A 70,097-nucleotide genomic window follows, 5' to 3' on the forward strand; every position below is an offset into this window, starting at 1 on the left:
ATGTCATACCGTTTAGGCAGCAGCCACGCTGTGCTGGCATCTTGAGGGTCTAAACAAGTAGGGAAAGATATATGTCGTTTTCTTTTATTTAAAATGAAATGAATTCTAAACACCACTTAAAAATACATTAATAATGGTGTTGGTGTATCATTCATCTTAAACAAGTGACAGATGTTTCCCTCAGCAAAATGCCAAAGTGAGAAAGTGGGTTAGGGAGTTAGGAGATTGATAAATTTCTGTCAAGGGGCTCATTACCTCTCGGCCAGATGATCTCCCCCTTCCTCCAGCTCCTGCACCTCCCACCCTGGCCCCCTCTGCCCCCCTTGCTGATGTCTGGATAATCTTGCCGATAGGATTCAGGGGAGTGGGATGGCGGGATGCTTGGAGTCAGGTGGCCAGGGTTCAGGCCTGGGTTCGGTCCCTGAGTTCCTGGGTGTGGTGGACACCTGCTTCTGTTCCCCCCTTTCTTGGATCAGCACTCTGATTTTTCTTTGGGGTGTCACATGGGGCTGACACTGCTCCCCCCCACATCACCTCCACTCTAATGGGAGGCATATTATACCTAGGCTTGGCCATTGAGGGTTCTGCAGACCTCTGGCCCAATGATTGGTTCATAGGGGAGGTGGCGTGTGTCCCAAGCTGAGCCAGCCATTGTTTGAGGCCTGGATCCAACTGTACCTGAAGTTCACCTTTCAACATCCTGGTTATGTGAGTCAAGTCCCCTCCTCCTTCTTCCTCTTCCTCCTCCTCCTCCTTCTCTGCTTCGTCTTTTTCCTCTTCTTCTTTTTTTTTGCTGTGTGCGGGCCTTTTACTGTTGTGGCCTCTCCCGTTGTGGAGCACAGGCTCCGGACGCTCAGGCTCAGCGGCCACAGCTCACGGACCCAGCCGCTCCGTGGCATGTGGGATCTTCCCGGACCGGGGCACGAACCCGTGTCCCCTGCATCGGCAGGCGGACTCTCAACCACTGCGCCACCAGGGAAGCCCTCCTCTTCTTTTTTTAAGAAGTCCATCTGAATTGGGTGCTTGTTACTTGTAAACAAAAGAGTTGTGACTGACACGCAGTATGACCTTGAATAAATCCTTTCTTTTTGCTAGCCTCAGTTGCCCCACCAGGGAATGAAAGAGCTGGCTTCGCTGGAAGAGGTTCCCTCAGACTGGGAGGTCCAAGTCCCGCCTCTGGGTTGTGGGAACCCACACACTGGAAGGGTCACAGATGGATGGGCTGGCTCATGAGACTGTCGCTGTGCAGCTTCGCCAGGGGAAACCTCAGTGGGCGTCCTCTCCCCAGACCTCCAAAAGGCTGCCCCGGAGCAAAGACATTGGCAGAGCAGGCCCCCTGGGGGAAGACCCAGTGGCTCACTGCGCTCCCTAGCGTGGAGCACTGTGACCAGCAGTGAGATGCGCTGAGCCTTCTGTCTCTCAATGGCTCCCAAGTACCTTCAGGGTTAAGTCCACTCCCCTTAGATGGGCGGAAGGCCAGCCTCCACATAGGGCTTAATAAATATTAAATGAATGGATAAATGAACAAATGCCCTTCATGATCAGGCTCTTGCCCAACTCCCCAGCCCTAGACTCAGACCTTCCACCTTCTACCCTGCACACTCCACTCCCCACCGACTTGAACACGCTGTGTTCTCTTATGCCTCAGTCTCATCTGTGCGGTTCCTCTGCCAGCATCTCTTCCTGCCCCGCCCCGCCATCCCCCCTCTACAGGCAAATTGCACTTTTCCTTCCATACGCAGCTCATTCACTGACCCAGCAAGAGTTTCTGGAGCCCCTACTATGTTCTGGGCACTCTTCTGGGCGCTGGCATTGACCCAAACAGTGAAGTCCCTGTTAACATGGAGCCTAATTATGGTGAGGGGCGCAGCAAACACAGAGGAGGCCAGTGGGTGATAAATGCTATGGAGCAAGGGTGGAGATGCAGTGCTGATGGGGGGCACAGTTGTTTTGTTGTTAATAGGGGCTGGCCAGGGAAGATTTCTTGGATCCAGTGACATTCAAGCTGAGACCCATAGGAGGGAGGGACTGACCTGCGAGAAGGGTGGTCCAGGAGGAGGGAACAGCAGATGCAAAGACCCCGAGTGGGGAGGAGACCCCAGTGCTGGAGTGCAGACAGAGTAGGGGCGGGCAGGGGCGGGGGTCAGAGGGTTACAGCGGAAGATGGGGACGGCAGCTGTGCAGGGCCACGTAGGCCCTCACTGGCCTTTTATCCTGAGCGAGAAGGGAGCCACGGCAGGGTTTTGAAGGGGACGAGGCAGAGCAGACAGACCGGTTTGGAGGCTCTGGCAAAAATCCAGGGTGATGGCCTTGGGAGCGGCAGAAGTGGTCTGATTCTGCATCTGTTTTGAGGGTGGGGGGGGCCGGATCATCCCATGTGACGGGGTGAGAGTGAGCAAGGGAGTGCTCGTGCAGGAGCTGGCAGGCTGGGGGCAGCGCGGCCTGGGGCGGGCGTCCGGCCTGCTGACTGTGAAATGCCCATTGCTCAGCCTCGAGGGCTCCTGGAAGCGAGGGTGGATGTGGGAACCTGGAGGTCTGGGGACAGGTTGGGGCCGGAGGTATGAGTTTGGGTGTCATCCGCAGAAAGATGCTTAAAAGCAGGGGCTGCGTGAGGGAGTGAGGGTGAAGGAGACCACCTCCCATCTTTGGACGAGCCCCCCGAAGCAGCAGGAAGACTGACCGAGGTGCCCAGGAGTAAGAGCAGGCAGCGTGGTGTCCAGACTGTGTCCAGGCTGCTGGCCGGTCACTTACAACGGGGCTGGGGCTTGGCCGTTGGGCCCAGTAACTGGCAGTCGTTGGTGACCTTGACAAGAGAGGTGGGGACCAGCAGCTCCAGAGGGAAAGGACGGAGGACTGGACACAGTGCCAGAGAAGGGCTGGGGGCCAGGGGTCAGGGGTCAGGGAATGTATCTTTGAGCAAAGCCTGAGTGAAAAGCGGTTGGGGACGTGGTGGAGGAAAGGTCCACAGGCAGAGGGAACTGCCGGGGCCAAGTCCCCGGGGAGTGGGTTTGGAGAAGAGGAGGATGCAGAGGGGGAAGCAGCAGCAGCGCGACTTCATGGGGCTGGGGAGCAGCGGGCATTTAGTCTGGGGGGTGAGGAGAAGCTGCAACAGGACTTTGAACGTTTTATTTGTTTATTTAAAAAAACTGCCCTCTGGCTCCCAAATGGGGAACTTTAGGAGGCTTTGATTAGGAGAAGCCCCGCTGAGGGGTCGCTTGCTCCTGTCTCCTTATCTAGGGCCCTCCCCTGCCCGCCCGCGGGGCTTGGCCTCTGTCCCCGCTGCCTCTGATCTGAGGCAGGCTGCTTGCGTGGGCCCCCCTGGGCCACCCGGGTTGCGGAAGTTGGGGGACAGCAGGCGTGTCCTGAGCAGAGCCGGGTCTCTCTGGCCATGTGAGGGCCCTTTGTCCCGGGTCGGCAGTACAGTTTGATCGGACCTTAGTGGGGCCAGAACTGGCCTCTGATACCCACCAGACAAAGGGCCTCTTTGAGAGGCCAGGAAGTGAGGAGCTGGGATTTATCCGCCCAGGGATTCGAGGGACCAGCTGGGGGCCAAAGAGCTGGGAGCCTGAGGCTCAGGCAGACCTCTTACTGTTACTATTGTTTTGAAGGTGACTTCTCCCTCCCCTCTGAGCTACCCCCAACCCTGCTGCCTACCTCACCCCCTCCAAGGGACCTGTCTGGGGTCTCACCACCCAAGAGAGTGGCTGAGGTGCGAGTCAAAGCAGGACGGCTCTCACTCCATGTGGGACACAACCCCTCCAAGCACTTTCCAGGTATCAGCTCAGTTAATTCTCACCATGACTCTATGAAGGGGAGACCGGTATTACCCCCATTTTACAGATGAACAAACGGAGGCACGGCGGGGTTAAGAAACTGGCCCAAGGTCACCTGTAAGGGGCGGGGCTGGGGTTTGGTCCCAGGCAGCGTCTGACTTGCTGGGGTCGTGCAAGATCACGACTCTCAACAGCTGAATTTTATAGAAGGCCTGAGAGGGGGAGGGTGTGTCCAGGGCACAGAGCCAGTTATGGGAAGGCTGGGACCAGAGCCCACGGAGGGCCGAGGCCTGGATTTGCATCCCATCTCCTCAATATTACTTGTGTGACCTTGGACAAGTCACTTACTTTTTCTGAGGCTTTTCCCCTCAACCCTTGGAGACAATAACCCCCTTTCACGGGATTGCTGTGCTGACTAAATGAGGTGAGGACCGCGTGTGCTCAGCAGTGTCTGGTGTGGGGCGTGGCCTCCCGGTGGTGAGTTCTTTTCCTTCCCCTTCCCCACTCCCAGGTGCCAGCGCTGACCACAGCTTAGGGGGTGACATGTTCCATGGCATTCACACCTCTAAAGCCATGGCTTTTCAGCAAGGTGCTGGCCCGAATCACCAGGGAACTGTACAAAGATCCATGCCCTGAGTCCCACCCTGGAGATTCTGACCCAAGCTCCTTCAAGCCTTTAGATCCAAAGGAGTGAACCCCTAATAGTGGAATGTCCGACTCTGAAGAGTGATATAGGAGAGACTTGGAAGGCTGGAGTTGGGAGGGTGTGTGTGTGGGGGGGGCGTTTCCTTCCCATATCCCCAGTGTATTCAGCCAGCCCTGACTGAGAAGCAACCTCCTTGCCTAGTGGGCCAGCTAATTGAGTCTGCTAAGCTTTGCCTTTAATTAAAGCGGAGGGAAGTCAATAGTCTGGGGGTTCATGGAGCTACTGATCTGTCAGGAGCTGATGTTCAATTTCCCCTGATCAAACCTCATTTCCAAATGTCCTTCCTTGAGGGGAGAGGATCTGTTTCTCCTCACTGCCCTTTGCTCCTTCCCTAATAACAGCTGGCCTTTGTGTGTGTGTGCTCTGTCCTGGGCTGAGGGCACTCAGTGTCCTATTTAACCCTTCCAACAACCCTATGCAGTAGGTACACTTATGCCCACTTAATAGATGAGCAAATGGAGGCTCTTAGACCACAAAACCACTTGCTCAAGGATATACAACTGCTAATCTATAGGCTAATTTTTTTTTAATCTTCTCAAAGAACCAGCTTTTAGTTTTATTGATCTTTGCTATTGTTTTCTATTTCATTTATTTCTGCTCTGATCTTTATGATTTCTTTCTTTCTGCTAACTTTGGGTTTTGTTTATTCTTTTTTCTCTTGTTCCTTTAGGTGTAAGGTTAGATTGTTTATTTGAGATTTTTCTTGTTTCTTGAGGTAGGCTTGTGTAGCTATAAACTTCCCTCTTAGAACTGCTTTTGCTGCATCCCATAGGTTTTGGATCGTCGTGTTTTCATTGTCATTGGTCTCTAGGTATTTTTTGATTTCCTCTTTGATTTCTTCAGTGATCTCTTGGTTATTTAGTCACGTATTGTTTAGCCTCCATGTGTTTGTGTTTTCTACATTTTTTCCCCTGTAATTCATTTCTAATCTCATAGAGCTGTGGTCAGAAAAGATGCTTGATATGATTTCAATTTTCTTAAATTTACTGAGGCTTGATTTGTGACCCAAGGTGTGATCTATCCTGGAGAATGTTCCGTGAGCACTTGAGAAGAAAGTGTAATCTGCTGTTTTGGGATGGAATGTCCTATAAATATCAATTAAATCTATCTGGACTATTTTGTCATTTAAAGCTTCTGTTTCCTTATTTATTTTCATTTTGGATGATCTGTCCATTGGTGTAAGTGAGGTGTTAAAGTCCCCCACTATTATTGTGTTACTGTCGATTTCCTCTTTTATAGCTGTTAGCAGTTGCCTTTTGTATTGAGGTGCTCCTATGTTGGGTGCATATAGATTTATAATTGTTTTATCTTCTTCTTGGATTGATCCCCTGATCATTATGTAGTGTCCTTCCTTGTCTCTTGTAATAGTCTTTATTTTAAAGTCTATTTTATCTGATATGAGTATTGCTACTCCAGCTTTCTTTTGATTGCCATTTGCATGGAATGTTTTTTTCCATCCCCTCACTTTCAGTCTGTATGTGTCCCTAGGTCTGAAGTGGGTCTCTTGTAGACAGCATATAGATGGGTCTTGTTTTTGTATCCATTCAGCAAGCCTGTGTCTTTCGGTTGGAGCATTTAATCCATTCATGTTTAGGGTAATTATCGATATGTATGTTCCTATGACCATTTTCTTAATTGTTTTGGGTTTGTTTTTGTAGGTCTTTTTCTTCTCTTGTGTTGCCCACTTAGAGAAGTTCCTTTAGCATTTGTTGTAGAGCTGGCTTGGTGGTGCTGAATTCTCTTAGCTTTTGCTTGTCTGTAAAACTTTTGATTTCTCCATTGAATCTGAATGAGATCCTTGCCGGATAGAGTAATCTTGGTTGTAGGTTCTTCCCTTTCATCACTTTAAGTATATCATGCCACACCCTTCTGGCTTGAAGAGTTTCTGCTAAGAAATCAGCTGTTAACCTTATGGGAGTTCCCTTGTGTATTATTTATCGTTTTTCACTTGCTGCTTTTCTTTTTTTTTTTTTAAATTAATTTATTTTATTTATTTATGTTCGGCTGCGCTGGGTCTTCGTTGCTGCGCGCGGGCTTCCTCCAGCTGCTGTGAGCAGAGGTCACTCTTCGTTGCGGAGTGTGGGCCTCTCACTGCGGTGGCCTCTCTTGCTGCAGAGCACGGGCTCTAGGTGCGCGGGCCTCAGTAGCTGTGGTTCGCGGGCCCAGTTGCTCCGCGGCATGCGGGATCCCACCAGACCAGGGCTCGAACCCGTGTCCCCCTCATTGGCAAGTGGATTCCAAACCACTGCGCCACCAAGGAAGCCCCTCACTTGCTGCTTTTAATAATTTTTCTTTGTCTTTAAGTTTTGCCAATTTGATTACTATGTGTCTCGGCGTGTTTCTGCTTGGGTTCATCCTGTATGGGACTTTCTGCGTTTCCTGGACTTGGGTGGCTATTTCCTTTCCTATGTTAGGGAAGTTTACGACTATAATCTCTTCAAATATTTTCTCTGGTCCTTTCTCTCTCTCTTCTCCTTCTGGGACCCGTATAATGTGAATTTTGTTGCGTTTAATGTTGTCCCAGAGGTCTCTTATGCTGTCTTCATTTCTTTTCATTCTTTTTTCTTTATTCTGTTCCGCAGCAGTGAATTCCACCATTCTATCTTCCAGATCACTTATCCGTTCTTCTGCCGCAGTTATTCTGCTATTGATTCCTTCTAGTGTTGTTCTCATTTCAGTTATTGTATTGTTCATCTATGTTTGTTTGTTCTTTAATTCTTCTAGGTCTTTGTTAAACATTTCTTGCATCTTCTCAATCTTTGCCTCCATTCTTTTTCCGAGGTCCTGGATCATCTTCACTATCATTATTCTGAATTCTTTTTCTGAAAGGTTGCCTATCTCCACTTCATTGAGTTGTTTTTCTGGGGTTTTATCTTGTTCCTTCATCTGGTACATAGCCCTCTGCCTTTTCGTCTTGTCTATCTTTCTGTGAATGTGTCTATAGGCTAATATTTTAAGACTTTGGTCTTAACCCTTACTCATTGCTGCTCTGTATCTGATGGAAATGAAAACCCAGGTAGGCTGCAGCTAACAGAAAACTTAGTTACCAGTGCTGAAAGAACTAGGGGTTTAGCATTCTCACATGATGAGAAATCTAGGGCTGGTACAGCAGCAGCTCAGTGACAGTGTCAGAGAACAGGCTCTACTCTGTTGTCCCTAACTTGTGGGTTTTTTGCCCTCATAGTTCCAAAGTGGCTGCCGGAAATGAAAACCCAGGTAGGCTGCAGCCAACAGAAAACTTAGTTACCAGTGCTGAAAGAACTAGGGGTTTAGCATTCTCACATGATGAGAAATCTAGGGCTGGTACAGCAGCAGCTCAGTGACAGTGTCAGAGAACAGGCTCTACTCTGTTGTCCCTAACTTGTGGGTTTTTTGCCCTCATAGCTCCAAAGTGGCTGCCACACTTCCAGCACTCACATTTGCATTCCAGGCAGAAAGGCAGCGGAAAGGCCAAAGGTCTCTAATTTGGAAGGCTTTGTCTTTTTATTTCGGAAGTGAAGCCCTTCCTAGCATACTCCCACCTAGATCTCCTTGGCCAGAATGTGTCCGTGGCTACGCTTGGCTGGAAGGTAGTTTGAAAAAATGAGACATTAGCCTTCCAGCCTCTAGAGTTGCAGAAAGCAATGAAGGAGGTGGCTGGGAAGGGTGATGTGGGGCCAACTCGTGTTCTTGCCTGGCCTTCTATTGTGGTCTCTCCAAGTAGGTCTCTTCACCTGTTCAATGTCCCCCCATAGATGCTGGATTCCAGCCTGGGGAGTTGAGGGACCTTTTAGGTGCTTCTGCTGTCTAAGGTCTGGGCAGTGATGGGAAGCCTGGAGAGCTTGACTATCAGGACAGTTTGTTTTCTGGGCCTCATTTCCTCATCTGTAAAATGTGACCTGCCTGGCGGGGTGGCCGCAGGACTACAGGAGACGGCGGGCACCAGGAGTCCGGCCGTAGTGGCAGAGCCACGGAAGGCAGGGTATGGCATTCGTAGAGCCCGGCTGAGCCACTCACCATCCTCATACAGGCTGCAGCTCCCCCAGCTGGAGAATGGGAATGAACTCATTTTATCTATGCTGTAGGGTTGTTCTGAGGGTTACATGAACTTAAGCACCAAAGTGCTTCAGTGACTGTTTCTGACCGTTTCTTTGGGACAGGTTCCTAGAGGGGTGAGACCTTTTTGGAAGTTCTCGTTCCACAGGGAGGAGGTGCTGTTTCCAGCAGGAATTTGAGGAGGGAAATGAGGTCAAGAGCTGGTGGAGGAGTTGGAGGCCCTGCAGAGACTGGGGGGACTCCCCGACACCTCCCCAGTCCTGCCGCCTCCAAAGAGGGCCCAGGGGACACATCAGATGGTCTGTCCTCTGCGGGCCTGTAATGGGCTGACCCCAGTGTCCTCCCCACCACAGCCCCAATCAACGGCTCTCTGCTGGGCTTTGAGCGATCTACTGCAGTGGCCTGGTCTGCCTGGCCAGTCACAGCCCTGTCCAAAAATAAGCCCCTTGGAGGAGCAGAGGCGGCTCACTGGGACCCCCCTCCCCGCATAGGTTCCTGACCTGCTTAGGAGGGATGCAGACAAGCTTTACCTCTCTGTGCCTCTGCACCCTGGGAAAACAGGGGATGGTGGAGATGTGGTAGCCCCTTCCCCACAGTTCCATTTTGTCTTGGTTCCTGGCCTCTGTCTGGGCCAGACTCTCAAGGGGCTTGGAGAGAAGGAGTAGGTGCATGTGCTGGGGGCTGACGGTCATGGGGTTCCAGTCCTGTTCTGCCCTGCCCTGTCCTGTGACCATGGCGGGTGCCTTCTACTCTCTGGGTTCCTCACCTCTGTAAAAAGATTCTCTTTCTAAGCCTCTTCCAACTTGGACATCTCCGTGACTGTGAATCCATGACTCAGGGTGTCCCCTGCCCAGGGGCAGCTTGCAGCAGACCTTGGAGCCTCCTGCCTAAGAAGGGGCCCCAGGACAGTCTTCCCTCCCTCAGTCCAGAGCGGGACACAAGCTGGGTTTGTGGGTGCAGTGCGCCCCCTGGTGGCTTCTCTGGAACACTGCTCGTCCAGGCCCCAGTCCCCAAGGCCTCTGTGCTGGGTGAGGGTTGGGCAGGGCCCAGGTGTAGGAGAAGCAGTTTTCTCTCCTTTTAAGGGAGATGGGTAGAGATGGGGTTGCTATAGTTCCTGGGAAGCTTTTTGACCCCAAAATGTAATCCCACCACCAGCATCCCCGTCTCAGAGAAACCAGCCTCCTGGCTGGGAGTTTTCCCTCTTGTTTCTGGGGAGCTGTTGTGGGTCCTTTGTGAAATGAGTGGATCATCCCCATGTTGCCGACAAGGACACTGAGTCTCACGGACCTCAGAGATTAGGTTCATAGTCTCAGCCTCACCCTGCTCAATGTTTGTGTCTCCAAATGCTGAATGTTTGTGTCTCCAAATTCATATGTTGAAACCCTTCCCCCTGCTCCAGGACACCCTGGGGACTCTGTGCTCCCAGGTCGGACTCACGTGGTTCCCTCTGCTTGGACACTGTCCCCTTCCTCGGAGGAATGCTCCTCCTTCAGATGTCATATCAAATGCTATTTTATTTATGTTTATTATTTTGGGGGGTAAAACATGCCTATCATACAATTCACCGTTTTAACCGTGTTTAAGTGTATGGTTCAGTGGCATTAAATACATTCACACTGTTATGCAACCATCACCACCATCCAGCTCTGGAACTTTCCATCTTCCCAAACTCAAACTCTGTACCTATAAAACAATAACTCCCCATTCCCTCCTCTCCCCAGCCCTCGGCCACCACTATTTTACTTTCTGTCTCTGTGAATTTGACTATTTGAGGTAACTTATATAAGCAGAATCATACAATATTTGTCTTATTTCACTTAGCATAATGTCTTCAAGGTTAATCCGTGTTGTAGCGTATGTCAGAATTTCCTTCCTTTTTAGAGCTGAATAATATCCACTGTGTGTATACACTATGCTTTGTTCATCCTTTCATCCGTTGGGACAATCGGGCTGCTTCTACCTTTTGGCTATTGTGAATAAGGCAGCTATGAACATAGGTATACAAGTATTTATTTGAGTCCCTACTTTCAATTCTTTTGGGTATATACTCAGAAGTGGAATTGCTGGGTCACATGGTAATTCCAAGTTTGATTTTTTGAGGAATTTCCATATCATTTTCTACAGTGGCTGCACCATTTTACGTTTCTATCAGCAATGCACAAAAGTTCGAATTTCTCCATATCCTTGCCAACACTTGTTCTTTAAAATTTTTTTTTTTTAATACTAGTTATCCTAATGGGTGTGAAGTGGTATCTCATTGTGGTTTTGATTTGCATTTTCCTAATGATTAGTGATGTTAAGCCTCTTTTCATGTACTTATCACTCTTTTACTTTTTAAAACTATTTTCCGCAGATCAGAAAGCTTGACCATCATCTGAGAACTAGCTAGAAATGCAAATTCTCAGACCCCATGAAGGATAGACTGAATTGGAAACTGCACCTGGGCCCCAGGAATCTGGGTTTTATTCAATACTAGGTAATTCTGATGCACACTCAAGTGTGAAAACCACTGGTCTGGGCACTGTGCCAGGCACTTTGCAGTGTTACTTCATTTATTACACTGTTATTATTCCCATTTGGCATATGAGAAAACCAAAGCTCAGAGAGGTGAAGTCCCTTGCCTAAAGTCACACAGAGTACACGCTCTAAACTCCAAAGCTGTCTGTGAGGTGCGTTCCACGGGATTTACCAGGAGCCTGGGCTGGGGCTCCCTAGCTGGCCAGCAGGGGGAGTCCTTTACCCAGGGCCCAGAGTCTAGGCTTGGAGAGAGTGGGGAGGGCTGAGCCCTTGGAAGCTGGGCAGGACCCTCAGGGCTCACCCCTACCTGCTTCAGTCCTCACCACTTACCCTACCCTCATCTCTCCCACTTGGACTCTCAGCCTCTGACTGCAAAGAACGCTGGGGCAGGGACTCAGGGCAACTTGGTTGAAGTTTGAGAGGTCCCATTAACAAGCTCTGTGACCTTGGGTATGCGGCTGAACCATCCTGAGCCTCAGTTTCCCCATCTCTAAAGTGGAGGTTACCATCCTGCCTTGGTGATCCATTGAGAACATGAAGGGCCCTTCAGGTCTGAGGCGTTTTGGCTTCCTGGAGGGTTGAGATGACTGATGTTCTCTGGGGGGAATGGAAAAAAGAACATTTACTGGGTGCTGAGTATGTGCTGGGCACTCTCAATGTGACATGAGTTTATGCCAACATAATGAAATAAGGAATATTATACCCATTTTACAGATGAGGAAACTGGGCTCAGAGAAGAGACGTGAGTTGCCTAAGGTTCCCATGGCCAGAAAACGGCAGAGCTGGAGTTCCAACTCAGGTTCTCTCTTCTTCCAGGCAGCCGTCCAAACAGAGGGCTAATGTCTACTCCAAGGAGGGATGGGGAGACAAGGAGGCCAAGTTGTCTCCATCCCTCCCCCTTTCTTGGACTCTGGGACTAGGCCACCTGCCTTTGTCTCCATCACCTATAGCTGCGCTCCCCATAGGCAGATCACTCCTGTTCTGGGCTAAATGTTTGTGTCTCCCGCAAACTCATATGTTGAAACCTAACCCCTAAGGTGATGGTGTTAAAAGGTGGGGACTTTGGGAGGTGACTAGGCCATGAGGATGGAGCCCTCCTAAATGAGATTAGTGACCTTGTTAAAGGGACCCCCAAGAGTCCCCTCACCCCTTACACGTGTGAGGACATGTGGAAGACTGCTGTCTGTGAACCAAGAAATGGTCCCTCACCAGACACTGAATCTACTGCTGTCTTAATCTTGGACTTCCCAGCCTCCAGAACTGTAAGAAATAATTTTCCACTGTTTGTAAACCACCATTGTTTGTAAACCACCATTGTTTGTAGTCTATGGTCTTTTGTTGGAGCAGTCTGAACAGACTAAGACACTCTTCGTCCTGAGCCTCAGTTTGCTTGTTTGTACAGTAGAAATAATAAACCTTGAATTATTCAAGATTTTAACTGGCTCACAGGATGGGAAGTGTAGGGATGGAAATATTGGCGTGGCCTTCTCTGTCAGCCAGTCACTCTGTCAATCTCCATGTGTCTCTTGGTTTCTCAGTCTGCCTCTACATCTCTCTTGGCTCTGCTTGTCTCTTGTCCGATGGCCTCACTTTCTCCTACTGCACACGGGCTTCCTTGATGTGGTGAGTGAGGACAGGAGGACAGGGCCATGGGCAGCATGGGGCTATGTCTTTCCAGCTCAGCCACACCAGGGAAACAGAGAGTGTCTCTACCAACATCCAAATATAAAATACCAGGGCAAGAGTCTGATTGGCTGAGCTTGTCTATTCCTGGGCCAATCGCTGTGGCCAGTTGGAGATGAGATGCTCCTATTGGCCAGATCTAGGTCACATGTCCACCCTTCTGGCTGGAGAGAGAGGTGCTGTGATTAGCAGTCTCACTAGAATCACTTGGATTGGGACTAAGGTGATTAGCCACAACTAACTCATCACGCTTACCACGTGCCAGCACTGTTCTAAGAAGCACCTTAAATGCACTCATTCATTTCACTCTCGGAACAATGATCCCATTTTTCAGGAAAGGAACTGAGGCAGAGAGGCACACAGTTGGTGAGTAGTGCGGCTGGGATCTGAACTTCATCTGGTTCCAGAGTTCCTGCTCGTGCTTCCCCTAAAGATCAACTCTAACGGTTGCAGAGTTACCAGAAGCAGAGGGGAGGGCTGGTTGGCAGACAAAAGCTGCCCATTTCCCTTCTACCACCCATGGGATCTTTTGATGACATGGAAGGCACTCAAACCTGGGCTTGGCACACAGTGGGCTTTTGGGGATGGAAGTTTCCTCCCCTTTCCTTGGGAAGTCAGGGCACCAGCTTCTTCCCCAGGGAACTGGGTTGGTGTGCACAGTTGAAAGGGCTCTATGGTTGTAATCCAGCCTGAGCAGCTCAGGAGGACCACTGCTCCCTCCCCTGATGGGAGCACTGGAGGAAACCATTCCGGCCCTCCTCCTGCAGCCCCCACTGCCCCCCACAGAGGTCCTTCTCTCAGTGCAGACAGAGCCCGGGCGAGGGTCTGGGGTTGGGGTCAGGTCTGGAGTCTGAGGGCGTCTTGCTGCTGGGGCATCGTGTCTCCTCCTGGGTGTCACGATCCTTCCCTCTGTGTTATCCTTGGAGCCGTGGGTCATGGGCTCACCGGGGGCTGGGGTGGGCCTCCGCTGGGTACACAAACAACGGTCGGCCATCCAGTGACCAATGAACAAGGGGAGCCCTCAGCAGAACTCGATAAGGTTTCCAAAAACAAGACTGGGCCTCCTGGAATGTGTTCCTCCCTCCTGCTGGCGGCTGCTAATTTATGCTAATCAGATGCATGAAAACCCCAAGTCCCCAGTGGGTCCAGGGTGACAGGGAGGATCCAACTGGCTGAGCAGGGGATGAAGTGGACCTGTGTTTCCCTGGCTGCCTGGTCCCTTACCTGGGCCCCCAGAGCGGCCCCGGTTCTCCTTAACCCCTGCCCTGCTGAGCCAGAGGGTCCCCGTCTTGTCCTGGGAGGGGAGGCAGGGTCCCTGGGGAAGGTCAGGGGGATGGGGCTTCCAGACACATAGGCTGTGTGCCTGGGGAAAGGCCAGGTCCCTGACAGGCATTATCTCATTGACTCCTCTCCCGATGCCCCCATAGGAGTCACAGTGGCCTTGAGGATACAGAGGCCGAGAGGGGTTTAGAGACTTGCCTGGAAATGGGAGCAGTTGGTGACAACTCTGGTGTCAGGCAACCGGGGGCTGAGCTCCTGGATTGGCCACTTAACACTGTACGACCTTGAGCAAGCTGCGTAACTTTTGCACCTCAGTCCCCTCATCTGCAAAATGGGGATGATACCAGTTCATCCTTCAGGGGTGTGGAGGGATCAGATAAGAGGCTGCACAGGTGGGTAGGCACTCAGCTGCTTCGTCCACGACCATCAGCAAACCCTGCAGTGGAGCTGGGGGCGGCTCCAGTGTCCGACTCTGGAACCTGGCCTCTCCCAGAGACCTCAGGCTCCTTCCTCGATGAGGATTCTGAGGACAAGGACATTCCCAAGGCCCAGACCCTTTCCATCCAAGGCTCCTACCTCGTGCTGTATGCCCAAGGGCAGGGGGTCCCTGGAGCTCGCCCTTGGCTCCTCCAGGCCCTTGGTGGGCAGCCCTGGGTCATGGGAAGGGCACGGAATTCAGGATCAGGGGTGTGGCCTCGAGCCCAGGTCTGCCTCTTTCCCTCTGGGTGGTCGCATCGTGGCCTCTGGCCGTGGATGAGCTCTGAGTGTGCGGGGCATGGTCATCCCGCCTCTTTACCTTTGCCTGTGCTGCTTCTACCACCAGAAGTGCCTTTCTCCCTCCCCTCCTCTCTCCTGGGCACAGACTGCATCTGCAAGGCCCCCTCGAGGCCCATCTCCTTTATCAAGATCCCTGACTGAGATTCCACGCCCTTGATCTGCTGCTGCTGCCCCCATTCTCCTCACCTATCCTCCTGCCCCTCCACTGCTCGCTCAGTTGCTCCCTTCAGTGTTAATTTGCTCTCAGCACTGTGCCCAACACCTACAAGGAATGGACAAAGCATACTCCCGCTCTTACAGTTTTAGTTTTCTTTCTCTGGCCTCAGTTTCCCCATCTGTCCAATGCTGGAAGGAGTGACACCCTGAGCGTCCGAGGGCTTGGCAGTTGGGTCATCCTTCTCTGGCTATACCGCAACCCCTGGCAATGTGAGGGAGCCCAGAGACAAGGAGATGGCTTCCTTGGGCTTCCAGAACCATCAGGGCCACAGTGATCAGGTGATTCTGGGTGGTCTATCTGGGGGCCTGGACCTTGCAGCCATGAAAAATTACCTTAAGTTTTCCATGGGGAGAAAATCCCAGCCCCGGCCACGTGAGTTATTTTGGGACACCCCGGCTGGTGCTCTCTGCTCTTGTCCAAATAAACTGGCCGCAACCAGAGAGGCCTGGAAGGCCCCGCCCTCTCTTGTTTACGGCCCTGCCAGCCTTCGTGGCTGGTCAGTGGCCAGAATCGGCGTATACCCTGGATTCTCTCGGCCCAGGCTGGGTGGAGTGGGCCCAGGATCCTAAAATATCCTGACCTCTTAATGGCAATGTGGTCTCTGGGCCGAACAAGGGCATCCAGAAATGAAAAAGAAAAATAAAACGAACATAAACAATCCCAGCGTCACGCCTCTGCGAGGCTTCCCGAGTGTGACGGGACATGCAATACGGCCTGACACCAGGAAGAAAACCATTTTCCTGTCAGCTGATCACGAAAACATATGCAGCCCACAGGATGGGGCAAAACAACTGTGTAATTTTTCCACTGGTGCTTTCAACCCTTACAGAGTTGGCTACGGTTGACTGTGCAGGTGTCCAGGGGTCTGTCTTCCTCTTTCCCATCCACCTTGTCCCCCCACCTAGGGGCTTGTACCCTGCTGCTAGCTTTCTATGCGGTCCTGCCCAGAGACTGGTGTTCCCATCTCACCTGGGAGGGCCAGGGAAGGCCTTGCTGTCCTCCACTGAGCAGGCCTGGGTCTTTGCAAACCTTCCAGCACAGCATCCTCAAGACAAGGCTTTCTCAGGGGTGGGCCATCGTATCAGACAGCTTTGGTGACTAGCAGGGCTAAAAAAATCCCTTGACTCCACCACCAGCAGTGAGACAGGGAGGGGACGAGCTCCAAGGCAGAGCCTGACCTCCTTGTCTTTCCGTGAGGGCAACAGCAGCTTCAGCAGCGACCACTTACTGAGCATCTACTGCGTGGCAGTCACGGTGCCAAGCACTCTGAACAATCTCACTTAATGCCCACGGCAACCCTGTGCAGGAGAGTCTATTCAGAGACACGCTGGCAAACAGGCCCTCTGAAAAATAAAACAAATTACAGTTCGTGCCGCCTGGTAGTACCTGCCAATTTCCATGGTGTAAATGCTTCCACTGTCGCTGATAAGGTCGCTGACCGCAGAGTTAGGAACACGTGTGCGCAGTTAGCCACACAAGCCGGTGGGAGCCTGCCCCAAGCGTGCCCCTGGTCTATTCTCGTTTAACACACTGTAATTAGCAAGCGCAATTTGCAAACTCGGGTGTGAGGAGAGCAGCTTTCTTTCTATTGATAAATTCTGAACTGACCTTAATTTCTATGTGATGCCTTCACTGCATCAAGTTATGGAAACATCGCTCATTCCTGGTCCCCCTGGCCCCTGCCCCAGGGTTGTTGAAGGTCTGAGGGTCTAAGTAGCACTGGGACGCTGTTGGGAGGAGCACATTAGACCCTAGTGTTGTTATCTGCTGGCTTGTCCCTGTTCTTGTCTAGTCCTCGAGGGCACTGCTGAGTCCTCCCTCATTCCTCATCACCACGTCCCTTTGAAGCCACCAGCTCCCTGGGGCCACGTGGATGCCATGCCTGTGCCTCCGTGGGTGCAGGGGAGGATGTTCATTGCACCTGCCCCTCTGAGGGGAGAGCTCTCTGCTCACCGGCCATGGGGTGGGGCTCTGGCTGCCCTGTCCGCCCCCAGGAAAGGCCATGTCCCCAGCTCCTGTGCCAGGTGGGAACTCCGATCTCACCACATCCCAGCTCTCTCCCACTGTCTTGGGTCTCCAGGGCATCCGGAGAACTCCCACTCTAGTGGGGGCTCAGGGACCCCTAGCCCCTCAGCTCCCCCCACTGCTTCTTGCATCTGTTCCCCTGCAGCCCCCAAATCTACCTGGTCTCAAGAGCGGACGTCTCCGGTTCATCACCAGGGCTTCCACAGTTTCTACACTATGGCAGAGTCTGGACTTTTGAAACTCAAAAGCCAGTGAATTTGACTCTTTGTTACCTGCACTCTTCTGGGTTATCCCTGAGGACAGCAGTGTGCCAGGCTGCCCCAAGGTGGGCACCGGGGAGCAGGGGGGCAGGAGTGGGACAGGACACAGAAAATTCTAGGGAAGGAGGCACTGGTGGATATTTCCACATGTTATCCTACCACGTGCTGATAAGGAAACAAATGCAGAAAGGTTCAGTGACCTGCCCCAGGTCATCCAGCGGGTCAGAGACCGAACCCGCTGAACCCAAGTCCCTGCAACTCCCAGACCCACAGAAAGCCATGGGTGAGTGAGGCAGAGTGAGGACGGAACTCAGGGCTCTGGTCTCTGTCTGGTGCTGGCCCCATGGGACCAGGTGCTGCCCAGAATCCTGGGAGGCCTCAGAAGGCCTGAGGGAGGGAGAGAGAAACACAAGAAGAAAGGAGCTGCTAGTGCCTGCTGCCCCACTCGCTGTGTGACCTCAGGCAGGGCTGTGCCCTCTCTGGATGTCCATTTCTCATTTCATTTGCTGGAAGTGCTATGAAGGAGGTAGAGGCGCTGGCCTCCTTCGAGGCAACACTTTTCTCCTCCTGGCCTCTCCCGGGCATCTTAGCTCGGGACTCAAAGCTGTAGATTCATGAAGTCCTCCTCCCCTCTCTAATTTTCTAATGATCTTGAACATTATAGAAAAGTTGCAGGTCAAGTATGAAAAATCATTTCCCCCCGACCCTTTGAGAGTAAGTTGCTGCCGTGGTGACCCATCCCCCTGAATATTTTAGTGTCTGTTTCCCACCAACAGGGACCTTATCCCCACAAACACGATTCGACCTGGAAATCAGGACACTGATGCTGACACATCTCAAAGGACATTCTTGAGCCCCATACAAGGTTGCCTGTGGTCCCAGGAATGACCTCGCGTGGAGTTGTCCTCACACTGAGTTGTCTCATCTCTCCAGTCGCCTTGGGCCTGGAACAGCTAGTCCTTCATTTCCTCATCTATTCTTCACTTTCTTGGCCTTGATGCTGCTGAAGATGGGGGGCCAGCTGCTTTGCAGAGTGCGCCTCACTTGGGGTTTGTTTCCTCGTGGTTAGGTTCAAGCTGGGCCTCTTCAGCTGAGCTGTCACAGAAGTGATGCTGGGATTCCCGCTACTTCCTGCAGGTGGCCCGCACTTGGGATTTGCCCCGTTACTGATGAAGCCGCTCCGGACCCTCGGCTGGGCTCGACCTTCAGGCCTCTCCAGAGTCCAGCTACACTTTCCTCTTTGTATCGGAAAAGCATTTTCAGGCTGGTACTTTGAGACAGTGCAAATCGCCGTTACTCATCACACTTCTAATTCATTTGTTCATTTATTCAAGGCGATAAGTGATAATTCCTGTTTTATTCAGTGGGTGATAATGTGTGACTATCCTTTTTCTTCTGATGCTCAAGGGAAGCTGGAGGGGGCCCTTCTTGCTGGCTCTGTGGCTCCAATGACGGCCTCATTGCTCTTTGAGTTCTTCCTTACTTCCTGGCACAGAAAGCTGTCCCGGGCTTGTCTCGTTCTGTCCCTGGCCTGACCCTGGAATCAGCCATTTCTCCAAGGAAGGGCCTCATTTTAAGCTCTCCACGTGATTCCCAAGTGAGGGAGAACCAACAGTCATTGTATCATGTGTGTGTGGGTATTAGATGTGTGCTGAGAGTATATTTATAAGACACATTAAAAAAAAAGAAAAACCCAGACATTTGACTGTGTTTGGGCAAGTTCTTTTTTTTTTTTTTTTTTTTTTTTTTGCGGTACGCGGGCCTCTCACTGTTGTGGCCTCTCCCGTCGCGGAGCACAGGCTCCAGACGCGCAGGCTCAGCGGCCATGGCTCACGGGCCCAGCCCCTCCGCGGCATGTGGGATCTTCCCAGACCAGGGCACGAACCCGTGTCCCCTGCATCGGCAGGCGGACTCTCAATCACTGCGCCACTAGGGAAGCCCCAAGTTCTTATTTTTAAAAAATACACTAGAAGCTTTAAAAGCTGGGCGGCGGGGTGGAGGTCATGGGAAGGTGCTCTGGGCTTCTTGTGGATTCTGCTTGGCCCCCTGGCCTATGAGGTGCACGTCTGGGCCCCTCCTGTCTTGGCCGGCATAGCTGGAGCTCAGAGGGGCACAGGCGAGGCTGGGGGTCCCGCCAGAGCAAACACAGCCCCTGCACAGGCCAAAGGAAAGAGCCCTAGGTCAATATTAGCTCGTGCGGAACGGGGCCGAGGAACGCGCGGTATGTTCCATGTGGCCTCTGGGGGGGGGGGGGCGGAGGCTCAGGAGCTCATGGGAGCCCTAGATGTCATAGGTCCAGCCTCCTTCTGCGTGGATGGGAACACTGAGGCCTGGAGGTGGCAGGGACTTGCCTTGCGTCACAGTGTGAGTGGTGGGACTGGCCATCAGTGGAACATTCATTTGTGTTTTCCATTCTTTTCCTTTAGGTGCTTCCAATTTCTCCTCTGTGGCTTCTGAGAGGCAGCGGAAGGCAGGTCGGCGAGCACTGGACTGGGGGTCAGGGATCCTGGATTCTATTCCCGGTGCTGCCCGGTCCACGGTGGGACTCCAGGATGTTACTCTCTCCCTCCCTTTATCTCAAAGACCCCCTTTCCCTGCAAACCGTCATCTCTGCCCTTCTGTGCTTCTGCTCCACGAATTCAGGTCCTCAAACTGAAAAGTCACTGGGGGCCAGGTAGAGAAGGTAGCTGTGTGATGCGAGCAGTTGTGAGGTGGCAGGGCGAGCTGGAAAACACGGGCCCTGCATGACGGCGCTCACGGTGCAACGAGATGAACACACCAGCCAGTCACAGGAGGCACTGAGAGTTTGCAGGTCCTGTTGACTGTTTTCATGTGTAGCTGCCGGGAGGCAGACAGACAGACTACATGCTTCCTCTCCTTGTCCTGTTGTCTCCCAGGACCCAGTGGAGAGGGAGGCCTGGCTGGGGCTGCAGCATGCAAAGCGCAGGGGAACATCCCAGGAGGTGCTGCAAAGCTCAGCCGTGAGACGCGGCCGCGAGAAGCAGGGAGTGGGCTTACCGGGGCCTGGGAGCAATGTGATCCCTATTCTAGCCTTCGCGTTGGGCTAGTCGGGATTTCATCTAAACTCCAGCTGCCGGGATGTGCACATTGACCGCCCACCTCCTGCCTTATCTGTGGGCTCTTGGCCTCCTATCGCCCAACTCCAGCTGCTTCCCCATCCAGCCTCCTACCACGAAGGAGCATCACTGACCGCCAACCACCGTCCACACCCTGAGACAACCTCCCCCCACCACCGCCAACTCCGGCTCTCAGAGAAGCTGAGAACCAGCTTCTGCTCATCCTAGGCCGGCATCTGAGTTCCAGCTCTACCATGGACTGGCTGTAGGATCCTGGGCAAGTTACTCAACTTCTCAAAGCCTTGGTTTTCTCATTTGTGAAATGGAAAGAGTGAGGTCTCACTGGCTCACTGGGTTGTTTTGAGGACTGAAGCAGATAAGGTAAGAGTTTGGTACAAAGCAGACGCTTCTGTCATCCTCGGCTCCAAGACTGGATCTGAGACTCAGGTCTCAGCACATCAGGCCTGGCTGGAGGCCTGCCTTCTCCTGGAAGCCTTCCCTGATTTCCACAGCCCAGGCTGAATTCCAAACTCCAGCCTCAAAGAATAAATAGATCAACAGTTGGAGAGAGATGGGAAGCAGGAAGGGACCTTCTTCATGAGCACTGAGGACAACCTCCTTGTTCTGAATCTCAGGGAAGAGACGGGACTTGAGCTAAGGTTGCACAGTGACCGAGGGACAGAGCTGGATCTAGAAGTCCCCACTGTTCCTCCTTCTGTAATCTCCCTGCTCTTCCCGTTTAATGTCCTTCCAAGTGATATAACCACCGAATATCCACGAGAGATGTCTCTCTTATTTGGTGAATGGGTAAACCGAGGCACAGAAGACTCTGTCTGGACACAAAGCAAGTAAGACCGGCTTCCAGTATGGTGCTCTTCCCAGCACAATGCTGGCCTCCTGTGCTCTGCATCCCTTCCCTTCCAGTCACCCACGGCGGGGGGGAAGCGGTGGACAAACGTTTATGACACCCATTCTGTGTCCATCCTCACCCCTGCCTGGTTGAGCCTCCACTCTAGACTAACACAAAAACAGGATGAACAGACTGTATAATTAGGGCCTGAAAAATGGTACAAATCAGGATAGACAAGTAATTCAGAAGAGGGAATGATGTAGAAACAACAGCATAAAAATACTAGAAAAAAATTGAATATTTTTATAATCAGACACTTAAACAAATAACTAACTTAAAATAGCAATGAATTCAAGTAGCCTTTAAAAATGGTAAAAAAAAATCCACAAGCAAATCAAAAGATAAACTGTGTGAAAATACTTACAACTTATATTACTAACAAAAGATTAACTTATGTAATATATAAAGAGCACCTCCAAATCAATAAGAAATAAATCACCAACCAATAGAAAAAATGGGTAAAGGATCTGGACAGTTTTATTAGAGGGGGAAATACAAATGGCTCCTAAACATATGAAAATATTGTTAACCTTACTTATAAAATGAATTGAACTGCAATGCAAGCCATTTTTCATCTATCATGTTGATAAAGATCAAAAAGTTTGATAACTCACTGTGTTGGTGAGAATGTGGGAAACAGGCACTCTTTTACATTGCTGGTGGGAGTATATACTGGTACAAACTTTATGAAGAATGATTTGTCAGTATTGATCAAAACTGGCATGTTTGTACCCGTGAACCTAATAATTCCACCTTTCAGAATTTATCTTACATGTGTACTTACTCAAACATGTGAAAGTGATGCATATAGAATGATACCTACTGCTGTAGTGTTTGTAATTGCAAAAGTTTGGAAACAATCTAATATCCACTGGTTAAAGGTTATTTAGTTATGAGACAGTCACTCAAAGGAATACTATGCAGCTGTAATAAAGAATGGGAACTCTCTTTATGCACTTAAATGCCACAGGCTCCAAAGTTATCCTTCAGGGAACACCTGGTGCAGAACGTAAGGTAAGCTACTATTTTTGATAATGAGATGTATATGAATTTGCTTGTACATGCGTAGAAATCTCTGGAAGGAAACACTAGAAACCAGGTCATAGTGTTGCCCCAGGGGAGGTTAATGGGGCAGCTTTTGGACAGGGGTGGGATGGATACTTATTTTTCACTGTATATCTTTTTGGACTTCCCTGGTGGTCCAGTGGCTAAGACTCCACCCTCCCAATGCAGGGGGCCTGGGTTCGATCCCTGGTCAAGGAACTAGATCCCACATACCACAACTAAGAGTTTGCATGCGGCAACTAAAAAAGATTCTGCATGTCGCAACTAAAGATTCCTCATGCCACAACTAAAGATCCTGTATGCCTCAACGAAGATCCCGCACACAGCAACTAAGACCCGGTGCAGCTAAATAAATAAATAAAAAATAAAATTTTATACCAAGTACATGTTATCTATTCAAAAATAAATTTTAAAAAGTGAATGGTAAGGGTATGACTTTACCCATAGGGAGAATGTACTCCCAACAAACCCGTTCTCCCCTGGAATCCTCAGTTTCTTAGTCTGTAAAATGGGGACAAGAACAGCACCTTCCCAGAGTGAAAATGAGACTATGCGTGTGAAAGGCCAGCCCTCCAGAGATGCCCTGTGATGCTGCCCCTTCAGTTTCCCCGGACCTTATCACTACCCTCTGTCGTCCTGGGAACCCCCCAGGAGGCAGGGCTCAGCCCCCTGCCCTCCTCAGGCCGGAGCACAGGGCTGTGTTGCTTAGCAAAGCACCTGGGGGGTGGGGTGGAAAATGTCAACATCAGATTAGCCCTGATGGGAAATAGCACGCTTCTCCAACCACAAACACCCCCACATTTCCCTCCAGTGTAAGGGGGTTTTGGGGGAATGGGGTGGGGCTGAGGTGGGTGATACCAGTGACACCTGCAGGCCTTGTACACCCAAGGCCTCTTGCCAAGGTATCCTTGTGCGGGGGTGGAGCATGCATCTGCAGGGGCTCCAGCCTCATGGCTGCCCTGCTCTCTGGGATCCGGAAGAGCTCTGCCCCAGAGAAAGTCTTGGCTTCCCTGGGGAGCTGCAAACAGAGCCCCTGATTAGTGGCTGCCAAAGAATAGACCCTGTAGGCCCTAGGGAGCCACTGAAAATTCTTGAGCCAGACAGGGCTTGCCCAGAATCAGCCTTTAAGAAGTGTGATTGGCAAGGGGAAAGGTGATAGGCTGGGGCAGGGATAGATGCCTCAGATGCCACCTGTCTAGTCCAACGTCCTTATCGTTATCTTAATTTTCATAGTGATTCTGCCAGAAAAGTCGGCCTATTGTTATACCAATTTTACAGATGAGAAAACTGAGAGAGGCAGTGAGACTAGCCCTAGGCCACACAGCTTACCAGGGGCGAAGGTGGGGTATGAACCCAAGTTTGTCCCCCTCCAAGGTCTGCGGATTTCCCCTAAACCTGATGCCTCTCGAACTGAGGGTCCAGCTATTTTTAGACCACCAAAGTCATCTTGATTATGCCTTTTACTAAGAGGTGGTATTGTCACCTGTCCCTGTGATGCTGTTAATAATGTTGTGACTATTACTGCCCTCTGCCTTCCCCAGTTGAGTTTTGGCTGGAATCCCTGGGGCTGCCACCTGTGGCCCCAGGCTTGAGGCAGCCCCGACTGGCAGGAGGCCCTCACTTCGACTTCTAAGAGTGGTGGCTGGGATCTAGCTGGAGCTCTTTCAAATGGCAGACCCTTGCAGGCGGGGCCTCTGTCTTGCCCACTGCTCCATCCCCGAGGCCTAGCACTGTACCTGGCACACAGTAGGCAGGCAGTAAAAGCTTGTCAAATGAATACAGGGATGAGGCTGTCACCTGTCAGATTAGCGTCTCTGCACTGTCCCCGCAGAGGAGGCGCCGGAACAGACCCAGGTTCCCTGGACCGTAAGGCCAGCGTGGATGGGGCTGCAGGGTCTGAACAGGGCATCCTCACAAGCACAGAGCTGGACTTCAGGCGCCTGGGCAGATTCTGTACGAGGAGATGCGGCCTTCGAGTCAGGCATGTGTCCTAGGTGGGCTTCTTGTAGTTTGTCCAGTGCTTTTAATGGTTAAAGTATATATATATATATATATATTCATGTCAATTATGCCTTTTGCTAGGAGGTGGTATTGTTACCCATCCCTGTGATGCCGTCTCTCTCTCTCACTCTCTCTCACTCTATATATATCATCTATCCATCTATTCATTGATTCTGAATTGGTGGCCCAGACCACATCCTCTTCAGACACTTGAAGGAGGGCAGAGGGCCCTGAGGTCCAGGTCTGACAGCAGATCCAGCCCTCCAAAAGCCCTCGGGCCAAAGAAACACCTTCCCTCCTGGGAGAGTGTGTGGTCTGGGCCTGGGCAACAGCCCCCGGAGCCTGCTCAGCCCGGGGGCCGCTTCTCCTTCTGCCCCAGCCTCTCTCCACAGCTAAGTCCAGTGGGAGGTGGTGGTACTGGGGCCCTGGAGGTGGGGATGGAGAAACTCAGAGGATTTGGGAGGTGAGAGGGAGGCTGAATCCACAGGGCTTGGTGACTGGGAGGAAGTGAAGGTGAGGGTAAGGTGAGAGGGGTGCTGGGCGATGGGGAGGCTGGAGGGTCCACACGCAGAGGGCTTGGTTTGGGACGTACTGAGTCCAAGGTGGATGCAGGGGTACGGGTGGGTGGGGCTGAGGCTCAGAGGCTCACCTGGGCAGGGGTTCCCCAGAGCAGGGATGGTGGCCTGGGACAGCAGCAGTGGTGGCTGCAGAGTACAGCCTGGCCCCCTCTGGCCTGGCTTTCCGACATGACCAGGGTCTTGCCCACTGCTGGCAGGGAGAGGCCTTGACCACAATGGGGCTCTTCAGTTGCAGCCGGCCGGGAGCCGACCTTTCAGCAGTTGCTTGAGATTTACTGGAGACTCTGAAAGTGCTGCAGTCAGGAGGCCTGGGCTGACTGACCGGGGGCCTCACAGCTGTTTACCCAATGCCGAGAAGTTCAAGGGCAGCAACAGCCCAGACAGCCTGGAGGGTGTCCAGGCTCTGCGTGCAGCTTCTCAGGGTAAGTAACCTGCCTGGCACTGGGGCCTGGCCGAGGAGGGCCAGGCCTCAGGAGGGTGGCTTTGGACCACTCCCTGATGTTACAGACAGGGACACAGAGGTTAGAGTGGGCAAGTGATTATCCCAAAGTCCCACAGCAAGTCTGTTCTCTAGCAGAGACCAGAAGCCAGGGTAGCAGAGGCAGCAGAACAAAGTGATTGAGTTATTGAACTTGTTTATGTGGGTTCTTGTTTACTTACTATCTCCCCTACTACACTGTTCACCCCATGAGAGCAGGGACCTTGTCTGTCTTGTCCACTGTTGTGTCCCAGGCACCTAACACAAGCCTGCTGTTGAAAGGATGAATGAAGTCAGAATTCCTGGGTAGGGTTTCTTTTTCTCACAGTACAGGATGACCAGAGAAAGGGGGTTCAGGCCTGTTACGGAGGCTTCATGATGCCATCAGAGCCCCAGGCTCTTTCCATCTTTCTCCTCAAGTATTCTTAGTCTTTTGTCCTCATGCTTCCAAAATGCCTGCTGCTCTTCCAGCCATTGTGCCTACATTCCTGGCAGGAATAGGAGAGTTAGGACAACGGGTAGACAGCATGTACTTATAGAGTCTGTCCCTTTTTAATCAGAATAACCATAGTTTTCCTAGAAGTCCCTTAGTAGTGCTTTGGTCAGAACCATAAATATTAGTTCTCAGTCTTTCTTTTTAAAGAAATCTCTTCCAGGGACTTGGCTTTTTGCAGGGCCTATCACTTTTGTTGTTTGGTTGTTGTTGTTTTTATTTGATTAAGTAAAAATCCCCTATCTGGGGGAAATGCCCTAATGAGGTCATTCTTAATGTGGGGTTAATGGCAGGTGTGCGGCTTTGCAGGGACCTGGAGCTTTGAGGCTCTTTCCGAGGGTGGGGTTGACAGCTGGGAGAAGGGAAGTGCTGCCGGATACAGATGCTTCACAGGGATTACCCTCCAGTCCTCATAGCAGCCCTGGACACAGTACGACAGTTCCCGCTCTAAAGCCTCAGAGCAAGAAAGAGGCTGGGTGGGGACTAGAGCCAGGAGGGGAGTTGGGTTCCCAGCTCCGGGATCAGCGTTCTTTTCCCCATAGACAGCACCGGTGGCACCCATGGTCCAAGATGCTGGTGAATCTTTGGTGAATGCCCAGAGCTGATGTTCCGCCAGAGGGCGCTGGCACGGCTTTTCATGCTTTTTCTAGCTAGCACCCTTTCCAACTGCAGTGCCATCACCCTAGAGCCTCCTACTCCGGAGCCTTGGCTGTCCTGCCCAGGCTGACCCTCTGAGGTCAAGGCCTAGCTCCCTTCCACACGAGTAGGGAGGGGCCCTCAGGTTGCACATGCAGGCCCCAGCCCCTGGCGAGCCTGCTGAGTTGGGGGGCAGGAGAAGGGGAAGGAGGCCTATGCGGTTTCTCATATTTTCCAGGCCTCTGGCCTTGGCCCTGCAGGTCCCAGCTCCAAATCTCAAGGGCAGAAGTGAGGTGGTAAGGGCTACCAGGAGGAAATTACAGGCCAGTGGTCTGGCAGGAAGCTTGAGCCTCGGCCCGGGCGAGCCGCAGAGGGTACCCAAGACCCCCCCGGGGAAGAGAGCCCTGGAGTTACCCTTGGCTACACCACTCACATGCTTCCCAAGCAGCTGTCCCTGAGCAGGACCCGATTTCCGGTTCTGCTGTGGCCCAGCTGTGTGTCCTGTGGCAGGCCACTGTCCCCTTGGGCCTGCCAGGTCCACATCAACACCTTTACGCAGCCTTCCTCTCCAGGCTGGGTCTGGGGGAAGCTCAGCTGAGCTACGAGCTGGGAAAGCGCTTAGCTAATAACAGAAATAATCATAACAGCAATCATAATCAAAATAGCTCCCTGTGCTGGGTCTTTGCCGGGAGCCAGATCCTCCAAAGTGCTTTGCCTGGTTCATTGAAAGGACACAAGATTCCCCAACTCTTTTTTTTTTTTTTAATTTATTTTAATATTTATTTATATTTATTTTTGGCTGCGTTGGGTCTTCGTTGTGGTGCACGGGCTTCTCATTGCGGTGGCTTGACTTGTGTAGCACGGGCTCTAGGCCTGTGGGCTTCAGTAATTGTGGCACACGGCCTCAGCAGTTGTGGCTCGCGGGCTCTAGAGTGCAGGCTCAGTAGTTGTGGCTCATGGGCTTAGTTGCTCTGTGGCACGTGAGATCCTCCTGGACCAGGGCTCGAACCCGTGTCCCCTGCATTGGCAGGTGGATTCATAACCATTGCACCACCAGGGAAGTCCCTCCCCAACTCTGTTTAAATATGAAACCTGATAGAGTCATGAGTTTTATTTTTATGTCCAGGCACGTGGGTGAAGAGGGAAGTTCCAAAGATGTTCTTCTGGCTTCACAAAGAAAACTCACAAGTAATTCTGCCTTTGAGGAAACAGAGGTGTCTGTTAAACATGAATATACCATGGCAGCAAATTATTAAGCAAGACAACCAGCCAGAATTATAGACTTTTTCTGGATTAAGACTTTCTAGGATATGGGAATCATCCCTGAAGTCAGGGAGTCTTAGAAGACTCTTTTGAAAGAAGTCGAATTTAGGAGGACAGTTTCCTAAGCAGTTTCATCTCTGCGGAGATGTGGAACATTTCATCCTCCTTATTTTGAGTAGTTTGGAAGGTCTGAAGTTTTCAAAGCTTCCACCAGTGAACAAAGATAGTTTAAAGACTAGTCTGGAGGAGCTCAAAACTTGTCATTTGTAACGGAAAAGGGCAGAATAGGAGTCAGGGGCATATACAGCAGTGCCACCTGCATGTGCATTTTCTTATTTAGTCCTCACAGATGACGAGATGGGTGTTATCATTATCCCCACACTGTGCAGGAGGAAACTGAGGCTCAGAGAAGTCCGTGACTTGTCCAAGATCACACAGCAGGAGGTCAAGGGCTGCACTTGTGAAGATGGGGACTGGGGCTTCCATGGAGTGTGCTGAGACTCCAAGGTCAGAGTCTCCCAGGTTCTACTGTGGACTCTGCTGAGTAGCTGTATGAGCTACCTGTTGCTGCTATAACAAATTAGCATAAATGCAGTGGCTTAAAACAACACACATTTATTATCTTACAGTTCTGGAGGTCAGAAGTCTGAAACGGATGTCACTGGGCTAAGATCAAGGGTTGCATTCCTTCTGGATAGGGGCAATCTGTTCCCTTGCCTCTTCCAGCTCCTAGAAACTGCCTGCATTCCTTGGCTTGTGGCCCCTTCTTCCATCTTCAGAGCCAGCAGTGTAGCATCTTGCAGTCTCTGTCTGACTCTGACATTTCTACCTCCCTCTTTCACTAATGGGGTCTCTTTTGATTACATTGGGCCCATGTGGATAATCCAAGATAATCTCAAGATCCCTAACTTAATCATATCTGCCAGTTCCCTTTGCCCTGTAGGGTAACATATATTTGCCGATTCTGGGGATTAGGATGTGACACTTGGAGGGCCTTTTTTTTTTTTTTGCAGCGTCATGTGGCATGCGGGATCTTAGTTCCCTGACCAGGGATCGAACCCGTGCCCCCTGCAGTGGAAGCTCAGAGTCCTAACTACTGGACCGCCAGGGAGTTCCCGGGACGGCCTTTATTCTGCCTACCACGGCGATCTCGGCCAAGGGACCTCGCATCTGGGATAACAGCTATCCTTTCCCTAGGAAGTTAGAGGGGGTGAAAATAAAGAGGGTCAGGCTCCAGCCCGCAGGGACCAGCGTGCGCTGGAGGCTGGCCACCCAGTGAGGAACAGAAGATCCCTCAGAACCCTGGTGCTTCTGGGAGGGAGACAGTGCTTGGGGGATGTCACCTGCCCACAAAGCGGCTGCCCCTTGCAGTCATGGGCCCCTCCCCTCCTAGAGGCGTGCCCCAGGACTCAGCATCAGACAGATCAGAGTTCAAATCCCAGCTCTGCCTCCTCCCAGAAGCCTGGATGTGGTTGAGATGGGGGAGCAGGGTGGGCCGGAAAGGGAGGAAACAAACAAGATGCGTGTGCACATGACCTCATTTCATCTTCACTGAGGTGGAGCTTCTGCCTCCATTTTGCGGATGTGGAAAGAACAGCTCAGAGAGATCAAGTGCCGAGCCTGAGGCCACACACCACGGTGGGATTTCCCATGCGCCAGCATTCCCAAACCGGTGACGCCCACACCGCCTCCATGGCTGTCTGCCACATCTGCCTGCCTCCTGGGCTGTGGCTGCCTTGATAGTTTTCTTTAAATCGACTTACTGCTTTTTTAGTTAAATGCACCTGTTTTACATTTTTTTTTTTTTTTTTTGCGGTACGCGGGCCTCTCACCGCTGCGGCCTCTCCCGTCGCGGAGCACAGGCTCCGGACGCGCAGGCCCAGAGGCCATGGCCCACGGGCCCAGCCGCTCCGCGGCATGTGGGATCCTCCCGGACCGGGGCACGAACCCGCGTTCCCTACATCAGCAGGCGGACTCTCAACCACTGTGCCACCAGGGAAGCCCAAATGCACCTGTTTTAAAATGAGACTTTATATTACTCCCCAAATGGAAAATCACAGACTTCATGGGCTAGTTATATATATTTTTATAATGCACATTAAAATGAATTTATCATCATAAAAATGAAAAGTATTCATCCTTTTACCATGTAAAATGATCTCTTCTCCATTAGTACATTTGGCCCTCTGGGAACTGGCTCTGGTTTCACACACCTGCTCTGGTTTCACCAAATCATAATACTATTCATGGCTATCGTTTATTACAGTATTAAATTTTCAAATGTCTTCCCAGCACCATTAAATCCAGACTCCTTAGGCTGGCCTCAGGGCTCTACTGGCCTCTGCTGTCCTCATCTCTAGCCAGTCTGGCCTTGCTGCTCTTGGGCAAAACGGGGCTTTTCTTGCTTCATTGGCTACCCAGCTAGGAGGTGCCAGGGTTTGAACCCAGGCACGAGCCTTGGAGCCAAGCTGATAATCACTACACTGTACCACCTTTCTATGATGCCTGGTCTCAGCAACGCCTATAACAGAGGAAAGACAGGCCTGAAAATGAAGTAGTGAAGGGATTGGCTGGGTCACCCAGGAGCCCCAAGCTTGTAGAGCCCCCCTTGGTCTCATTGGCAAAGAGAAAGGCTTGATCAAGTCCTCCAGCCAAGTTTTGTAGGTCCAATAGAGCAACTCCTGCCAAGGGGGAGGAGCTAAGAGACCTTTTATAACCTCTCCTGGTGTAAAAATGATGGGCAGCTGTAGTGACCAATCCTAAATCTGAGATCTCATAAGAGGGTGGGACTTCACGGCAGGTCCTGCTGTGTTCTCCATTGGAAGATTCACATAGTGAGCTCAGTGTCTGGGCAGAGCAGACTTCTTACAGGAATTCTGCAAATGCCTCATATTCCCTTCCTTTATTGCCCTATGGATGGATAATTTATCATCTGAGAAGGGAGTATAGATCCCAGTGTAGCTTGCTTAATAGTCACGGTAGATTAATTCCAACTTTTCCCAGGAATGAGGTGGGGGGGATCCCTGATTGCCTGGGAGCATCAGGGGGCCTTGAGGCTCACAAAGGGGGGCTTGACGGCAGGTCTCCCAGATTGCTGTGACGCATTAATGACCCAGCTGTGGGAAGAGCCTAGCCCAGGGCCTGACGCACGTTGATGGACTTGTTTAGTAATTATTCTTGTCCTGGTTTGGACAGAGTTCAGGAAGACATGCTTCTCTCTGAGGCTTGGGGTAGAGTGAAGAGAACACCAGCTCCGAGGGGACAGCTTCTAGAACCAGTCAAGCCTTAGTTCAAATTCCCACTCCTCCACGGGCTAACTGTGTAACCTCGGACAAATCACTTCCCCTCTCTGTGCCCCAGTTTCTTCATTTGCAAAGTAGGGATAATAATAGTATCTCTCTCAAAGGGTTGAGGAGAGGATTAAAGGGGTGGTTAGAGGATTCAAGGTGAGGATCCAGGACCATGCTTAGAACATGTAGGAAATACTAGACAATAGCTATTTTTGTAGCCGGACAGACCTGGGTTTGAATCCTGCCACCAGCACTGACTACTGTGTGATTTGGCTGAATGCCTTGACTTCTCCGGACCTCTGTGTCTGTATCTGGAAATGGGATTGCTAACAGTCCTTGCTTCCAAGGGTGGTGGTGAGCATCCTCTAAGCAAGGCATGGGTGAAACTGCTTAAACCCCAGGACTGGCAAGTGGTAGGTACCGACGGTGTAAGGGAAGCCCCTCCTGGGAGTGGCAGGGGCCTGCTGCCGTGCTCTGAGGAAAGCTGGGGCCCTTCCCAGCTGCCCCGCCCCAGTTGTGACGCCCTTACCCCTGCCTGTCTGAGGGGCAGGAAGGAAGTGAGGAGGGCGCCCGCAGCTTTCCCTTTTCTGCCCTGTTTCAGGCTCCTGGCTCCTTCTCTGCTCCAGGCTCCTGGCTCCTTCCCTGTCAGTGCCTCGGAGGAGGGGAGGCAACACCATGGCCCCCCGTGCGGCCGCCATCCGCCAAACCTGCTGCTGCTTTAACGTTCGCATCGCCACCACTGCCCTGGCCGTCTACCATGTGGTGAGTGTGCAGGCGGCCCGGGACACTGTGTGCGTGTGTGTGTGTGAGGGCGGCCCCGATCTATGGAGACCCCTCGAACGGGAGGACCGTTGCTCACCACCTCCTCTTGGAACCCTGGACAAGTCCCTGCCCTGCTCCGGGCCTTGGGCTCCTTCTCTGTCCAAAGCGGGGGAGGGGACCCTGCAGCAGTGGCAGGAGTGGGAGGCGGGGTCCTTGTTCTAAGCAAACGTACCTCACATTCTCTCTGAGGCTCAGTTTCTGCCTCTGTGAAATGGGACCTTTAGCAGCCACAAGTTCATCCGGGTACAAACGGAGCAGCAGATGTGAAAGTGCTTTGGAAGCCAGGAATCTTGAGAGACATGTGAGCTGGGATCATTGTCAGGAAATGGGGTCAGGTCACAGGCATGGGGCCTGGGCCACTGGAGGGGATGAGAAGTGCGAACCTCCCCTTTGTGCTTCCAGAGGCGAGGGAGGGGGCTGTATCCTCTTAGCTTACATACGAGCAGGGTGCCTGGCCTGGCCTGAGCGCCTGTGGGCCCAGCCGAGGAGGAACGGGCCCAGAGGTTCCCCTTTGGAGGCTGGTGTGCACAGCCGGGTACGGAGTCTTGTCTCTTATTAACTCAGAGTGACTCTGCGTGAGTCACAGCCCCTGGGGCCAGAGGCTCCCCCTCTGTCTTGGTGGCTGGAGGTTGGGGTCTCTGTTCTGCCCCGTCCAGAACTATCCCCCCAGCCCACAGCTCCAAGCCACACTCAGCTCCCCCAGACCCGGGGGCCTTCCTCCCAGGGTGACTCAGGGCCTGTGGTTAACAGTTCTTTTATGAGCCTGGAAGGTCTTCCTCAAAATTAGCCTAAATCTGGCACACTGTGGTGGGCCGCTGGAAACTGCTCAGACCTGGCTGCATCTGCTTCCTGCCGCACGCAGAGCAGGCAGGGCTGCTGGCAAGAGCCCAGCCTTCGGAGGGCTGGTGCTCTTCAGTGTTTGGTGCACAGCCTCTGGATCCAGACTCCTGTGTGCAAATCCTGGCCTCATCACTTCCTAGCTGTGCAGCCTCAGGCCACTTCCTTAACCTCTCTGAATGTCCGTTTCCTCGTCTAAAAAATGGACATGAGAATAATAATACTTCTCTGTTAGGGTTGTTCTCAGGATCAAGGGAGTAAATATCTACAAGGCACAGAGCAGTGCTTGACAGGTGTTTGACTGCTTTATTATTAGCAGTGCCTCAGACACGGAGCCTGCTGCCAGCACACCTGTAAGTCAAGCAGTCAGACCCCAGAACACTGATTTTGGGCGGGGCCCAGAGGTTGCTCTGCCTAGCTTCTCCAACGCAAGAGTGCTCCTGAGAGGAGTGAATGGCTCTTGACTGTCCCCAGACCAAGTCCTTAGGGCCTCTTCAAGCTCTCAGATTGTGCAACATTCTTGGAAACACAGTGTAGTAAGCAGGGGTGTCGCCGTGGGAAGCAGGCCCCTGGGTCCCTACCCCTGCTCTGCCACTAACTGGCTATGTGACCTTGGACAAGCTGCTCCCTTGGGCCTCAGTTTTTCCTTTATAAGATGATGGACAAGAGGGTATGGACCAGCTCAGAGGTCTCAAACTCCAATGCCTCCAGGGGCCAGGCAGCTCCTGTAAGTGAGCGTAGTGGGGCAGATGGACCTTGCAGTGACCTGGGGAGCCTGTTCTGGGTCTATTCTGGCGGCCACTTTCTGTTTCCGCTGATTGTTGCCATGGAGGAATGTGGGCCCCAGCAGCCGCTCTTTTGACATTTGGAGAAACAGGAAACAGAGGCTTTTATGTCACAATTTCTGCTGTTTCCATGTTGATGACTGGTTTGAGGTAAAAAAGAAATCCCTGTGCAGACCAAGTCAAATCCATTTGCAGGCTGCTGGGTCTGACTTGCAAACCCTGGGTTTTGTAACCCTTGCGGTTTCTTTTTGATCATGCCGTCCGAGGTCCTCACCTGTACACAGTTAAGTGACATCAGTTCCTGCCCAAAGAGCTGGAGAATGTGTGGGCAAGTGATCAAGGAAGGCTTCTTGGAGGAGGTGTCACTGGCAGAGGTGTAGAGTTTGGTTGTGGGGAGTATGGATGGGGAAGGGATAGGTGTGCAGAGGTGTGGAGGCTGAGGACAGTGGCTTGTGCAGGGGACCCTACATAGACTAACCCGGGGGCTTTAGGTTGGGCAGCGAGAGGTGGGAGGGATTTGGAGGGACAGGCTGGAGGCTGGGCCTTCACTATAGGGCACTATTGATATTTGGGACTGGAGAATTCTTTGTTGTGGGGACTGAACAGTACATTGTAAGATGTTTAGCGGCATCCCTGGCCTTTATCTACAAGATGCCAGTAGCACACCGCCAGCTGTGATAACCCCAAATATCTACAGATATTGCAAATGTCTCCTGGGGCTGAAATCACTCCCAGTTGAGAACCACTGTCTTTAATGTGGGTCATGGGGAGCCATGGGATGTTCTAGACCCGAAGGCAGGAGAACAGAAGAAAAGTCTGGAAGCTGTACAACTGGCCCCGGGAGGTCTTCTCTGGGCTGGGGTCCTTGAGTGATTCCAGTGGAGGGTCATCCTCCTGCTTCCTCTGTAAGAGGCCTCTGCTCCTTCCCAGAAAGGGCAGGGCCTGGGGGCTTTCTCTGTGGCCTGGCAGTTGGGCGGCAGGTGTGCTGTCAGGGCCTCGAACATCTGGATGGAAAAAGAGAAGCTGCCATCCAGATGTGTTGATCACCCAGATTGGTCGTCGTCTGGAGCCAGTCGTGGGCGACGGCCCTGCACACGGAGAGCTATTCGTGGACCGGACCCCTCTGGGGAGGGTTAAATCGGGCTCTTGGCATCCTGAGACAATGCCCCACTTTACTGAGTCATCGGGCCGTTATTACTGGAGGACCTCCGTGTCCAATGGCTGGAGGACCTTCCTCAGCATTTCACTGGGTTTGTGTAGAGGATTCCCTGGTTCATGAACATTTTCTGACTCCAACTTGCACACACAGAGGAGTCAGAGAACTTTTGTAAATTGGCCTCTTTGGTTCTGGTTTGCCTGGCGAGCCAAAGCATGTCTGTCCCAAGTTAATGGCGGGAGATAGGGACCCAGAAGACCTTTTTGCCTAGAAATATCTCCCTCCCTAACCTCTCCTGTCCAAGGCACCTGGAATTCCATTAGAAATGTGTTGTCTGATCAAAAGCTTAAAGCTGTGGCGATTTCAACCCTGTAGCAACAGGATACACCAAAACAGGGCCGGGAGGAAATGAGACTGATGCTGGCCATGGCTTGTCTCTGGGTTATAGATTGTGAAAGCTCTCATTTTTTGCTACTTTTCTGTATTCTCTGTATTTGGTACAATGAACATGTATTACGTTTTAAAATAAACGTTTTATTTTAGAACAGTTTTGGATTTACAGAAAAATTGTATAGCACAGAGTTCCTGTATACCCCACGTCTGGGCTCCATGACTGTTAGCATCTTATATTAATATGGTACATTTGTCACAACTGATGAGTCAATATTGATATACTATTATTAACTACCGTCCATACTTCATTCCGATTTCTTCAGCTTTTCTCTAACGTCCTTTTTCTCTTCCAGGACCCCATGTTATATATAGTCATGACATCTCCTTAGATTTCTCTTGGCTGTGAGAGTTTTCAGATTTTCCTTGTTTTTGAAGACCTTGACAGTTTTGAAGAGTACTAGTCACGTATTCTGTCAAATATTCATCAAATGGGACTTGCCTGCTTTTCTCATGGTTAGACTTGGGCAATGTGTTTGGGGAGGATGACCACAGAGGTAAAGTGCCCTTCTCCGCACTTCATATCAAGGGGGTGTACTTCCGCGTGTCTTATCACTTGATGTTGACCTTGATCACCTGGCTGAGGTCGCGTTTGTCAGGTTTCTCTACTGTGAAGTGACTTGCTCTACCGGTGCTCTGGGGTCTGACCACTTGACTTACAGTTGTGCTGACAACAGGCTCCGTGTCTGAGGCACCGCTAATAATAGAGCACTTAACCTCCATTATTTTAAGGAGCCTCCAGTGAAGGCAGATTTGTTCTCAAACGTGTCTTTCTTTTTGGTGCCCAGCCCCAGGCCAGCACATGGGCCTGACTCACTCCTGGCCTCTGCCCTCTAGGGATTCCAACCCGCCACGGAAAAACTGTGATAATGGCGTTGATGGATGACAGTGCTGGCTCTTATGGGGGCACAGACGAGAGGCCTTAGCCCAGCCCTGGGGTGGACGCTGGGGATTCAGCGAGGGCTTTTGGGAGGAGGCCGGAGTGATAAGGATGAGTGGGACTTTGCTTGGGAATGTTGGGGGGAAAAGGGCATATGCTTGTGGAGGGAGCAGAGAGCAAAGGCGGGGAGGTAGGAAAGGTCAGGTGATGCTCTGGAAGCACGGAGAAGCTCATAGAGCTGGGGTCAAGGGCAGGATGGTCGTGAGGTGTGGTGGGGGAGGCTACAGAGGCCAGCAGGGTTAAGACTGGACCAAATGCCTGACTTCTTTCAGGCTTCATGGTAGAAGGATGGATCTCTGTTTGACCCAGTTCTCTCATTTAACAGATGAGTGAACAGAGGCCCAGGAGGGTCCCTGACTTGCTGCAGGTCACACAGGGAGGTGGGGGAAGGTCTTGCTCCAGGCCCCAGCTACCAGCACCCTGGTGTGTGGGATGAGCCAGCAAGTGAACAAATGAATTCTTTACCTGGCCCACGGCCCAGGGGTGGTCTGTCTCTCTGAGAGACCCTTCCGTCACCCAGTCTTCATTTCTTCTTTATGGTCCAGCTCATGGGAAGTCTCCTCCTCCAGGAAGCCCTCCTGCTTGTCCTCCTCAGAATTCCAGTGGCTCTTCTCTCTCTGCTCCACTTTGGGATGGAAAAGATCACAGACCTGTCTCTATTACTCACTCATGATGTGACTTTGAGCAGGCAGGTGCCTTTGCTGTCTGAGCCTCAATTTTCTCTTCTGTTAAATGGGGCCAGTGGTCCCTGTCTCAGGGTGACTGTTTTGAGGTATTGAGCTGATGTGACCCCACTGGAGAGGAGGGCTGGCAGGCGAGTGCCCAGTGTGGGCTGTGGGACGTGACCAGAGGCCACTCCCCTTTCGAGAGCTCATCTGTTTGGGGCCTAAAAATAGGTCCCAACTGTTAGGTCGTCTGTTAGAACCTCTGCCTTCACGCCTGATGCTCCCATGTGGGGTAGAGTGGGAGCCGTGGCCCCTCCCCAGTGCCCTGACCAAGGGGCCCTGGTGGGAACTCAGTTGTGCTCCCCATCTCTGGGGTGTGCACTCTGCCTTCTAGCTTATAAAATGTTGGAGCCATCGAGAGGACCACTGGACCCCCTGGGCCAAAGCAGGGTGACACGCAGGGCCTTCTGGGGGCAAAGTTGGTCTCTTCCTGCACCAGGCCTGGTGGGCTGAGTGATGGTGACCAGTCATCTGTGTGAGGTGGGCCAGGACAGGCCAGACCCCAGGCTGGGCCTTATCCCCTCCCCACTTCCTGGTTCTCAGGCCCAAGGGAAGGGAAGGGAAGGGAAATAAGGGGCTTCTGGGAATGGGGGGTAGGGAATGGTGGTTCCAGACATCGGGCATCACCTTGGTCAGAGGGACCCACTGCTGTCAGAGGGCCATAGCTGGGAGAGGCACCAACCTGGGGGAGGGTCCAGGGGCTGGTGCAGGGGCTGGGGCCCCACTCAGACCCGGCCCCGTGGCTGGAAGGCAGAGCCTGGGTGGGCCGAGGTTCTTGGTCACCACCCTAGTCCAGAGCCTCCCAGGAAGTGAGGCTTTTATTTTGAGCCCAGGGCAGTGGCCTGGAACCAGGGCTTCGCTCTGAGCTCACTATGAGGCCTGCATTGGTCTCCCAGGGGACCCACACCCCACCAGGGGAAGGGGAGGGTGCACAGAACCTCTAATGAGGCAGGAAGCTGAGCAGGGAGCTGTACAGAGTGAGGCGCCGGCTCCCGCCTTCCACCCCGCAGCCCTGCTGTAGGCCCGGCGTGTCCCTCCCCCTCCCCGAGCCTCAGTTTCCTCCCCTGTCAACTGGGGGCCAATAACTGTGACCTGCAAGGTCAGAGACTCAAAGGAAACCAGGTGGGAGACACACCTAGTGCCCAGCGAGTGCCTCACACATTGTAGCTACCCCTGGAGTCCCCATGTGACAGAAGAGGAAACCGAGGCTTGGACAGGCCAAGCGACTCTGCAGCCTGGGGTAGATAAAGAACAAGAGCCCGGGTGTCCTGCTCGGGGCCCAGGCTCCCCTGCTGCTGCTCCAGACCGCGGTGGGGGAGGGGCAGGCTTCTTGGCAGCAATGGGGTGAGGTTCAACCGTAATATCCGGGGGGCCTCGTTCTTAGAAACACGGAGCCCACATGCAAAGATGCAGTCTCAATGGCACCTGCAAAACAGGGGGAAAATGGGAATAATAATTGAAGTTGCCTCATAAGGCTGAGGTGAGGACGAATGAATGAGTGTGTGTCAGTGTTCAGGGGACCTGGCCTCTCCTAAATGCTCCAGTAATAGTAACATTTACTGTCACGTGGGGACCTTTGCCCTGAAGGTAAATAAGGAATTGATGTTTTATGGGGATTGTTTGGTGGGTGCAGGGTACTTCTCTAGATACTCAAGAAGTGGAGGAGGATGGGGGTGTGGACCAAGGCTGGAGGCTGACTCTGAGCTCCCAAATGGGTGCCTATAAAGGATGACCACTGCTCCCCCTACCAAGAATGACAGAAGCCACTGGGATTCACTGGGCCAGAAATTTTGCCCTTAGTGCCTGCTCCTTCAGGGGAAGGCTTGCCATCCTGTCTTCTTTCATGGGGGCAGGTCTGAAAGGTCAAAGGGCAGAGAGCAGAGGACAGGCCTTGCTGGGCTGTCACACGCAGGGCACAGGCAAGGGACAGGGCTCAGAGGATGACACGCTGGCTTTCCTGGACGTGGTGCCAGAGCGAGCTGCTCCCGTCCTGGCCCTTCCCACCCTGCAGGGTGATGAACCTTGGCACACGCCATCCGAACTGTGTTCTCTGGCAGCTCCCGGCCTTTGTACAAGCTGTCCCCTCTGCCCGGGGTGCTCCTTTTCCCACCCCTGCTGACCCCAAAGTCACATCCCTGTAAAACCACGTGTCCCCCTAGCATCTCCTGCATCCCTCCACTGGCCCAGCCACCCAGAAGCTGCCATTTCCTGGGGGCCTCCTCTGTACCTGGCACATGGTAAGCCCAAGTCACAGTTCCCCAAGAGAAGCTTCTTGCAGTTTCCTAAATGCGTCTCACTCTCTTTTGCTTTCGCCCCTGCTGTTCCCTCTGCCTGGAACACCCTTCCCACTGCCCTTTGGGAGAAATCTTCTTTTAAGACTCACTGCCTCTCAGAAGCCTTCCTGGAGCCCCAACTCCTGGACCCTGAGCTCCCAGCGTTTCCCTCCATCCCAGGGCAGCTCCCACCCCCACCTGCTGGGGTCCTGGGGGTCATGTGGTCCGCCCTGGAGGCCCGGAGGCTCACCCAGCCTGATCCATCTGTGTAATCCCCAGGGTCTGACCCGGTGGCAACCAATCTCGATTTTATTTTACTTTTGCAAACCTTTTATTGATGCATAATTTATATAAGTGCATATCTTGGTGACCTTTTTCAAAGTGAACAGCCAGGTAACCTCTACCCAGATTGAGAAATAGGATGGGACCAGCCCCCAAGGGCCCCTGGTGTCCCCACCTCATCACTACGTGGGCCCCACTGACTTCTTCCAACACACGTAGTTCTAGAAGTACCCAGGGATGAGATTACACAACATGGGCTCTTTCTTTCTCTCAACATTGCATTTGCGACCTTCCTCCGTGTGGCCGTGTGTATCCAGCTCATTTCCCCCTTGCTGTCTAGTATTTCACTGCATGAATATATCACAATGTATTTGGCCTGTTGTACTGGGGGAGGACATTGGGGTTGTTTCCAGGGTGGGCTATTACAACGGCCACGGGGACCTGTGGCTTGGAGTCCACACCAAATGCTTCTGCTGGTCACTCGATCTTTCTGAATCATCATCTTTGGTAGCAGACATATGTCACGTCATGTCCTCCTTCCTCACTACAGCTTTGCTAGTGGGTGGAGCCTTCTCTCTGTTCTACAGATGAGGAAACTGAGGCACAGAGGAGTAAAGGGGCCAGGCGGGGTTGTGGGGGGACAATTAACAGTAGGAGGGGGCGGGGATGGGAGGGTGGACAGCAGAGCCGCAGCCTCCAGAGGAGCCAGGCTCCCAGGGAGGTGAAGGCTGCCCGGCTGGGGCAACAGCTGAGCCTTGGCTTTGGCGGGGGGGGGGGGGGGGGGGGAGGAGGGGGGGCACATCGTGATGTTTATCTGGGCCAGCTGGGGAGGCGGCTGGGGAGATAGTGCTGCAGCGGCGGGGGAATGATCCCCACGCAGTCGCCCCCGATAAGCTGTGACAGGAAGTATGGGGTGGGGTTGGGGGAGGGGAGCTTCCTCTTGACGCTGACACATCTGGTTCTTTGCTCCCATCCTCTCGCCAGACAGCCCCAGGGGACCCCCAGGGAAAACAGGGTGGGTGGGTGAGGTAGAGGGGACTGAGCTTCAGGGTGGGGGCGATGCTGCTGCTGCTGAAGACGAAGAGGACGACAGTGATAATAATAACAGTCTGAGTGTCAGAGCCCCTGAGTTCTTAGGCCGCCAGAGCCGGAGGATGTAGGGTCAGGGTGGAGCAGCCCTGGAAGGGGAGAGGGGCAGGAAGGGCTGTGCACTTGGGACCGGTTTCCCATTGTGCAAACGGCGTTATCTCTGTTGGGAAGGGTTGAGGACAAGCCCAGGCCGGACTCCTTGTGCCGCTTCGGCCGCGGCACCCACAGTCCCTGTTCTCCTTGGACGTAAGTGGGTAAACAGTCCTGACCTCACAGACTTGTGAGGAGAAGTGGAGTTAACAGACAGGAAAGTGTCCACGCACTGGCTGGCACATAGTAAATGCTCACTGAGCATTGGGTGTCCCTGTAAATTTTATCGCCCGGAAGCTCAGAGGATGGGTTCCTGCCTGCCTGCTTATGAGAGGGTGAGTCTTAAGCCCCCCAGGAGGTCCGAGAGGGTGGGCCCATGTTCTCGGACCGGGAACTGGTGTTTGATCCCCAGAGCCAGGGGATCTGGTGTCACCACCATCAGAACATGCCCTCACCTCTGCCATCAACAGCAGCAGCACAGCATGGCCTGACTGTCATTGCAGTTAATTACCACTTCCCAGCAGCCCTGTGGTTACCTCTATCACCAGCACCCCTGCAGCATCCACCGCCACCTCTATTATCACTGCCCAGAGGGTCATAACTGTCACCGGCCTGCCAAATGCAGCCACGGGACGGCCAGTTCCGCCTCCCAGCATGTCACCATTGTCAGTCCCGCCTGACCCTCATCTCTCTTCCATTCAGCTGCGGCATCGCCATCGTTATGGCCACGGCCATGTTCAGTAGTGCTCTCATCCCTCCACCCTACCTGATTCTTCCTCTCCTCCTACAACTGCTGCCCCCTTCATTTCAGCTCAGGCTGCTGGTTGCTTCTCAGAGCCACCAGGAAAACAAGTAGAAATTCTCCTGGCCTCCCAGCCACTTCCTCCATTGCTCAGCTTAGGGAAGTTGTGTTTGTTACTGAGAAAGAAGAGTCGGGGAGGGGATGAAAATGAGAACTGAAACCAGGGAGAAGCCGAGGGAAGAGGTGAGAAAGGGGAATGGAGAGTGGAGGTGGCAGTGGGCGTGCTGAGCGTGGCCAGGACTGATTCGGTCATGCAGCCCGAGCCCTGGTGTGGTGTCAGGAGGACTGAGGCTGATTCTGACTCTGCAACACGCTTGCTGTGTGGCCTTGGGCTGGCTACTGCCTCTCTCTGGGCTTCACTTTCCCACAAGTGACATCCCCTCTTTCAGGCAAGAGGCCTTCCCTGCCTCTTCCCTGCCCCCGAGTTTCGCTGGGTCTGTACTGCTGGCTCTGGGCCTTTACACACGATGATCACTCTGGCTGGAATGCTTTTCTCTCCTCTCTGCCATGGTCAAGCTTTTCCTGTTTGTGAAACCCTCCCTGTGCCTTCCAAACAGCTGTCATCACTCCCTCATCAGGGGACTCTGAGTCCCCTGCATGTCCCATGTCGTGATTCTAAACACACTGGTCACCTGTTGGGTTCCCCTGGGGACTGTGACACTTGCAGGCCAGGGTCCGTGGTTTTCCCAGACAGGGCCTGGAGGCAGCATGTGCTCAGAGAGTGTTTACTGGATGAAGAAACGAGGGAGCAAGTGTGTGCCTGCCCAGCAGTGTGCACTGATGGAGCACTTGCTGTATGCCAGGGTTGGCGCGGGCGCGTCATTTGACCTGAGAGCAACCCTACGAGGCAGGTCCAGTTATTAGCCCCATTTCCCAGATGAGGAGACTGAGGATCATAGAGGTTAGTGGCTTGCTCAAGGCCACAGAGCTGGGGCTGGGGCCCTGGCCACTTGATTCCAGCACCTGGCTCTTAACCACGTGATCTCACCATGTGGAATTAAGGTACAGTGAGTGAGGAGATGCTATTATGGAGGAAAAGTTGGGCGAGTGAATGCCATCTGCCTGGGCACTGTGGGAGGAGAGAAGCCCCGTTCTTGTAGCAGGAGGGCATGAGTCATGGCCCAGGCAGGTCCTCAGAGATCAGGGAGAGGGCAGCTCTGTGTCCAGGTGGAAACCAGGGGCGTGAGGGGAAGGGGAGGGCCAGGTGGCCTGGGAAATCTTGACTCTTGGAGTTTCCTGGCCTCTCCCAGCTTATGCTACAGGTAAGCCAGGCACTTTCTGGAATTACAAACAGCTCTTGGTTGGGGACTTGGGTGGAGCAGTGAGGGCCTTCTGATGAGTGGGGTGCAGCTCTGGGGTGGGAGACCCTGGGCAGCCTAGGTGTGATGTGCTGCAGTTGGCAGGAGTTCAATCATTCCAGTGCGAATAGGGGTGACTCTCCACGTTGACTGGAGGAGGTAAACTGAGACCACGGAGGAGCCAGGACCTGGCCAGGGTTACACAGCCGTGAGGCAGTGGGAGCGGTCTCAAGTTCCAGCTGCTGTCCTCTGAGCTGCGGGTGTCCAAGGATGGGGGTCAGCTGCCAGATGGTTGGTGAGACCAGGGCTGGGCCCCAGAGCAACCACTCAGCCTTGAGTGGAGCCTGGACCCTGGGAACCCAGGCAACAGGGATCACATCCCAGCCTGGCCACGTGACACAGGGCGTGTGAATTTTCCTTGCTGAGCCTTTATTCCTCATCTATACCATGGGGAAAATGTTGCCTCTCTTGCAGGGTTTTGGGAGATGGTGGGGCAAGCCTGTGTGTACAGGTCCAAGCACACGGTAGGTGCACAAGAAATGTCAATTCCTCTCCACCCCATCTCCTAGGGAGCTGAGACGCCTATCTTTCTCCTGGATCAGGGACTGGTGTCTTCCATTGAAGGTTAGGGGCCAGCAGAAGGTCTGAGTCAGACTCTGAGGTTGCCCTGCTCTGTGACCTGGGGCTAGTTCTTGCCTTTGGTGAGACTCAGGGTTCTCGTCTGGCAAATGGGGACAGAATTATCTCCCTCTCTCTACAGGATGGTTGAGAAGGTGAAATGGAGTAAAGGATGAGGTTGGTTTTAAACACAGGTGGTTTTTACAAAAGTAGAAATGCTTCTGGTGTCTGCTGCTGCTTCTTGCACAAGCTGTGGGAGGTGGAGGAGACGGCAGAGGGAAGAGGAGGTGGGTGCCCTGCTGACTCTGCTGGGCACCCACATGGGAGTGGGCGAGGAGGGCAGGCCTCAGGCAGAGCTAGGAGGCTGGGAGATGCTGGGAGGACAGTGGAGGGGGGAACAGAATCAGATCCAGGGCCCACTGGCCTGGGTTTGAATCGCGGCCCTACAGATGATCAGCTGGGGGGCTTTGGACAAATTACTGGACTTTTCTGAGCCTCGTTTTCCTCATCTGTGATATGGGGGTGGGAGCATTAAGAACAGTCTCTTGGCTGGGTTTGGGAGGATCGCTGGGATGGTGTGGGTGGCAAAGCTGGCACGGAGTCGGGCTGTACAAATGTCCCTCCTCTTCCCTCCCCTTCCTGGGGTCCCAGGATATTCAGGAGGTGTGGTTGGAGAGGGGCAGCTGGGACGCTAATGGCAGGATTGCAGACATGGTGGCAGGGCTGTGGGAGATGTTGGGGCCAGAACTGAGGATCTGGGGAGTGGTTTGTGGGTTAGCACTGGTCTCCAAAGTGGGGTGATACCCAAGGTGACCACTGGGGCCTCAGAATGGCAATATTAGAATTTCTAAATTTGTCAATCATGTTCTTTGTTCATTTCTGGATTTTTTTGGTATGTGTGTTTTATGATGTTCATTATAAATCAAGACAGGAGCACATGCATATAATTTGGAAATCAAGAAATAGAGAGTAGTGTGTGCAAAAGGTTTTGTTGACATAGGCACATGATCAAAATATCTGAGCCCTCTGGGGTCGGGGCTAGCAGGGCTCTGAGGTGACTCGGGGAGTGGGGTGTGTGGGAAGGCATCAGGACAGCACTGGGACACTGGGACTCCGGTCTCCACTTTGTCCCCAACTTGCTGTGTGTCCTTGGGCGAGCCACCTAACCTCTCTGAGCTTAGAAAACAAGCAGAAGGAACTTATAAAATAAGTGGGCAGAGGCTCTTTCCAGTGATTGGACGTTGGGGTTGTCTGATTCTGAGCTTCTATCTAGATCTCAGACAATCCTGGACTCTTGGGACTTCAAAAGCCTTCTTGTGCCACGGCTGATGAATGCTAGCGCCCTTCTAAGCCCAGCTGTGGTGACTCATTTGTGCTCTGCTGGCACACCGCAGGAGCCCCAGAGCTCCCAGTCTTTCAGGGTGCCCTGTTCTGTCCTGGACTGAACCGTCATCTGCCTCCTTTTCTCTCTTCCTCATTACAGGGGAAACTGGGAGAAGAGGGGCTGGAGCTCCAGGCTTTAGGGGATGAGGAAGCCACATTTCTCTCTCCGAGCTGTTTCCTGTGGGTACCAGCCACAGCCCCCGCCATGTCTGCTTTCCGCTCTGAGCTGTTTTCCACTCTCCTGGTGAAACAAAGCCTTTCTGGTTCACCCCACACCACGTAGAGGGGGCAGCTAGAACAAGCTCACTGTCAGCCCCCTGGCACTCTCCTCACGGTACTGCTAGACTGCCCCACGTAAGCTCACACCAGCCAAAAGCAGATTATACTTGCTGAGCACCCGCTGCCAGCCTCCAAGCTCAGTGCTTCGCAAATACAATGCAATTTGTTCCTTATTAAATCCAGTGATTGCCAGTTTCCAGATGAGGGAATTCAGAGAGGTAAAGTGACTTGCCCAAGGTCACATAATGACCTGGATACAAATCCACCTCTGACTGGCTCTGGAGCCCAGTTCCTCATCAGTCTTCTCTGTTGTCCCTTTCTGTCCCCTGAACAAGATGTGATATGGTACGAAGACAAATCGAAACCTATGTCTGAGCTAAAAAAACCCACACAATCAGCTAGGGGGAAACAGATGGTGGGTGTCTATTTGCTTGTCAGCCGAGCGTCAGTTACTAGTGGAGGGCCGCCTAGAAAGCCAGTGTAAACTTAGGCCATATTAATAGAGGTAGGACATCCGCTACAAGGGAGGAGACATCTTGTTGGCAGAGTGGGCAGATGGCATCTGGAGAAGTGTGTGTGTATGGTGGGGGGAAAGCCTTGCTGTGAGAACATGGACACACAGAAGGTTGTGGGTTCCCCGTGGTTGGAAGCATTTAAGTAGAGGCTGCATGGCACAGTATTCTTGCATTAGAAGATGGAGGGCAGGGGTAAGGTGACCTCCAAGGTTCTTTCAATCTGCAGTTTTGTGGCTGGACTTCAGTTATTGACAGGGCCATGGCAACACTCATGCCCATTAGATTTGCCCCTTCTCTGTCATTCTTAGCAAGGTTCCCCTGAGGGGATAGGGTTTACTCGTTCATGCCTCCATCCCTCCATCCCTCCATCCCTCCATCCCTCCATCCCTCCATCCCTCCATGCCTCCATCCCTCCATCCCTCCATGCCTCCATCCCTCCATCCCTCCATCCCTCCATCCCTCCATCCCTCCATCCCTCCATCCCTCCATCCCTCCATGCCTCCATGCCTCCATCCCTCCATCCCTCCATCCCTCCATCCCTCCATCCCTCCATCCCTCCATCCCTCCATCCCCCCATGCCTCCATCCCTCCATCCCTCCATCCCTCCATCCCTCCATCCCTCCATCCCTCCATGCCTCCATGCCTCCATCCCTCCATCCCTCCATCCCTCCATCCCTCCATGCCTCCATCCCTCCATCCCTCCATGCCTCCATCCCTCCATCCCTCCATCCCTCCATCCCTCCATCCCTCCATGCCTCCATGCCTCCATCCCTCCATCCCTCCATCCCTCCATCCCTCCATCCCTCCATGCCTCCATGCCTCCATCCCTCCATCCCTCCATCCCTCCATCCCTCCATCCCTCCATCCCTCCATCCCTCCATGCCTCCATCCCTCCATCCCTCCATGCCTCCATCCCTCCATCCCTCCATCCCTCCATCCCTCCATCCCTCCATCCCTCCATGCCTCCATCCCTCCATCCCTCCATCCCTCCATCCCTCCATGCCTCCATGCCTCCATGCCTCCATCCCTCCATCCCTCCATCCCTCCATCCCTCCATCCCTCCATCCCTCCATCCCTCCATGCCTCCATCCCTCCATGCCTCCATCCCTCCATCCCTCCATCCCTCCATCCCTCCATCCCTCCATCCCTCCATCCCTCCATCCCTCCATGCCTCCATCCCTCCATCCCTCCATGCCTCCATGCCTCCATCCCTCCATCCCTCCATCCCTCCATCCCTCCATCCCTCCATGCCTCCATCCCTCCATGCCTCCATGCCTCCATCCCTCCATGCCTCCATGCCTCCATCCCTCCATCCCTCCATCCCTCCATCCCTCCATCCCTCCATCCCTCCATCCCTCCATCCCTCCATCCCTCCATGCCTCCATGCCTCCATCCCTCCATCCCTCCATCCCTCCACCCCTCCATCCCTCCATCCCTCCATCCCTCCATCCCTCCATCCCTCCATGCCTCCATCCCTCCATCCCTCCATCCCTCCATCCCTCCATCCCTCCATCCCTCCATGCCTCCATCCCTCCATCCCTCCATCCCTCCATCCCTCCATGCCTCCATGCCTCCATGCCTCCATCCCTCCATCCCTCCATCCCTCCATCCCTCCATCCCTCCATCCCTCCATCCCTCCATGCCTCCATCCCTCCATGCCTCCATCCCTCCATCCCTCCATCCCTCCATCCCTCCATCCCTCCATCCCTCCATCCCTCCATCCCTCCATGCCTCCATCCCTCCATCCCTCCATGCCTCCATGCCTCCATCCCTCCATCCCTCCATCCCTCCATCCCTCCATGCCTCCATCCCTCCATGCCTCCATGCCTCCATCCCTCCATGCCTCCATGCCTCCATCCCTCCATCCCTCCATCCCTCCATCCCTCCATCCCTCCATCCCTCCATCCCTCCATCCCTCCATCCCTCCATGCCTCCATGCCTCCATCCCTCCATCCCTCCATCCCTCCACCCCTCCATCCCTCCATCCCTCCATCCCTCCATCCCTCCATCCCTCCATGCCTCCATCCCTCCATCCCTCCATCCCTCCATCCCTCCATGCCTCCATGCCTCCATCCCTCCATGCCTCCATGCCTCCATCCCTCCATCCCTCCATCCCTCCATCCCTCCATGCCTCCATGCCTCCATCCCTCCATCCCTCCATCCCTCCACCCCTCCATCCCTCCATCCCTCCATCCCTCCATCCCTCCATCCCTCCATGCCTCCATCCCTCCATCCCTCCATCCCTCCACCCCTCCATCCCTCCATCCCTCCATCCCTCCACCCCTCCATCCCTCCATCCCTCCATGCCTCCATCCCTCCATGCCTCCATCCCTCCATCCCTCCATGCCTCCATGCCTCCATCCCTCCATCCCTCCATCCCTCCATCCCTCCATCCCTCCTTCTGTTCGTTCATCTACAGCAGCTAGAGCAGCGAACAAGAGAGACACAGTCCTTCCCTACCTAGAACCTGTAGTCTAGAGGGAATAATAACAATAATAATAGCACAGACTGAGCGCTTACTATTTGGCAGGTACTCTAAGTGAATTATCCCATCTGGCCCCACTACAACCTTATGAGACAGGTGTTATTATTATCTCCATTTTGCCTATGGGAATTGAGGGGCCATGGGGGCTGGGATTCACAGGTCAGATGCTCCCAGGCCTGTGTTGATGATCCCAAGAACTTGAAGTTCTGTGATGCTCAGATGCTGTGACTAAGATCCCATGATGCTCAGAGTTTGTCATTATAAAACAAGGTGCAGAGCAGGGGCCCAGTCACTGGTGAGAGCCCTCAGTCTCCCCCACTTCCTCAAGCCTGACCTTCAGAGGTCACCGTTATCACTTTATGGATAACTGGGTGTGGTTCTAAGTGCCCTCTTGGGATGTTCTCATTTACTCCTCCCATCTGCCTCCTTAGGAAGCTATCAGTATTATTCTCATTGTACAGATGGGGAAACTGAGGCACAGAGAGGTCAAGTAACTTGCCCAAGCTCACACAGCTAGGAAGAGGAAGAAGGAGGAACTACGAGCTTGAGCTGTCTACCTGTACAGGCCACACTTTACCTGGGGTGCCCCACTGACCCGCATTCCATCTCCTCCAGGACCCCTCCTCACAGGCCCTGACTGCACGCCTTCGGGGTGGGAGGGGTTGGTGGCGGAGCTGTGCAGGCCCCGGCTCACTGATGCTCTGTTCTGTCCCCAGATCATGAGCGTATTGCTGTTCATTGAGCACTCAGTGGAGGTGGCCCACGGCAAGGCCTCCTGCAAGTTCTCGAAGACAGGCTACCTCAGGATCGGTAGGTCCAGGGGAAGCCAAAGTGGGGTGGGGTAGCAGGGGGATGGGCACCGGCTAGGGGTGGAGTTGAGGCTCTGCCACTTGTCCTTTTTGACGTCTGCAAATGGAGAAATTCCACTTGTTCACACTGAAGTCTCCAGGTGTGAGAGCAGATAGGATGGCGCTTTGCAAACCAAATCAGCTTAGAACGGTGACAGCGGGACTCTCCTGCTCGATAGCAGCCCGTCACCCAGAATAAAATCGCAGCTCCTCGTGGGGGCTCCAGCCCCTGCTGCCCTCCCTGGCCACATTCCCACACCTCGTGGCTCCGTCCACGCTCCCCCTCACTCCCCGCGCTCCAGCTGCGCTGACCCCACCAAGCTGGGCCCTGTCTTGGGGTCCCTATCTGGACTCCTGGCCACTCGGCCCACAGGCCACCTCCTCAGAGGCCTTCCCCCACCTCATCCTGGTAAAGGCAGACCTCAGGCCCCCTTCCCACCCTGCACCCTGTGTTATACTGTCCTGTGTCACCTGAAATGTTCTGTGTGCCCCTCAAGACTGAGAACGGCAGGAGGGCAGGGCCTGGGCTTTCTGGTTCACGGGCATAGTGCCCACACCAGTGGTTCCCAAAGTGTGGTCCTTGGAACCCCAGGTGTGGGTTCCTGGGGGCACTTCCGGGCCCCTCACCGCTCTCTTCGCCTTTCAGCGGAACTGATCTCCAGCTTCCTGCTCATCACCATGCTTTTCATCATCAGCCTGAGCCTGCTGGTGGGCGTGGTCAAGGTGAGTGCCGGTCGGGGAGGGGAAGGGGAGCCAGGATCTGCGGGCTGGCAAGGAGGCCCAGCTGCCCTCCCGGGTCCCTCCTATTCATACCCACTATGTGGACAGCACTGGATGCTGGGAGGTGGGAGGTGGGTATTTGGAGGAGATCCGATCTGCACCCTAGAAATCTTCACACTTACTTTTTGGAAACCCCCTTTTTCACACCAGATCCGTCAGGTTGGAGGCCTCGGTTCCCTGTGAAAATACACCCTCCATGCACGGGGGTGTGCACAGCCGGCTGCGGCCACTGCCGATCATTGACACTTCGGCTGAACTAGCTGGCAACCCACATCCTTTTGAACTGCAAATGGTGGCAGGGAATTTGGTAGAGAAGAAAAGAAGGGTCATTTTGAGGCCTAGGTAGAGGGGAGAAAGCAGTGGGTTTTGAGATCAGTGAGAGGAGCAGAGGGGAGGGTGTAAATGCGTCCAGCTCAGTGCCATCCAGCTGGCGATTGAGAGGGAGAGGCGGGCTGTGACTCAGCCTCCTGCAGAAAGGAACCCGTCTGTCCCTTGGCCCCCAGCAGGGCAGGAAGCTAGGGCCCCGCCACATAGCCATGAGAGCAGACCTCGGAAAGAGAATACTTCCTGGACAGACAGTGGTGGACTGGCACTCCCAGGGCCAGCAGGATGGGGTGGAGGTTTGGTGCTAGTTTGGAATGTCTCCACCTTGCCTGAAATGCCATTGTTCACTCCCTAGCTAACGCTGCTCTCTCGGGAGCCCTACACCGCAGGGAGTGATTTCACCTTGGTTCCCGGTGGTCCACGCAGAAACACAAATGGTCCAGCTAGGAAAATGGGTCAGGTCATCCTTGAAGCCTCTGAGCTTCAGTCTGGGCTGTTTCGGCTGCCTCCTGAGTGATTTTAGACAACCACGTGAGAAACCACGAAACCACCTTTTCTGTGATTTTTGTCCCCAGCTGTGGGTTCCTACCCATTTATACTGGTCATAGTGGTCACTTGCTTTCAGTTGAAGGAGAGGGATTTCAGCCTCAGCCTCCCAGGGTCCCTCACTATGACTGAACATCCCCGGGGGTGGCCCACACAGAGTCAAGACCCACTGTTAAAGCAGCACAAGTTTCTTCACCTCCGGGCCTTGGCTCAGGACAGCCCTTCTGCCACCAATACCCTCCCCTTCCCTCCTGCTTCTTTCCAGCTCTCGCCCTGGTGCCCCCACTTCCAGGAAGTCTTCTCTGATCCCTCCTCATTTGTCAAATGGACACAAAGTCTTTGGTCACTGGGTTCTTAAGAGCGAGTTGAGGCAGACCCTGGTCCTGGAGCCCCCAGGCGCTTATCTCTGTAGATGGGAACTATTCCCGGTTCCTCCTGGGACACCGAGACTGCTCACCCTCAGGACCTGGGCCTTACCTTCTCCCCGCGCCCAGAGCCTCACTCAGAGGAAGGCATGTGGATCGCCATGGGGTGACCTCGGCCAAGATCCACAGGTGATTCAGGAGAGCACCGAGTTCCCCGGGACGGAAGGGACCTGTGGGCCAGGGGGCCCGTGGAGCCATCAGGCTGCATGGAAGCGCCTTGTGCAAGGGACCCCTGACCATGCTGGGCCTGCCTTTCAGAACCGGGAGAAGTACCTGCTGCCCTTCCTGTCCCTGCAAATCATGGACTTCCTCCTGTGCCTGCTCACCCTGCTGGGCTCTTACATCGAGCTGCCCGCCTACCTCAAGTTTGTCTCCCGGAGCAGCAGCCGGGCGGTGAGTATGTCCCATGTCCCATAGCCGGCCAGCGGGGGAGGTGCAGGAGCCCAGGCCAGTGAGCGTGGGAGCCCCCAGGGTCCTTTCTAGTCGGTGAGCTTGAGCAAGTCCCTGAGCTCCTCCAAGTCACCCCACATTTCTTATTATTTTTTTTAAATTTATTTTTGGCTGCGTTGGGTCTTCGTTGCTGCGCGTGGGCTCTCTCTAGTTGCGGCGGGGGGTGGGGCGCTGCTCTTCATTGTGTTGGCGTGGGCTTCTCATTGTGGCGGCTTCTCTTGTTGCGGAGCATGGGCTCCAGGCATGCAGGCTCAGTAGTTGTGGCTCGTGGGCTCTAGAGCACAGGCTCAGTAGTTGTGGTGCACGGGTTTAGCTGCTCCGTGGCATGTGGGATCTTCCCGGCCCAGGGCTCGAACCCGTGTCCCCTGCATTGGCGGATGGGTTCTTAACCACTGCGCCACCAGGGAAGTCCCTCACCCCAGGTTTCTCCCTGTAAAATGTGTCTTGAGATCATGTCTCATCAATATGTCTTATGAGCAGTACATGAGGAAAGCGTGCACAGGGTGCTTAGCACGTGGTAAGAACGGAAAAAATGCCAACCACGTGTGAATTTACACCATAAGAACCGGGACATGCCCCGTTTCCCTCCCCAGCCCCTGTTTTGTCTCTCCTTTGTAACCACGTTGAAGAAAGGAAGGTAAGGATGGCGAGCATCCTTGGTGGGAATGCCTGCGACGCCTGGTGCCAATCACAGACGCAGTTCCCCAAAGTTGCTTTTCACACTTCCCCTGACTGTGGTCCTTGAGGAGGCTGAGAAGCTACATTATAAGGCCCTGGGCTGGGAGTCAGGAGACCCTGATCCTGGGTTTGCACCAGCCCATGGTGTGAACGTCTGAGAAATGGACCTCCATTTCTTTCTGGGTACCATGGACCAGGGAGTCGTCGATGTCTCTGGCTGACAGTCTCTCAAGCTGAGGGGCCACTGTGTGCCCCGTGGTACCCGGGCCGCTGGGTTGGGGCTGACTTGCTTGTCTGTCTTCTTCCTCCAAAGGGCCCCTCCAAGGTCCCACTGATGACCCTGCAGCTCTTGGATTTCTGCCTGAGCATCCTGACTCTCTGCAGCTCCTACATGGAAGTGCCCACCTATCTCAACTTCAAGTCCATGAACCACATGGTGAGTCTGGGCTGAGGGTCTGCTCCTATCACTGGCTCTGTGGCCTTGAGCAAGTTGCTCTCCCTCTCTGTGCCTCAGTGCTTAGGCTGGGTTCTCTAAAAGTGGAGCTTGGAGAGGGATTCTTGTGTGAGTGATTTCCTGAAGGAGAGCTCTCAGGAAGAAACTTGAAAGGAATGAGGGAAGCAAGTTAGACAAAAGGAAGAAGCCAGGCAGACATGTGGCTTTAGAAGTAGTGCTGCTGGATCCCAGAGGGTGCCCTGGAGTATGAACTGCAGCGCAGAAACGGTATTGGTGTTTTCATTGCTGTCTAACAAATGATCCCCAAACACAGTGATTTAAAACAATAAACAGTTGTTACCTCACATAGTTTCTGAGGATCAGGAATGTGGGAGTGGCTTAGTTGGGTTGTTCAGACTCAGGGTCTCTCTTGAGGTTGCACCTGAGATGAGGATGGGGCTGTGGACGCCAAGGGCTTGACTAGGTCTGAAGGATCCACTCCCAAGCTGGCTTACTGGCGTGGCTGTGGGATCTTTGGCTCGATTCCCCACCGTGTGCGCCTTTGATGAGGCTGATTGAGCATCTTCATGCTGCCGGTGTCCCCCCCCCCCCCCCCCCCGGTGAGTATCCGAGAGAGAGCCAGGAGGAAGCGGCCCTGTGGTCTTGGAGATCACACTCGCCTCTGCCACATCCTATTATTTGTGAGAAGTGAGTCTCTAGCTCTAGCCCACACTCGAGGGAAGGATGTCAGAGGATGTGTGCACGTGTTTGCAAATGCCACAGCAGTTGTCCCACCAGAGCAGGAACCTTCCATCAACAAGTCCTGCTTGTGAGGTGCCCCTGGGGGACGAGGCATACCTCCCAGGTATTTCAGGATTAGGTGGTTCCGTCAACCAAGACTATCCTCCAGAGAAGGACACGGGTGTGGCCCACCAGCTGGGGGATGGGGCAGCAGCCAGATAATGGTCACCTGGACAGGCATCAGCTGCATCTGTCTCCCTGAGTTTGCCCACCTGTCAGATGAAGCTGATGGTAGGTGGCCTCCTAGGGCCCTTGAAGGGTTGGGCCAGGATAATGGCGGTGCCACTGCACGTTCCTGTGTACGTGGAGAGCTGGCTTTTAGTCCTCGATGTGTGGGTACTGTTAGAGTTCCTTATGGCCAGAGACACTGACGTGGCCCCCACATCTGTTGCAGAATTACCTCCCCAGCCAGGAAGGTATGGCTCACAACCAGTTCATCAAGATGATGTTCATCTTCTCCATCGCCTTCATCACTGTCCTCATCCTGAAGGTGAGCGGCCCCTGCCCCACGGCTCAGGGAGGGGTGGAGAGGCTGAGCTGCCCCGGGCCCACCCATGCCAGACTGTTAGGAGGCAGGGAAGTGTGTCTTCCACCCCCGCCCCCCCTGCTTTTGGCTCCTAACTCTAGCCCTCCCCACACCAGCCCCTGTGCCCACACGTGGGATCCTCGGGGACGCCCCCTTTAGAGCAAGTGGATCTGTGAAGACCCACCTGTGTTCAAGGGTCGGGGACTTAATGTGTGACTCAGAGAGACCTGATCCAGGGGAAGGAGGAGCTATTTTGTCTGGAATTAGATTCAGGAAGTCCTGGGTCTGAATCCCAGCTCTCCCCTCACTAGCTGTGTGGTTGGTTTTCAAGTCACTTCTCTCTGGGTCTTGGGTCTCACCTGTGAAAGGGCCACCCTAAGTCTTGCTTTGCCCACGTTAACAAGCTTTACGTGATCCAGGCACCAAAATGTAGATGAGCCCTGAGGTCATATTACTAGAGGTTTGGTGATGAGAAGGGTGGAGGGGATTGGTTTTATTCTTCTCACGGGTAGTCAGGCCCAGAGGATAGAGTCCTGTTTCAGGTCCCAGTTCTTGGAGAAATGGTGACAGACAGGAGTGCACTAATAGCAGCACCACAGGACTTCCCTGGTGGCGCAGTGGTTAAGAATCCGCCTGCCAATGCAGGGGACACGGGTTCGATACCTGGTCCGGGAAGATCCCACATGCCGCGGAGCCCGTGTGCCACAACTAAGCCTGTGTGCCACAACTACTGAGCCTGCGCTCTAGAGCCCACGAGCCACAACTACTGAGCCCACGTGCCACAGCTACTGAAGCCCACGTGCCTAGAGCCTGTGCTCCGCAACAAGAGAAGCCACCACAATGAGAAGCCCGCGCACCGCAACGAAGAGTAGCCCCCTCTCGACGTAACTAGAGAAAAGCCCGTGTGCAGCAATGAAGACCCAACGCAGCCAAAAATAAATAAAAAAATTTATATTAAAAAAAAATAGCAGCACAACAGGAGGGTGAAGAGGCAAGAAAACGCTGCCGTCTTCGGGAGTCAAGGAAACCAGGGCAGTTCAGCTTGGGAAAGAAATGACTCAAGGGGGACCTGATCGCAGCCTCCAAGTACCCAAAGGACTCTCATGGGGATTCTAGAGGCCACAATGGGGCCCTGTGGCCGGAAGCCACAGGGAGGCTGATGTCGACTCAAGAAAAGGAAGGGCTTTTAAAAGTGTTCTTTTCTGATTGTGAAAGTAACATATGATCACTGTAGAAATTTAGAAACTACAGATGAGCAGAAAGAAGACGATCAGCCCACCAACCACCGCCACTCGGAGAGCAGCACCTCTGATATCTGGGTGCATTTCCGCCCCCTCTTTTTATGTGGGTGGTGTAGCCAGACATCACTGCCTCCTTACATCCCAGGCCCTGAGCAGTCTCTGCTCTCACCCGGTGCCAAACTGGAAACAACTTCGCTCCTTTTAACCTTTCCTCAAAGGACTGACCTAGCACAAGCGCATTAGTGCTGCACAGTGAGAACATTCCTGAAGGCTTGGGGGGACCAACGTGGAGGTTTACGTCATAGACTCTGCTAGAGAGAAACTGCCCAAACCCCACCACACACCTCCATCCCTCCCCACCCCTCTCCTGTTCTTTATCTTCATCCAGTGGGAGTTCTCTCTGTACCCCGACTCCCAACCCTGCCTCACTGGCTACCCTTCACATACTTGCTTTGCCCTGGCCCTTCGTACTTCATTCTTTCATAATTCATTTTATTTATTTCTGCTCCTTTTAAGTCCCCATCATGGGGCTCCATAAAACAAGGGACCTTCTAGATGCCAAGACCTGCTCTCCTTCCTTTGGGGGCAGAGAGAGACTTATTGGCTATTGTTCCTTGAACACACCCCTGGGGACTTCACTCCCCACCCTGGAACCCTTCTCCCCAATTCTTACATCAATTGCTAAGAGAAAGCCGTTGCTCACATTATCTGACAGATATATACATCCATACATATAATTTTTCTGCATTTATAAACGTGGGATACTACTGCATACACTGTTGGATAATCTGCTTTAAAAAAACAACATATTGGGCTTCCCTGGTGGTGCAGTGGTTGAGAGTCCGCCTGCCGATGCAGGGGACACGGGTTCGTGCCCCGGTCCGGGAAGATCCCACATGCTGCGGAGCGGCTGGGCCCGTGAGCCATGGCTGCTGAGCCTGCGCATCCGGAGCCTGTGCTCAGCAGCGGGAGAGGCCACAACAGTGAGAGGCCCGCGTACCGCAAAAACAACAACAACAACATATCGTAAGCAGTTTTGAAGACAACATTTCCCACTGTCAGCTCTGTCTCAGGATGGGCGGGGCCACCTCAGGAGATGGTAAGCTTCAGTCCTCAGGGGCGGAGAAGCAGAATCTGCAGGATTATTGCCGGGGAGGCTGGAGGGTGGTGCAGGGGCCTCTAAAAAGCTCCTTTCTGTGATGAGTCTGTGGGGCAGTGAAAAGGGAAACACCTGGAACACCTGAGACGGGCAGGTGAGGCCCCCTCCAACCAGAAGAGGGGTCTGACCTTTCAGGGTAAGCTGGGGGTCTCCAGGAAGCGCCCAGCATCTGTCCTGAGTCTGCTGGGGTGGTGAGAAGGAGGGTCACAAAGCAGAGCCTGACCTGGGTCTCTTTTCTAGGTCTACATGTTCAAGTGTGTGTGGAGATGTTACAGATTCATGAAGTACATGAACTCGGCCGAGGAGAGGAGCAGCTCCAAGATGCTGCAGAAGGTGAGCCTGCTGGGGGGGGTCAAGTCCTAGCTCTGCCACTCACTGTATCATTTAGGGCAGGTCTCTCTGCCTTGCTCGGCCTCAGTTTCTCCACTCGTAAGATGAGGGTTGGACCAGAAGAAATGGGAAGATCTCTTTCCACTCTGATTGTCTAGGATTCTATTCATTCATTCATGCGTTAAACATTTTATGCTTCTTACTCTTTCCTGGACTCATATCCAACCCTTTGGATGCAGAGAAAATTAAGATGCCACCCTGTCCTGGAGGAGAGTATAGTCCAGAGTGAATCTAGACACAGAGATCCAATTACAACTTGGTGTGAAGCACAGGGGCAATGGGAGCATGGAGGAGGCACCTGGTTTCACCTGGGGTGTCAGGGAAGGCTTCCTGCAGGAGGTGACACTTGATCAAGTCTTAGACTGTCAGCGGGTACAAGTTAGCTGGGAAAGGGGAAGGGGCCTTCCAGGCAGAGGGATTAAGTGCACTTAGAAGCAGCTGATTGGAAAAGTGATGGGAAAAGTGCAGCTGGTTTAAATTACTGGAGGCTCACTTTCCTCAACTGTAAAATGGGGATTGTATTAGTCAAGAACTTTTTGGGTTGCAAGTGTCAGAAACCCAACGCTCTCTCACTTATGTAAAAAATAAAATGAATTTATTAGCTTATAGAACTTGAAAGTCCAATGTAGGTCTGGCTCAGGCATGGCTGAAGCCTGATGTCCAGACATGATCTTATTTTCAGGATGAAAGGCAGCCCTTTCCTCATGGTAGCAAAATGGTTGCCCAAATCCCTAGGCTGTCATCCCACCCTCTCAGCAGCCCCAGCAGTAAGAAAGACATCCCAGAAGCATGTCTGATTGGTCCAGCTTGGGTTACAAGCCTATCGCCAAACCAGTGACGATTGCCGGGGGATGAGATTCTACTTTGAGCGACCACCCCATCAGACATGAGGTCTCATGTCCACTTCCCCAGATCAGAGGGCTGATCAATTCTTCTGAAAGCACATGGACTGAGGATGTTTCCCCAGGGAAAACAGTGTGTTGGTATCAAAACAAGGGGGCTTGATGCGGAACAGGCAGAGGCAAGTCTGTCCATTACAGGAACAGAAACCGTACCTGTCTTATGCATGCCATGCCTAGCACATAGTAAGTGCCCAAGGCATGCTAGTCATCATCATCATCAACATCATTTTGCCAGGGGTGGGGGTTGGAGCCCCTTAACCCCAGGTTGGGGTAGAGTCCCATCTGGTCAGTTCTCGGCCCTTATCTCTCTGTTTCTCTCAGGTGGTCCTGCCATCCTATGAGGAAGCTGTGTCTCTGCCATACAAGATTCCGGAGGGGGGCCCAGCACCACCCCCATACTCAGAGGCGTGACGTTCACCAGGCCCCAGCCCTGGTGCTGGGAGGGGCGGAGCTACCTCGCAATCCGCTTCTTTGCTTAGGTGGCCCCTGTGGCCTGGGTGAACCACCTGGCTGACTTCAGGACAATCCGCTTGTGTCCCGCTCGCTGGCCTGCTTTTCCTGCGGGGCCTGGGAGATGCTCACAACTGGGTCAACCCCTTTAGGCTGAATGATTGGGTCTCAAAAATTCAGTCCAACAGCACTCAGCTTCTTTTGATCAGCTCTGACGTTGGTTTAAACGATTGGTCTTTCTAAAGTCAGTGAGTTTGGTTAACTACCTCTCAACTTGACCAGTTTTACCAAGTGGCTGACAAATCAAAAACACACTTGTCATTTCAGTGAAAACAATGTGGTCAAACAAAAGAGTCCATTGTGTCAGTTTGTAAATAGTTGTCAATTCACAGAGCAATTTAGTCAAGTAATCATCAGTTAGTCCTCCCCACCAAATACATCCATCCATTTTCTTCCAATAGTTCCTTAAGCAATTATTAAGTCAGCCAACCCTCAGTTAATTTAGAATAGTGATAAAATCCAATAATAAAAAAATCAACTTAGCCCCCCAAACCATTTAATTCAATCTAGTCCAATAACCGGCTGCCCCCTGTGGTCAATTCAGTACTTGTGAGTCCTGACCCACAGCCCATCCGTTGCCAGATAGGTTGTAGGCCACCCAATTCTGCCCGACACTTGTGGTCGAGCAGAAATTCAGCGCTGAAATCAGGCAAACCCATTTGTTGGACTAAATCCACAGGTTAGTTCAGTCAAAACAGGCAAACCCTTTGTGGGCACAGTCCCCGCCCGGGGGGTTCGTGTTGGTGGGGCCATAGGGGAGGTTTTGGTCCCTGCACCCCCTCTTTTGCCTGCTTCCCTGGGGGTTGGGATTCCCGAGGTCGCTGACCCAAAGGCGGAGATAAGGCCACAGAGGCGGGTTCTCTGGGGTCTGCGAGGGGGGTGCAGAGGGCGAGGGCTGTGCAAGGGGCTCCCCACCGCACCCCTGTGTCATTGCTTTGTGTGACGGGGAAGAAGTTTCAATAAAGCAGCAACACGCTTCTCTCTGGTTGATGTGGTTCCTAAAATATGGTGTATGGCCAGGCCTGGGAACACATCCTCCATTACCTCAACACACACACACACACACACACACACACACACACACACACACACACACACACACACACACGACAGTTGATTCAGTCCAGAAACTCTCAGAGGCCATGTCCAGCTAGGGAGTGTCATGACCTGGCACTGTTTCTGATCGCAAATCGTGGCCCCTCTAAGCACCCTGATGTCTCCCTGATAAGGCATGGACCCCACTCACTTGGACAGCACCCACCTGGAGCCAGGTCCTACACTGGGCACTGGGGTGGCCACAATAGGTCAGACTAGCCTCCAGTTACCCCCCATCTGGGGAAGGGGAAGACAGACATGTAAATGATTATCATGGCCTGTGATGATGATAACCCTGTCACGGGGAAAGTCTGAGGGACCTAGGACAGCCAGAGGAGGCTTCTTGGAGGTTTCACCGAGCTGAGTTTGAAGGATGAAGGGGCAGCAGGGAGCAAACTGGGGGAGGATGTTTTGGGCTGAAGTGGCAGGATGTGGAAGTGGGGAGAGGAGCTGGAGAGGTAGCCTAGTGTGGCTGCAAGTGGGGAGGGGAGGGAGAGGAGGCTGCCAGGGGCTGGGGGCCTGGATCACAAAGAGCCTTTGTGTACATCAGGGTTCTTTGGCTGCAAGCCCACCCTGGCTAACTTCAGCCAAGAAGGGCCTTTACAGGAAGGAGATGCTTGCAAGTAACAGGAACCTTAGTGAACCAGGTTTATTGAAAACAATGACAACAACAACTGAAGGGTGGTCGTGATGTTTCTTGGCTCACATAAATGAAAATCCAGGGAATCTGGTCAGGCGTGGCTGGACCCAGGAATCAAATTCTTCAGTCACCTCTTTCTCTCTTTCTCCACCTCTTGCCTTCTTCCTCCTGGGCTGAGCTGCCTGAGAGTGAAGCTGGCAGAGAGCACGAGGCAGTCTGAGTTGGGCTCCATCCCCAGTACCAAGTGAGACCTAACAGAGCCTTGAATGCTGTGCCCAGGAGCATGGGCTCATCCTGGGACAGGGGGAGTCTTTGAGGGTTTGGGGGCAGGGGAGTTACAGGATCGGGCTTGGGCTTTAGAAAGGAAGAGACCAAAGTCAGGGACCCATAAGAAGGCTGGTGAAGTCCTCCTGTGGAGGAGAGAAGGGGATTTGAGAGGAATTGTCAACCTTCTGGAGTTGTCAGCTTTTCTTGGGGACAGCAGATTTCTTCATGGGTTTTATCTGCTCTTTATCAGATCCCCAAACAACTGATAAAGTGAGGCTCTAATAGAGACGGACAGCGACCTCCCTTTCACACATGAGGTAATTGAGGCCCAGAGACATCAAGTGACTTTCCTGAGGCCACACAGCAGTCAGGGGTTAGACTAAGTGCCTTTTCATTCTACTTTAAGTGGAGGCTAAAAGGGCTGGGGCCACAGTCTCTGTGAGTTCTTGCTTCTCGTGAAGATCCATATGAAGAGGCCCCCCCCAGAAGCCACCATCAAATGGGGATTGAGGGCAGAGGTCACAGGAGGAGGGGACTAGCCTTTCCTCCAGCCTTGCATCCTCATCAAGAAGATGCCGAGGGGCCATGACCGTGTGTCCTGAGGACCAGCTGAGGTGATACCCCCATCCTCATTCCCACCCCAACCCTGGCTCGAAGCCAAAGAACGGGCAGAGGTGTATAGTGGAATTGTGCCCTGTGGCCAGGCGGCTGGGAGGGGGCTGGCCCGAGGAACAGGAAATAGCTGTGTTTGGGGAAGTCACGTGGCCTGGGCCAAGCCAAGGCAGCCCACCATTGCTGGGCAGCCCTCACCACGGCCCTATCAATGCCCCATTTGAGGCTCACGCAGGGGTCCTTTGATGGGGCAGGTTGGACCCACTGAGAGGGCCTGTTTGAACCAGATGCCTGGAAAGGGGCTGGCCCCAGGAAAGAGGGAATTCGTGCAGGCCAGGCAGGTGAGCGCCATCCGGACGGGCTGTCTCTTGGAGGGAAGGAGAGTCGACAAAGTCAAGCCCTTGTGGCGGAGCGGGAGGGCGCACCCCAGTTTCTCAAGGCTGTGATGGCAGCAGGAACGGTCACTGAGTGGGCACTTCTGTGTGTCGTCTGTGTGACTCTCCCACCTGCTCCACGTGCAGGTGCCATGCAAGGATGCTTCCTGGGGCTCAGGGCGGGCAAGCCACTTGCCCAGAGTCACCATTGGTTAAGGGGCAGAGCTGGGCTTTGACTCCGACAGGCCTGATGGAGCCCCAGCTTCTCCCTCTGGTCCTTCCTGGCCCACCTCAGGCACCTTGCAGGGTGAGCAGAGTGATGACATGATTCCGAAACTTGAAGAGCCCCTTGAAGATGGGGACTGAGGCATAATTATCATTGAACGTCCCAGCACCGAGGACGTTCTAGGCCTGGCTCTAGAGCCCTATGCTGCTTGCGTTAGAGGAGGCATCCGTTGTGGGTGCAGGACCCAGACAGAAGCTGACAGGGGAAGTGGTCCAGGTGAGGTATGTTGGGGGCACAAACTCAGGCAGTGGACATGGGGCTGGGTAGATCCATGGGGCATTAGGGAAGCAGGACCTGCAGGGCAGAAGTGAGGAAGAGGAGGTTCACGAGACTGGTGCCCAGGTTTGGAGAGTCTTTGGGATGGTGGTGCCTAGCTCTGAGCTGAGGGTATAGGACGGGGGACAAAAGAAGATGCACTAAGCTTGCATTTGAGCTACCCTGGGGACCACATGATGGCAGTTACTCAGGAGGCAGCTGTGTCTATAGGTCTGGAGTCAGGAGAGTGAGGAAGGAGGGAGGTTGAGATGTGAGTGCCATCTGTGGACACGTGGGTGCGATGTCATGTGGATGGCGTGTCACCAAGCGGTTGGGTTCACGGAGGCGTTAACCCATCAGCAGGACGTGATACTGGCCCATGGCCTCCCAGGGCATGCCCTCACGTGAAAGCACACGTCTCCTTGCCCCGTCCAGCCTCTGGCTTCCAGCCCGCCTGACTGCTTGTAGGGACTGAAACCAAGACAGCATGTGTGAGGTCTGACGGCCCATGAGAGAGAGTGTTTCACATACACAGAGGCTGTGGCCTGAAGGGGCCATAAATCTGGACAGCGCAACTACACTGCAACAGCCCCGCGGGCGGTGGGGATGATACCCGCATGGCGGATGAAGAAGCCTTGCCCTGGATTTATGGGCAAATTCTCCATTTCGTGAGGTCTCTGCTGACTTTGGGGAGACCAGGGATTCATGTCCAATCAGGCAATGAAATCTCCAATTTGCAATGAAATAGTTTTAAGTCTTAAAGACTCAAGTTTTAAGTCCCAGGTTAAAGGAAGCTGGGCCCGGGGGGTGTGAGAACACCTACGCTTGGTGTGAGAAGCTGCTCCTGTGGGTCTCTGCGGCCACAGGCCCCTCCCACTGCCCACCTGGATGGGCTCCCACTGCCCACCTGGATGGGCTGTCTGGGAGCTGGCGCTCATATTCCAGCCTCTCCCCTGGGACTCCCGGAGGAAGCGGACCTCATTAGCCACAAGGGCGTTTCAATAGGCAGTGGGCTTGGCAGGGAGCGGCCAGCACGAGGGAGACGCAGCCTTAAACAAATAGAGTCCATCTGGTAAACAGTTTTGCTGCCGTCTCCCCGGCCCAGGTGGTTAAGCAGGACACTGACCTTGCAGCTTCCTCTGTTCCACGTGCTGGGGGGACAGTCCAGGCAGGGAGGCAACCTTGGCAAAGGCCTGGAGACGCGACCACAGGTCAGAGGGTGACTCCAGCCTGGGAGTCTCCCCTCTGATAACTCACAGCTTACAACACCATAATTCTTTCAGCCTTGACCTTGCCAGGGCCAAGCTGCTGAAATTTTACATGTAGGTGGAGCTGAGCTCCTGTCAGAGGGTTTGAGGAAAAGCCAAGGTGTTCTAAGGGGCTTCAGGTGGGACAGTGGAAGGAACAGGAACCTGCCAGGGACATCACTGTGCACCTTCCCAGCTCCTCTGCCCTGAGAGGTGACGGCAGTTGTCGTAGGGAGAGTGTGGGAAGGAAAGATCTAGATGTTCCTGGCTTTGGGTGTCCTTATGGAGGCTGTAGGTGGAACAACCTTGACACTGTAACATCCCTCGGTTGCCCATGGTCACTCTGCGAGTGAGAACAGGGCCAGACCTTGCTCTCAGGTGGTCAGACTCCACAGGGTGCTGCCCCAGCAGCCTCCATCGCTGAAGGCACCGGAGGCGGAAGGACCTACAGACTCAGTAACCACCAGGCGCAGTTTTGGTGTAATTATCACCTAGTCCTCCCCCTACTGACCCTGAAGCAACTTTTCCTGAACTGAAAAATGCTGTATTTCTTTCTTTCTTCCTTTCTGAGATCCAGTTTTTTTTTTTTGCGGTACGCGGGCCTCTCACTGCCGTGGCCTCTCCCGCTGCAGAGCACAGGCTCCGGACGCGCAGGCTCAGCGGCCATGGCTCACGGGCCCAGCCGCTCCGCGGCATGTGGGATCTTCCCGGACCGGGGCACGAACCCGTGTCCCCTGCATCGGCAGGTGGACTCTCAACCACTGTGCCACCAGGGAAGCCCCGAGATCCAGTTTTTATCTTTTTAGATATATGTCTAGAAGTGGCCTTGTTGTAGCATAAAGTTCCAAATCGATTTTTAATTTTTTGAGAAATCGTCATCCTGTTTTACGTAGTGGCTGAAATGATCTACATTTCCCCCAACAGGCAAACAGGGAACAAGGATTCCCTTTTCTCCACGTTCTCACCCATGCTTGTTTTACCTTGTCTTTTTAATGATGGCCATTTTAACAAGTGTGAGGAGACGTCTTGGGGTTTGATTTGCATTTCTCTGATAGTGATGTTGAGCATCTTTTCAGGTATCTGTTGGCCATTTGTGTGTCTTCTTTGAAAAAATGTGTATTTACTGCCTCTGTCCATTTTTGAATCAGATTTTTTTTGAAGTAGATCTGATTTACAATATTGTGTTAATATTATTCCCTGTGTTATACGGTAAATCGTTGTTGTTTATCTATTTTATATATAGTCGTGTGTATCTTTTAATCGCATACTCCTAATCCCTCCCCCCGCCCCCTCCCTTTCCTCTTTGGTAGTCATAAGTTTGTTTTCTATGATTGTGAGTCTGTTTCTGTCTTTGTAGATTCACTTGTATTATAAAAATGTTGTATTTCCTTGTCAATCCCCTGTCCTCTTCCCTCCCTCCCCTTGTTCTATGCCTATATATACCACCGGGTGGGCAGAATTCTAAGAAGCCTCCAATGACCTATGACCTTGTCTAGTTCTCTCCCCTCGAGTGTGGACGGAGCCTGGGACTCTGATGGGACAGTCACTCCTGGGATTGGGTTATGTTAGCTGGTAAGTTGACTTTGAGAAAGGGAGATTATTCTGGGTGAAACTGACCTGATCAGTTGATCCCTTAAAAGGGACTGGGCTCTTCAGAAAGAGGAGGTTTGGCATGGGAGAGATGTGACGCGTGAGAGGCCTTGGGGGAGAGCACATGACAAGGACTGTCGGGTGACCCCTGGTTGCTGAGTGGCCCCTGGGTAACAGCCTGCAAGCAGAGGTGGGGAGGGAGTTCAGTCTGACAACCGCAAGGGAATGAATTCTTCCAACCACCGTGTTAGCTTGAATGAGGATCCTCAGCTCCAGAAAACAACAAGGCCCAGCCTTGATTACAGCTTGATTTCAGCCTTGCGAGGCACTGAGCAGAGAACCTAGACTTCTGACCTTCGGGAACCACGAGGGGCTATATTTGTGCTGTGTTTAAGCTGCTAATTTTGTGGTCATTTGTTACATAGCAATGGAAAAAGAATGTAGCACCCCTTCCCGATTTGGAGGAAGTTTTATTTTTCGTCCTTCAACGTCTAAGTGACGGCAGCACCGACAATCCTGTACGTCTGGAGTCTTGGTCAGTGTAGATCCAGTTTTGAAAGATGAAACAGGTAAGCCAACCATTGTTTACACAACCTCAGGTGGTCTTCTCAGGTCTCCAGAGGCTCTGTGTTGAGGCTGAGGGGACAACAGCAGGAATTTCAGGCAACACAAAGGGAAGTTAGGTACCTTAGCAATTGGGAGAGAAAATACATTCTGTTCTGCGAGCCAGAGCATTATATTAAATTCAGAGCTCACATTTTTAGGAGGGGGAGAGACAAATTGAAATGCCACTGGTCATGGGCTGAAATCCATGTGTTGTAAAGGATGGTTGTAGGATGTGAGGACGTTTTCATTCGGGAAGAATCAGCTTAGTGGGGGTGTGGCCATGATCTTCAGGTCGTTGAACATGGTATACCGGGAGACTGGCTCGCTCTCAGAGCCGGATGGAAAATACTTTGGGAAGCACCAAGCTCCCCGTCCAAGAGACTGAACACCATAGGCTGGACGACAGCTTTCCAGAGAGAGACTTTATGTTTCGTATGGGAGGTTGGATGAGATCGGTGGTTTAGTTACATCAGAAGCACCTTAGAAATGCAGATTCACTGGGTCTGGGAAGGATCCTGGGAATCTGCATTTTCTTTCGAACCACCTTAACCAAACTATCGACAGTTTGCGGGTAACTGAAGGAAGTATAAAACAGAGAGTGACCTGCAGGTGCATCTGAATGAGGATTCTGCTTAGTGCCCCACAGATCCTAGCTGCCCTTGGGGTCCTGTAGGGGCACCTCCCTTCCTGGCCCTCCCCTTCCCCACCTGTTGGGGTCCTGTTCTTCCCGACCCCCAGGACGGCCCCAAAGGCATCCTCATCTTGGACCCCAAAGCTTTACCTTCGCTTAGCTTAAGTTCCCCCCAAAGCAGATCCTGAGACATGAACTTGGGTACAGGTTGTTTATTTGGGAGGTGGTCCCAGGAAGTAGAGTGAGCGGGGAAGTGAGGCAGAGAAGGGATAAAAGCCAATAAAAATGTGCAGTGAGAGAAGAGGAGGAGGGAGTGACTCATTCTGTGGCAGAGAAGAGAGGGGGATGGTGGGGGGAGGGAGAGAGACTGGCAACGGCCTGGAAAAGGTGTCAAGAAACAGATTTTGAAGGACCTTAAATGCCCAGCTAAATTTGAATTTTCATCTAGAGGTGATATAAGGCCAACAGAAGCTGTTTTTCCTTGGGAAGCGTGATAGAGCACGTCCTTCTCACTAAACACCCACATCCCACCCCTTGGAGTCATTCCATCCCCAGGTGGAGTCAGGTGATGTGTGCTCCTTTTCTCTCTCTTGTCCGTGTGTCTGGAGACGAAGGATGAGGAAATGATGGGCTACCAAGAGAGAGGCAGCTTTGGGGAGGTCCTGTCTAGCGCTGGGCTGCGTCACAGGAGAGAAACAGACCCTTGTGTTGAGCCATTGTGATCCGAGGGCTTGCTTGTTGCAGTAACTTGGCCTCTTCTATGCTGATTAATACAAGAAGGCACTGTGAAAGCAGTAAGCATGGATGCGGCACTCAATACCTTTCGTTCTCCACCATCCTCTGACATCGGCACTGAGATCCCCACTTTATAGACATAGAACTGAAGAGCAGAAAAGTGAGGGGATTCATCTGATGTCAACAGAGCTGGCAGGTGACAGAACGGGGGCTCAAACCCAGCTCTGTCTGATTCCAAAACTTTTTCACTTCATAGGATTCCTCAATGTCTGGCATGAGCACCACTGACAGAAAGCAAGATAATTTCGGTGATACGTGGAAGAAAAAGTTAAGTTTAATTAGTTTTGAATTTATTTGAAGGCATTTTGGAATAAGTGTGTAATCGGTACATCAAACCAGCGATTTCACGCCTGTTGTTTCAAATAAGAAAGAGGAGAAATTTTTGTCCAAAAGTGAGTTGGTTTAATGTTAGAAAGATTAATCCAAAAAATAGTAAAGGTATATGTGGGTCCAGCAAATGGTGATGATGGTTTGGAAGGTCTAGGGGACAGGCAGCCCTGGACTGCCCCGCATCGAGAGATACCCAGGTTTGCTCTTCAGGAAAAGAGCTGAGCTTGGGGCACAGGAGGGGGAGTCCTGTGTGCTTTCTCCTGACCCACACTGTGCCCAGGGGCCTCTCAATGGATCACAAAACCTCTCTCTTGGATAAAACACTAAAGTCTTTAAGTTTCTGGAAACCCGAGGTGTGTGAAAACAAGGAGGGAACAGGGGGAGCGCTTCACGGCCGCCTGTGTGTCTCGGGAGCTGCCTTAATGGAGGCCCCTCAGCGCGGTTTTTCTCCTTGGCTAATACCGGCCACACTGTTCCCGATTTTGATTCCTGGGGTAAAATGTTTCACATTTTCAAAACACAAATATTTATTTTCTTTCCTCAATGTATATACTCAACTTCCAGGTCTCCTCCCCACCAAGCCCCCACTCCCACTATGGAATGTTAAAACTGCCCCTTTGGGGGGAACCCATCTCTGTTCCTGAAAACTTACCTGTAGCAGTTTCTGTGGCTCTGTTAATGAGCGAAGTGACACAGAAAAGGCGCTTCTGTTCCTCTGAGGAGCCCATAGACCTGCCATTCAGAGACAGAGCTGAAAGAGCTGTTTCATGGGCCCAGCTGCTGCCCTGGCCAAGAGGGCTTTGTACCCTGAGCTCCGGACACAGTTCTGTCCACTGGGGAGAGGGGTGGTGGGCTAGCAGACTCCAGCTCACGTTCTGCTCGTCTACCTGCAGCAGGGGAGTGGGGGGCGGGCACTGTGCCTCTCTCGCCATTGGTCACCATCACCAACCCCAGCCTGACCTTTGATGGTTAACATGGAAATGGACCCAGTTCATCATTACTTCCTTCTTTTAATTCATTTCTTCATTTGCTCACCAGATACCCTGTGATAGGCACCAAGCTGGGTCTGGGGGGTTTACTGGTGATGAGACAGACAAGCCCCCTGCTGGGAGGGAGCTGACATCCTCTGGGGCAAGGGTGGGGGTGGGGGCCAGATACCACATTCATAACACAATTTGGGGAAGTGATAAGGGCCACAATGACCACACCCTGTGGCATCTCTGGAGAAGAGAATTAGACTTTCAAGTTGCAGAGAAGAAAAGAAATCCATTTCAACTGGTTTTTGGAACTGGGGAGGACTGTGAATTGTGAAAAAATGAAATGAAAATGGGAAAACTCAGAGGGAAATGCTTTTAACTTCCTTGCTCTCTAAATAGGGGCAAAGGGGAATGAGACCTGATTTCTAAGCTTGGCTCTGCCCCTAAACAGGCTGGGTGGCTTCAGGCAAATCACGAACCCCTCTGGGCCTCAGTTTCCTCATCTGACAAATGGGCTAATATAGTTGGATCTGCTGCCCTCACCGGTTTGTTGGGGGAACAAAGGAGACAGGGTAATAGAGCGAGTGACTGTGCCGTGTCACACGTGGAAGGGACTGTTACCATCATCACCGCTGAAGATTGTGACAATATTTGTTGGATCAGCTGTGCCCGGCAATCACTTTTTAAAAAGCACCTGTACACTTCCTTTTATTGAGGTATAATTTATACAGAGTAAAGTCAAAGGCCTTAAGTATTAGCGATTATACCTCCCAAAAGATGATAACCTTTCAGTCCCCAATCTCCGCTTCCGTCCTCTCATCGACTCCTCACAGGGTTCCAGTGAGGCAGGCAAGCCAAGAGCTACCATTCCCTTGTCATCTTGTACGGCACCGAGCTGAGGCTCAGAGAGGCTAAGTCACCAGCTCCAGGTCACCCAGCTGGTGAGCAGCAGAAGTGCATTTGAACGTGGTTCTCTCAGATGGCCAAGCCCATGCTCTCTCTGCTCTATCCCATCAGCTACTGGACCCAGATGCAATGGTGGGGACCCTTCCTGATTATACTCCTTTACCTACAAGCCTTATTTTTGCCTCCTCTGTGCAGACCCTGGGCTGGTCCCAGATGCAGAGATGAATCAATCAGACACTTACCCACTCATGGATGAAATGGTCAAGGCACGGAAGCACAGGGAGGGGGTCCTAACCCCAGGGGAGCCACGGGAGAGGTGGGCATGGAGAAGGCCCCTCCCGTGCAAGCTTTACCCGTGCAAGCAGGGTGGCTGAGAATACTGGTTTGGGGACCTTTCCTGGCACTGACACTGAGCTGCACTTTAGACAAGTTACTTCAAAACTGTTTTTCAGTTCCTCACCTGGGAAGTGGGAGTAATAATATCGGTTGCCTCACAGGGCTGGCAAGAGAATTCAGTGAGATGGTTCATATAAGTCTGCTCTTCCAATCAACCCCTCCCGGTGTTTCCAGATGAGGAATCTGAGGCACAGAGAGGTGAAGTAACCTGCCTACAGTCACACAGGCAGTACAAAGCCAACCCAGGTCACCTGGCTCCTAAGTCTGAGCTTTCAACCACCTTCCCTACTGCCCCCCACATACTAGGGGCTCGGGTACATGTTCGCCCCGATATGACCTTGCAAGATGGTTAGGCAGAGAGTGATCGGGAGGAAAGGGCATTATGGGTAGATGGTCCTGCGTATACAAAGGCTTGAGGAGAGCTCAGAATCCAGGCGCGGCTGGAGAGCAGGGCGTGTGTGGAGAGGCAGCGGAGGCCGACGGGGAGACTGGGGTTGGAACGGTAGGGGCGAGAAAAGCGTGGCTGCGGGATGAGGGTGCGGGCAGTGCAGGGGAGCGAGCCGCTGGACTCAGGTCTCCCTGCGCTGGGAGTGGCAACTCGGGCCAGCGCAGGCTCTGCGCCCTGGAGGAGCCGCCCTCCACCCACCTGACATTTCCTGGAGTCCAGCTGCAGCTCCTGCAGGCAAAGGAACCCTTGTGGTCAGAGGGGCCTCCGGAGCCCAGGCCGGGCGGCTCCCTCCCTCCCTGGCACACACACCTCCATTCAGCCCGGCCCCGCCCCCCGAAGGGGGCCGCCCCACGTCAGTGGGGGGCCGTCTGGGCAGGCAGCGAGCTTGATAAGACCTGGCCCCCACTGGTCCCCACCACTGTGCCGATACCGCCCGCGCTGCCAGAACCATGAGGGCACTCTGTGGCCCCTGCCTCGTGCTCTGCGGCCTGCTGCTGCTGCAGGTCCCACGCGTACCTGGCCTTGCGCCCCTGTCCAGAGGTGAGGGGGCCCATGTGAGGTGGGGGACACCGGGCACCGAGACAGACAGAGGCTAAGTGGGATCCAGGATGGGGAGGGGGCAGGGAGGCAGGGGTGGCCTGCAGGCTGACTCAGGAGCAGACAGAGATGGTGACAGTCACAAGGGCTCGGGCAGGGTGACCCTGTCTGTTCTTTCCAGGGACATGAGTGGGGTTC

The 70,097-nt window shown here is 53.1% G+C and overlaps 2 protein-coding genes across 2 annotated transcripts in view; both read left to right on the plus strand.

The window, feature by feature from the left end:
* The first annotated feature begins 31,671 nt into the window (after nt 1-31,671).
* On the plus strand, nt 31,672-58,886 carry LAPTM5 (lysosomal protein transmembrane 5). The gene is made up of 8 exons (XM_082652905.1): nt 31,672-31,827; nt 48,611-48,704; nt 49,389-49,465; nt 51,076-51,210; nt 52,259-52,381; nt 53,574-53,669; nt 56,346-56,438; nt 57,719-58,886. Exons 1-8 carry the CDS (start codon nt 31,741-31,743, stop codon nt 57,806-57,808), a joined length of 795 nt encoding a protein of 264 aa, XP_082509031.1. The 5' UTR covers nt 31,672-31,740; the 3' UTR covers nt 57,809-58,886.
* A 10,925-nt stretch (nt 58,887-69,811) lies between these two features.
* Nucleotides 69,812-70,097, plus strand: part of MATN1 (matrilin 1) — a gene marked incomplete at both ends in the record, with an annotated part of 7,865 nt that continues 7,579 nt past the window's right edge. Inside the window, one exon of the mRNA XM_082669011.1 lies at nt 69,812-69,902. Coding sequence (XP_082525137.1) covers nt 69,812-69,902 — 91 coding nt within the window. The remainder of the gene's footprint in view (nt 69,903-70,097) is intronic.

The sequence above is a fragment of the Grampus griseus genome, assembly GCF_964374135.1.
Source record: "Grampus griseus genome assembly, chromosome: 1".
NCBI classification, from domain to species: domain Eukaryota; kingdom Metazoa; phylum Chordata; class Mammalia; order Artiodactyla; family Delphinidae; genus Grampus; species Grampus griseus.

What these genes read in the sequence shown, in the direction of transcription:
- LAPTM5 (XM_082652905.1), top strand. Translation starts at nt 31,741, where the DNA reads ATGGCCCCCCGTGCGGCCGCCATCCGCCAAACCTGCTGCTGCTTTAAC. An exon ending in TCAAGTCCATGAACCACATG is followed by an intron (nt 52,382 to 53,573) that starts GTGAGTCTGGGC and finishes CATCTGTTGCAG; the next exon opens with AATTACCTCCCCAGCCAGGA. An exon ending in TCACTGTCCTCATCCTGAAG is followed by an intron (nt 53,670 to 56,345) that starts GTGAGCGGCCCC and finishes TCTCTTTTCTAG; the next exon opens with GTCTACATGTTCAAGTGTGT.